The 70,397-nt window shown below is 42.8% G+C and overlaps 3 protein-coding genes across 6 annotated transcripts in view; all 3 read left to right on the top strand.

Moving 5' to 3' along the window:
• The first annotated feature begins 25,769 nt into the window (after positions 1-25,769).
• Positions 25,770-50,743, top strand: MLXIP (MLX interacting protein). Of its 4 annotated transcripts, none has more exons than XR_001414299.1 (16): positions 25,770-25,875; positions 26,214-26,299; positions 27,498-27,587; positions 27,868-27,909; positions 30,223-30,394; positions 31,385-31,474; positions 32,327-32,418; positions 32,573-33,236; positions 36,569-36,690; positions 37,434-37,620; positions 38,381-38,505; positions 40,440-40,538; positions 41,782-41,909; positions 42,995-43,105; positions 45,912-46,041; positions 47,009-50,743. XR_001414299.1 is itself a non-coding variant. In XM_014963829.1 (16 exons), exons 1-16 carry the CDS (start codon positions 25,869-25,871, stop codon positions 47,128-47,130), a joined length of 2,280 nt encoding a protein of 759 aa, XP_014819315.1. In that variant the 5' UTR covers positions 25,770-25,868; the 3' UTR covers positions 47,131-50,743. The 4 variants fall into 4 exon arrangements, 3 of the variants coding, with proteins under 3 accessions (XP_014819315.1, XP_014819308.1, XP_014819324.1); XM_014963829.1 differs by lacking the exon at positions 27,868-27,909 and adding an exon at positions 28,773-28,814 and having other exon boundaries at positions 42,982-43,105; XM_014963822.1 differs by having other exon boundaries at positions 42,982-43,105.
• A 12,472-nt stretch (positions 50,744-63,215) lies between these two features.
• Positions 63,216-70,143, top strand: LRRC43 (leucine rich repeat containing 43). The gene is made up of 11 exons (XM_014961399.1): positions 63,216-63,418; positions 63,682-63,792; positions 63,931-64,070; positions 64,688-64,926; positions 65,695-65,873; positions 66,254-66,377; positions 66,486-66,625; positions 66,780-66,869; positions 67,019-67,225; positions 67,671-67,758; positions 69,920-70,143. The coding sequence occupies exons 1-11, from the start codon at positions 63,338-63,340 to the stop codon at positions 70,078-70,080; spliced, it is 1,560 nt and encodes a 519-aa protein (XP_014816885.1). The 5' UTR covers positions 63,216-63,337; the 3' UTR covers positions 70,081-70,143.
• B3GNT4 (UDP-GlcNAc:betaGal beta-1,3-N-acetylglucosaminyltransferase 4) overlaps positions 69,732-70,397 on the top strand; it is a 3,183-nt gene continuing 2,517 nt past the window's right edge. Inside the window, exon 1 of the mRNA XM_014960912.1 lies at positions 69,732-70,087. The gene's annotated coding sequence lies outside the window, so the exon portion shown is untranslated. The remainder of the gene's footprint in view (positions 70,088-70,397) is intronic.

The raw sequence follows: 70,397 nt of genomic DNA, 5'->3' as shown, positions 1-70,397 counted from the left end.
CAAGTTATTAGTTACTGGCACGAGAGCAAATCTTAGATAGGTGTGTGCAACAATAGACATAAATTCTTAGCGTTTGCAAAAGAAATAAAAACATAAAACTTAACTGAAAATTAACCAGCCTGTCTATTGTACAAGCTGAGAGGAACCTACAAAGGAACCACAAGTATTATGAGGGATGGAACTAGACTTCTCATGTGTATCTTCTCATTGGCCTTTATCAGCTTTATTTTATGCTGTGCTTCCACTAGCGTATCCGTGGGATTTTGAAGCTGAGGGTCACCTCTAATGCAAAGGAGTAATTCTGTGATACTAATTTGACAATACCTAACTCTGATGCAGCTGCAGAAATTGAGCACCAAATCTAGCTTAGCAGAAATAATTTTATCCTGCTTGGTGGTGGTAGTATGAGGCAAGGTGCAGAAAATATCTTCTTAGAGGTTACCAAAGAAAACCGTACTCTTAATACTTCTGTACTTGGATACCTTAAGGTTTGCTTCGTTGCAGCCATGAAACACCCTGCCTGGATTCAGCCTGCTTGCTGTATTGTTTTGTGATAAATTTTTATAATCTGGCTAACAAACCAATTGTAAACTTGAGTCTAGAAAGGATTAAAATAATTTTACTAAGCCTAATTTGCCTCTTTTGCCTCAGCTGTATCTTTTCCACTATTGTCTGTCTGATCTAGCACGGACAAAACACGCAGATTCTGTGTTTACGTTTTTCGTGCTGCCTTTGCTGGATAGAAATTCACTCTGGAAAAGAACTGGGAGGTGTGAAAACCAGCACCAAAAAGCGTAAAAAAGAAATGTGAAGTGTGTTTTTTGCTTTGTGGCCATTGCAGAACCAGCAACAAGGGGCATGAGCTAACTCCTCGTGTTTGTAGGGCTGGGGTGATGCAGCTACGTTGAACACAAAAACAAGGAAGTTGCTGTAATAGAGCCCTGTGTGTAATATTTATTTACACTTGACACCCATTGCTCATATTTCAGTGTTTAAAGTTTTAAAAAGAAACACTGGGTTGTGTGATATCCATTAGCTCTCCCAATGAGGTAGAAAGCAAAGGTTTTCTAGATCACCGTGGTCATTACTTAGGATGGCTTATGGTTGAAAGTGACCAAATTTGTGCCGAATCACTTTCACGCTGGGATGCACAGTGTAGCCTGGGCTCTTTCAGTTGTGCTATAAAATTTTCTTCTAATATGGCTTTGCTGTTCACTGCCAAACTTTTTATGATATAAAAGCTCTTTCTGCATATGAGGGAAGTGATTCCCTTGTGCCTTTGAGCAGTACAAGCTAACCTGATTTTTATTTTCGTCATAGCTGTTTCAGTCCAGTATCCAGTTGCGCAGGTTGGAAATCCTCATTTCAGATGAGCTGTTTCACAGGGGAAAATGTGACCATGGCATACTCCATTGTACAGTTAGGAGATTAAAGCAATCTTCTAAATCAATAAGTTACTTATAAACACTAGCGTTTACAACAGTTATCACGAGGGCTGAGCTTTATCTAAACGTCACCCATTTTTCTCGTGAGATTGATTGTGGGAACTATACCACACCACTGAGAGTAAAAGAACCCTGTTTTTCCTCTTTTAGCCCCTTCATCTCAGCCCTTTAAAACAATGTGACCTTGCAGGTCTTGATGTGTGTAGGTAGCTATAATTGACCTGTGGCAGGCAGGACACAGCAAAAAAGGCAAAAAAGATTTTTAAAAATGTGCTTTCGCAAGTGAAAATGATCTTTGGTGCTGTTTGTTCTAATTAGATAGTCTGCTAATAGTTATATGGCCTACAGTGGCTATTAAGCAGAATTAAGTCAAATGATACGTAATCTCGATACGCAATTTAGTAAAGCGCATTAATAACTTTACAGTTATCTAAATAAGTACATTACCTGAAGGTGACTTCCCAAAACTGAACTGTATTCTGAAATGTTCTGACCACAGCGTATCGTGAAGTTTTTTCCTGAGATTGGGACAGAAGAATTTTTTCTCTTCATTTTGGAGTGCTCTTGTCTTCAGAGGAAGAGTAATGCTCAGCTCCTTGTAGAATGCAGGCTGAAGCTTATGTGAAGTGAAAATTATGCTTTACGGAAGGGTGCTGTAAACCATTTATTGCCCTAACAGGCTGGAATACGGGGACGTTAGACTTCCCTGGGAAAGCTCTGCTTTTGGAACAATGACGTATAATTTGTTTAAGATCCAAAACCTGAAATCTGCACTTGGAAATGCGCATCTGCATATTCTGAACTCTGCATGTGGAGCTCTGAAAACGTGTGGTAGGAATCAGTGCATTGTGGTAGTTTATCTCTAGGGTTCTGATGCTGGGGTGATAGAGAGTTAAGTCATGATGGAACAACTAATGTAATCAATGCAGGGAGTAGGAAATGCAATGCATTACTCCTGGAAAAAGTAGATTTAAGTAAATTCTTTAGTTATTTTCTCTAGGTGTAAAATGGGTGACAGTGCAGGCTTCAGTTCCTCACCCACTGTGTCTTACCCGTGCCCTGTAAGGAAATAAGAGGTCGATGAGGCTCTGGGACCATATAAGTTACTCGTTTTCTTCATGAAGGTTCCCCTTTTGCAGTACTGGGGAGAAGATCTCTGCAGTTGTGAAAATGGGCTGGTCAGCTGTGTGTGGTCATCATGTACATCATGTAAACAAAGCACAGATTTTATTTTAGGAATTGTTAAACATACTACTCGCACTCAATGTGGGTGGTGTTCTTTTTAAACTTCTGTCACATATTGTTATGTCAGTTGGTGGCCATCTTACTTAGCGGTAGGGTATGATAGGGTAAATGAAGATGACTTTGTGGGCTTATTTGTTATTAAGCAGCCTCAGAGTTCTCTCACCTTCTAATAAGAGCTTAAGGAACAAGCCAGACGTTGTACTTTAGGTAAGAGTGTTAACATTGGCATCAGATACTTGTTTAAACCCTTCTGGATCCTGTTAGTTAAAATTGCACGAACAGGAGAGTGGGGTCTGGGAACTGTCATGAAGGCTACCTTTTGAAAAGCTTGCCAGGTCATTTCTAGATCTCATCTCTCCTCTTTAGCAATATGACCCCTTCACTTCATGTAAATGTAAGCCAAAAATATTCTCCTCATCAGTGGACTGACATGAAGGATCAGCTTGTTTCCAGAGCACATCTGCCACGTATTCTTTGTTAATGCAGCATGTGTTTTGGGAAGTTCTTAGCAATGGCGATAGCAGGTTTGAGATTAAAAACTTCCAGAATTTAGTTACAAATTTTATATGTTGCTTGTAGAAACTACTCTGATAAACACACCTGTTTTCATCCCATGGATTGAGCCTAAATTGAGCGGAGTTGCTGTGCTATGAGTACTCATGATTAAGGGTCATTTCAAAGCAAGGATGCTGTATTCAGAGTACAATATGAATGAGGATGTTGTTTCTGAGCTTCTTACCTTGCTTATGGCAAATGCTTGATACAGTCACAAGCTTTTAAGCTCTATTAAGACGCGCTTCTGAATTCCACCTTGACAACCTTGAACCTCAGAAAAGTTTGCAGAAAGAACGTAAACGGCTCGGCAATCTAAAGATGCATTTCTCTTGCCAAAATAAACACTTAATAGTGGTAGTGTAAAAAGGCCTTGTTTGAAACTAAGGTTTTGGTGTCTTCAGGGCTACCCGTGACTTACAGGAATCAAAGACAAATTCTGTAGCCATTTTTTTTTGTTGTTTGTTTTGCTCCTGGCTATTTTGGTGGCTCTGCAGGTCACAAGCTTTTAGCGGTTTCTGTGGACCTGGCTGGGTAGGGTGTTACTACAGAGGTGTGATGCACAGTAGTCACATTTTCCATAAAAAAGCACTTCATTGGTGTTGTCTTTTGATTTACTATTTAATGTACGTGTTTTGTTGTACTTCTGTCTTGTGTTTTCACACAGTAAACAGATGTTATTTCCTGGCTTAAATACAACATGGATTTCATAATCATATTTTTTTATGGGTTGCCGAAATAGGGAAGAGGGAGCTAGTTTGTCTTAGATTGCCAGTTCTCAGTAACTTTTGCGTGGTCTGAAAAAAGTTTGGCTGAACTGTGAGACTTGGAATTACTTTTAGTGAAGATTTTGTGTTGCGTGGTTGTAACGTGCTTTGAATGAAGTAGAGTTTGATGGCAACAGAAATTAACACATTGATTTCCAGTTCTCTCCCCTTTACCTGTTTTAATTTCCTTCTGCTGAATGGCAAGGGGAATTAAAGCCAAGAAACCCGAAATTCAGGTCTTAGCTTTACTCATGTTTTCCCACATGCTCCTTTAGTAGGGCACTGAATCATTCTTGTTTCTCTCCCATGTGGGGAAAAAAAAATCCACTCTTTTGGAAGGCAGAGTTGATACACAGTCACTTGAGCAGCTGCTTATCTGTCTGTGTGTCCTTAAGCTATGATTAATTTTAATCAAACAAAGGGGTATGTAGTGGTGCAGCAAGCTGGAAAGTGGTGGGGAGGAATAAAGGGAGCTTTGAAGCCATATTGAGCTGATGGCTGGGCATTTCTAAGATATCAGACAGGAATTTTAAATTTGCACAAAAATTGAAAATCGTGAAGTAGAGTGTGAACTCTCAGAGTTGTCAAGTGTGAGTGGATTTTTTCCCGTTATGACAGAGATCTTTTGCAAAAAAGGAAGAGTTGAGAGGACAGGGAGGGAGGTGAGAAGCTCACTGAGATTTGCAGTAAAATTAAGAAGATCTTTGAGGAATGCATTGAATTAGTTAGAAGGGCCAAGATAAAGCTGCATGGTGGGGTGGATGGTGTCAACAGAGGAAGTCAGAGAGATGGAAATAGGAGGGGGGGAAAAGAAAAAAAGATATTGTGAAGTTCAAGATAAACAAATTACCTTTCAGCTGACTGGGTGGGTTTGATCCTGGGTTACAAACTCATTGAACAGCGTGAGTGAGGAAACGTTCAGCAGCAGGATTGGATGGAATGGCAGCAAGGAAAGGGAACTGTCTGAGGATGATAGGGATGTTGTAGAGAAGAAAAGAGACTTAAGTCAAACCCGGAGGAGATCTGATAAAAAGGACGAAGGTGAATGGATAACGATGAGTTATGGAGGAAGGAGGATGCTGGAGTAGTGCTGTTCAGGGCAGGAGAAATAGGTACGAAAAGGAAGATGGTATGGAAAATAAGGGTAGATGACTGAAGGTGTGGCTGGAGTTAGAGTAGTCCAGTGTTTCTTCCGTGTGCTTTGATCTGTGATGGAGCGTTAGATAGGAAGCACTTCGTGAGGGTGTGCCTGATAAAGGGAGAGAGAGCACTAGATGGACCCAGATATGGAAGTCGTGGATGATCACGCGGTAAAATGGGGGCAGGAGAGCTGAGGTTCCTGGTTTGGCTCTTCTAATGCTGCCTTGCTTCCTTTTGCTGTTAGAGAGAAAGATTTGTCTTTTTAAAGCAAAACAACAACAAAAGACCTTATCAGTTTAGAAACTTGGACCAGTTTGGGTTTAATCTGGTATTTCATTTTTAATTGACAGACTTCAGGCTATATGCTTGCTACTTCCTTTCCTTTGTATGCAAAAATTAATTGCATTTACAGTTTTCCTCATCTGCCCTTTGATATTTTAACGTCACTGGCACAAGCAGTCACTTTAAAGGCAAAACTTCTAAGCTACTTCTGAGGAAAAAGACAAGTTTTTGAAACTCTTTGATGGCTATTGAAATATTCTACAGCTTTCATACAATTTTCCTTTCACTCTGGGAAGGAAACCTTTAACATGTCTATAAAACAACTATGAAGAGGATTAGGAAAAGTACTTGTTTCAGTTGCCTCCAAAGAAAATAGAGTTGGTTCTTTGTGTTTCAGACAGTGATGGAAAAACCTGAATCTGATTGTTTTTAGTGCAAGCTAGAGTTACACTATTGTCACAGTTTCTGAAGCAGGAAGGCTTGAAAAATGGGGTTAGGAACAGCTAGATTTTCCAGAAATCGCTTCTAACACTTGGAATACTAAAGCAGAAATCCTAAACATGGCCTTTTCAAAACAATTTTTTGTTTGTTTGCTCAAATGGGAGTTGGAAGGTCATTTTTGATTGTTTGTTTTGAACATAAAACATGCTGCCTTGGTGCCATTCATAATATAATTAATATGGACATCTCTTTGTAAGTAAAGAGTAATAGCTGTCGGAAATGTTCTCGTGTGTTCGCCACAGCTTATTTACTTTGTGACACAAGCACAAAGCTTTTTGCTGGTCCTTAGTTTCTTGGCTTGTTGATCTTAGATAAATCAGTTAACTGCTTTTTCCTCCCTTTCTCCCTTTTAAATATGACCAAAACAGTCTCAACACTTCAGAGACCCACATGTGTGCTCTGGTCTTTTTGAAAGGGGGGAACAAAGGCATGAAGTTTAGTTTCTCCATCTGTTAGAAAGGGCTACTGACCGTTGTAACTGATGAGGAACCCTACAGATGAAAATTGCAGGGTAATGAAACCAGGCTGGTATTTTAATGGTAATCACATAAAGCTTCTGGAAGGCAGCGTTCTGCTGACTGCCTTTGGCATTTGCTGAACTGCCTGTGAAAAGTACCTGCTCCCCGCCGTGACTGGTAGTTGTGGTTCTGAGGAGCATCATCAGCCTCCTCATGAAAGGGCTGTACTTCGCAGTCGCCAAGGAAGCTTGAATATCTGGAGCATCAGCTCTGGATTCTGGAGTCTGTTGCTGATGGTGACCCTCTGGAGAACCTAGAAAATCCTCCAACTTTTAGAAAAACAGAAGCTGTATTTTTCATAGAGTAATTTGGATTTTTCATCTGTGGAGAGTTGTTTTGTTTGGCTTGGAAGTCTAGATGGCGTCAGCTTCCCTGAGCTGTCAAACACCTAGCTGCCATGTGAGACATGACCCCTTTCTGCAAGAGAGGTTTGTTTAGAAGGTGAAGGTGCCACTCCAGTGAGCTGAAGGACCCTGCCTATTATGGAACTGGTTTTACTCTGCAAGCACGAATGACGAGGGCTACTTGTCTGCTTCCCTCCCTTGGCTTGGTGTACGGCAGTCGCTGGGCTCTGCCTCTCTTCATTAAATGTAGTGTTGGATTGGGCAGATGTTTGTCTACTCAACCTCCTGTGGGGATGGTGTTTGTCTTACTGTCATTCTCATATGTGTCATGGTGTCTTATAGGTCTCTTAACAGGCTTAATGCCTCTGAAGAGGGGGTATTAAAGGAGAGTCTGAATGACACCTTGGCCATTCTGCTGCGGTGTGAACAGTTTGCTGCAGGGTAATCGCTATTCCTTCCCTGTTAAGTAGATTTCAATTTGTGCCTTAAGGTATTCACACTCGGGTGCTACTTAAGAGCAAGCTCAGCACAGTTATTTTGTGAAACATCAGTATTTTGGACTGTTGGGCAGTTGGACTGTCTAGCTGTGCCATCAGATGGATAATAGAAGATGGGATCAGAGAGGACCATAGGAAGCCATCTAGGCCCAAGGCACACTGAAATGATTCCTTCCCTTAGACTGTTGCCACTTGGAAGATACCTTAGATGTACAAAGGCCAGGGTGTTATGAGTGGCTCTCAGAGCTGCTTCATCTCCTCAGAGACTGTGAAACAAAAGGTGACAAGCCAGATGGGAGAGGCCTGCAGGCTATCACTTGGATTATCATATAGCAGGGTATTAGTGAAAGAATCTCATTTTCTTTAATTACTGATATGTAAGTGTGTTTAGGCCAGACAACTGCTGACCTACAGATAACCCTTTTGACATGATAAGTTTTATGGCATAGCATGATGTTAGGAAAAGGTTTCGTTGTTTAAGTAGCTAAGCATGCTACCTAATGAATTAAACGTGTTTTTTTTCTGAAACGCACAGAAATAGTTTAATGACTTGTTAGGCAGCTTTTTGACCCTTGGGTTTGTGTTCACAGCACAACATTATCTATATCAGTAATGCAGAGTTAGAGGCTTTCTCATCTCTTTGGTTCTACTTCAGCTGATGGTGCAGAGCAAGGAAGCAGTGAATGGATGCAGTCCTTCAGACTATACTTAATGCCTTTTCTTACCTGAATTTTTTATATGCGGGAATGTCTTGCTGCATACAGAGAGAAATACTGTTTTTAATGAGTGGGAGGTTTCTGGATTTCCAGGAATATCTTTATTGTTCATTTTTACCACACCACAGCAAGCCGAGGGTATCTTCATGGGTAGAGTACATATGTGTTATTTGTGCTTCTCTTTAATTGTAGATTAACAATATTTCCCTATACATTCTCTCAGTGGTTTGGGAAACAAAGGACAGAATTTTGGGGGGATAGTTCAGAGCACAAATGAAGAGCAAAAGCTTGTGTTCAGCTGAAGGGGCAAAGGAAGAAAGCTTGATAGAGGTACCTGCTTTGGTCCTTAAAGAATTGTCCTTATACAAGTTCAGGAATGATTTCCTGCTCCCAACAGCTTTGTTTCTGCATGAGCGTGAAAAGGCTTCTTCCATCTCAGTTGGAAATGAAAGTGTGATCTTATATTTGCTGGTGTTCAGCAAGGTTTGCTTGTACTAGGGTTGGCTTGTGAATAGAAGCAAGAATTGAAGAGTTGAGCCTTAAGGGTGACCGAGGGGGTAAGAAGAAGATCCAAATAGCCTTGCTCTTGTGTAATAGGTTTGCCCTTCTTGAGAAAGAGGATTGTCCTTATTAGTTTTGGAAGTGATACAGAAGCTGCATTGCTTGTACTTGGGTCTTGCAAATCTGGGGGGAAGGTGGCAGCTTGCAAGTCTGCCCCAGCCTGAACCCTCTGTGTGGTATACATGTGGTCCTCAGCTCTGCTTGCCCCCTGTGCCGTATCTACCCTGGTATCCTTCCAACAGAGTCCTGCTTATGTAGATGCTTGAGGTAACTGTGTTGAGAACTTGTGTGGACACCAGAGCCTTACTGCCATCAGAATAGTCATGGTAAATACAAGAGCTTGGTCCTGGGGCAGCGTCTTGCCTGGCTGCAAGAGGAGTGCAAGCCTCTTCTGTCCTGAAGAGTTTGTGTTGCATCTTGCACTGCTGCTTAGAACAGATCCTGCATGTTAGTGTCTGTGCAGATAGTTCATTCTGTTCACTTGGCAAACATCTGTCTCTGACAGGACAGAGGTTGAGAACTTGAGTAGAAAATTATGTAGATGCTTGAGGTAACTGTGTTGAGAGCTTGTGTGAGCCTTACTGCCATCAGAATAGTCATGGTAAATACAAGAGCTTGGTCCTGGGGCAGCGTCTTGCCTGGCTGCAAGAGGAGTGCAAGCCTCTTCTGTCCTGAAGAGTTTGTGTTGCATCTTGCACTGCTGCTTAGAACAGATCCTGCATGTTAGTGTCTGTGCAGATAGTTCATTCTGTTCACTTGGCAAACATCTGTCTCTGACAGGACAGAGGTTGAGAACTTGAGTAGAAAATATGGTGGTGGCATGCCAGATGTGGGAAAGCATGAAGCAGTGAAAGGGAATGATCTACTTGCTTTTGCTCTTTATACATAAACAGAATGAGACCTTTTCTTTTCACTGATCCGTCCAACACTGTGCCTGTTAGTCCTCATATATCAGCAGGGTAGGGTTTTTTTTTAAGGGATATGTCCGCATAACAAGATCCAAGCAAACACTGCAGAGGCACGAAGGACGCTTTTGCTGCTGGAATCTGTCAAGTTCATTGTTTTCAGAAGTCTCTAGCGTGCGATGTTTACTGGAAATCCTGGCCTCCGTTACCCTCTGCCACTTTGTTTACTCTCCTTTCCCTCAAGGTCCCATAGTAACGGGTGCTCTGCCTGCAGCAGTGCAAGGACACATCAACTGAAGTGACCTTGGCCAGGGTGGCTATGAGACCTCTGGTGAAGTCAAATGCAGTGACTTCTCTATCCAACAGCCAGGCCGCTTTCCCAGCCCACTTGAGCTAATTGTCCAAAACTCTCTTCTCATCCACATCACCCTGTCTGTGCCAAGGGCTTCATCTCCTTGGCTGGATTCTCACCCAGCGAAGTTCTAATGCAGGACAAGGGTGAGACTCAGACCATCAAACTGGGACTGATTTGCTCTTTATACATAAACAGAATGAGACCTTTTCTTTTCACTGATCCGTCCAACACTGTGCCTGTTAGTCCTCATATATCAGCAGGGTAGGGTTTTTTTTTAAGGGATATGTCCGCATAACAAGATCCAAGCAAACACTGCAGAGGCACGAAGGACGCTTTTGCTGCTGGAATCTGTCAAGTTCATTGTTTTCAGAAGTCTCTAGCGTGCGATGTTTACTGGAAATCCTGGCCTCCGTTACCCTCTGCCACTTTGTTTACTCTCCTTTCCCTCAAGGTCCCATAGTAACGGGTGCTCTGCCTGCAGCAGTGCAAGGACACATCAACTGAAGTGACCTTGGCCAGGGTGGCTATGAGACCTCTGGTGAAGTCAAATGCAGTGACTTCTCTATCCAACAGCCAGGCCGCTTTCCCAGCCCACTTGAGCTAATTGTCCAAAACTCTCTTCTCATCCACATCACCCTGTCTGTGCCAAGGGCTTCATCTCCTTGGCTGGATTCTCACCCAGCGAAGTTCTAATGCAGGACAAGGGTGAGACTCAGACCATCAAACCCGCACTGACGGCACAGAGCGCCAGGCCTGTGTGATGATATTGTTGTGTCTTTGGAGCAGCTGGAATGAAGTGACATCGAGGTTGCACAATAGACCTAAAAATAACTTAGGCCCACTGTGTTTGGTTACTATCTAGCAACTGTACATTCATGTGAATGTGCATGTGAGCCCTCAGAGGCTGTTCTGCTAGATTCTTCTTGCTGCATCTTGCATCCACATTTTAGGCTGTTGTTAAATTTATTCACTGACTGCCTTCATCCTGGTTTGAGGGACATAGGACTAATTCCTCTTCTAATGCTAGGGAAAACTGCACTTTTAGAACACTCCAGTGTCTGAATTTGTGAAAATATTTACTTTCTAGCCAGCTATGGTGTGTCGGTTTCAAGGTCTTGGTGTTTTTGAGCTCACCAGGTGCAGGGATAAGGAGAAGTGAGACCCAGGCTGGCCAAGATAATTGTTTCATACCATGAATGTCACAAATAAGAAAGTTTGCAAAGTTCTCCACCAGGTGCAGGGATAAGGAGAAGTGAGACACAGGCTGGCCAAGCTAATTGTTTCATACCATGAATGTCACATTCAATACAAATAAGAAAGTTTGCAAAGTTCTTTCTCTTCCTTGATGGCAGGGGTCCAGAGAACTCCTTTCCCTGGTGCCGGACCCCTGTGCCCTTTCTTTCCTCCCAAAGCCGTAGTGCTCAACAGTGTCCCACACTTGCTGTCCTCTGCTGGGAGTGTGCAGCTTCCTACTGAGGTAATTGGCTGAGTATAATCCTTGTGTATTTTATATTGGTATTGGTATCAGTAGTGGTTCTTCAGTGTTATTAATCTTAATTATGTAGTCTTACTCTATTAAATCTGTTTACATTTTAACCCTCAGGTTTCCTTGTTTTTTCCTGATTCCCCTTTCTGGGTGGGGAGGGGTCATTGGGTGATAGAATAATTGTCTAAACAACAAAAAATTGTTGTGCGTTTCTCAAACTGTGACAGTCTTCTCTACTGATGCCATTCCCAGAAAGACAGGGACCAAATGGAGCATGAATTGTGGAAGTGCTTCTCAGTTCTTTGTGATTTCTTCTCTGAAGTCTATGACTGCTCTTCATTATATTCTTCTTATGCTTTTGATGCTGGGTTACGGCATTTGATGTAGCCTGTGTTAGTTATTGGAAACTATTACTTTGCAGTGTGTCAGAGACAGAAATGATCAACAAGGTAAAAAAGGAAAGGCATGCATGTAAAAAGGAAAATTAAAAAAAAAGTAAAAAAGGAAATACCTGGGCTGTGGGTCTGGCAGCTGTTAGAGAAGAAGTGCCAAACAAAAGAGGCCAGTGGAAGATCTTGTTGCATTCCTGATCTGCCAGTCAATGGATATGGATATTACCTGTTGCCAAATTTTCCAGAGCAAAGAATAATATAATTTGTTATTTTCTAGGATGTTTGGTCTCTGCTCATTCTGATGAATTTCTGAATGTTTGTATAGAAGCTGTAGCAATGTGAGTAAGCTTCTCCATGACAAGTCAGGCTCTGCTAATAATATTTACAGTGACAACTGCCTGCATCAGGAGAACTCACTGTATTTGAGTGAGAGGTAGCACAATGAAGTCCTCATTCTGCAAAGCTGCATCGTGGATTCAGGAATGGGCTCTGAAATTTGCTTGTCTGTTAGCAGCACGTAAAGGTCTGGATGTTACATACTGTGCTTCTCATGTTAGCTCATTCTGGTTGGTGTCCAGAAGAGGTATAAATGTTTCCCTGTATACATTCAAACTCCTGCATATTAGTATCTGCACAGATAGTTCAGCTTAGTCCAGCTTTCTGTTTGCTTGGTAAACATCTGTCCCTGGCAGGATGGAGGTTGAGAGAGCTTGAATAGAAGACATGGTGGTGGCATGCCAGATGTGGGAAAGCATGAAGCAATGAAAGGGAGTGATCTACTTGCTCTTGCTCTTTATAACACAGCTTTTGAGAAAGAAAGAAAATTGAGGGGTTGTAGTGTGGGAAACAGTGTAGTGACCTGGGAATGCACACAAGAATGACTTTTCTGGGTTTGAGGGTACGGAAGTTTTAGAAAGGAAGGACTAAGTCAAAGGATTTGGATATGATTGTGAAATACTTAGATCTGCTACAGAGCCAGAGAAGTTCTTTGAATGTTGTCAGCTTATTTCAAATGAACCTAGTGTTGGGATGGGAGAACTGACTTGATCAAAGATACAGATATCCTCAAGGAAGAAACTGCACTGGTTTCAGGTAATTAGGGACCATGTTTAACACCTAAAACCTTTTGAAAAAAGCAGGGATTGCGAAATAGCAAAGAGCCTGAAGCAATCTATCCAAAAGCGGGGGCATCCGAGTCCTTGCAGGAGTCACCACAGTGGCTGTTCTCTATTAAAAATGTTACTATCCCTCCCTTTTCAAAGCAGAGACCTGGCAAATCAAAACACATACGCGAGTCACTTAGGTATGGGAGAAAAAAAAGAGAAAGTGTCTATAAACACAGCAAAAGGAGCAACAATGTAGTTCTTCCAATTCACTTTTAAGAAGTTAATATAATAGTTATTATCATTTTCCTTTACAGTTGAGATGTAGAGGGGAAGAGGGCTGGTTGTTGGGGAAAAAGAGTGTCACACAAATGTGCACATCCTGTTCTCACCCTTCCCCAAGCACTGGCTTGAGTCCACTGCTGGAGATGGAGGACTGGGAAAGCTGGACCTTTGGCCCAAGCTGTATGGGTGTTCTTACAGCTCTTGCTAAAGCAGGTGAGTTCTGGTGCCAAGTACAGGAGTGAGCTAGACAGCGTTTGAGTATCAGCTGTGAAAAAATTCCAGGCAGCACCTTTTTTCTTCTAAATAAGAGATTTGTCTTTTGCCTTTTAAAAATTACAGCTTTAGAGTACTCTCATTTTATTACTTTTGCTTGGAACACAAACATGTGTTTTCTTCAGGGCAGCACAGGGCTGTACGTCAGTGGCATTTGGTCTTTGGCAGCTGCAGATGAGCCCAGTTTGTGTTGCTGCCTGGCTGCTTGCTGTGATATCAACTTAGTTCTGTGCTGCTGCCTTCCCTAACTGCCTGCCTGAAGGTACTGGATATTCCACTGTATTGTGAAAGCAGAGAGCCAATATGTTTGTGACTTGAATGACTCTGTGATCTGAGTCATTCCTGGTATGACCGAGGGGTAATCTGTAATCAAAATGCATAGGAGCAAGAGGCATTCCTATGTTCTGGTCTGTCTCTCTTGCTGTGCGCTATAGTTAACCCTTCATAGGAACCGTGTGATTAGATTTTGCTTATTTACGTTATCAAATCAGCAAATGTTATTGAAGAGCACGGCTCAGCTTACAGACTCTGCAAGCAGATGCACAAAAATATGCCATAAAAGCCAATTCATTACTGTTTCTAATAAAGTTTTGGTCTGTGAAGGCAGTTATTTAGGAGCCCAGCGTGCATCCCATCTGTTTTCAGTATCCAGTCATACAAGTAGAACACTCAAATCTCCAGTAAAAATCCTAGCAGAGCTTAAGGAGCCTAAGATTTTTATTAGCAGTTTTTATTAGCACATTAGTAGGCTTGGGGTCAGATCTCTGCATGTGGTGATTATAGGCTGTGTGGATACAGCAGGCTTTTTGAAATGGGAAGACAGATTCTAGGAAGTGTAGAGAAATTGCTTCTGTCTGTAGCAATGAATGTGTGAAAAATCTTATTTACCTTTCATTTGAGCGTTTTAAGGGACTCTGCAAAGTGAAGGTTGGTGCTCGTTTCTTCTGATTTTGGAACATGGGAAGAACATGGCTCAAAGAGACTTGTGTGAGGGGCATTTAGTGATGGGTGGGGTTTTTTTGTTTGTCATAAGATCCAGGAAAGTGCTGATATTGTAATTTGTTTTACCTGGGAAGCCACCTCTTTGGGACATAAACCATCTTGGTCCATTTGAAAATGTGCTTTAGGTAAGGAAAGGGGATAACTCAGTCCAACTGTGTCCTGTCTAGTGTGTGGGTGAATGGCGTGAGAATTTCTGAAGGGTTTTGCTGGTAGATACTTGAGCATGGTGGTCACTGTGGGCAAAGGAATGACTTTATAAGGTTATATTGCAATAAAACCAAGGGCTTTCTCTGACACTTGCCGCATATAGTGAGATTAAATATTGCTTTATAAAGTTAACTGCTGTGAAGTGTTCATCAATGCCTTGTGCTCAGCGTAATGAGCATAACCACCATCATTATCAAGTGGCAAACTCTACCCTTCAGCATGACTGGAGCCACTTCCCTAAAACAGGGCTCATCCCTTCAGCATGACTGGAGCCACTTCCCTAGAACAGGGCTCATCTTCTCTCCATCTGTGTGTGGGAAGCAGGCACCTCCCTTGGCCTGTCCAATCCTAAATGGGCAACCAGAGCCATCTGGAAAAAGCGTGATGAGGATTGTATGTCACAAGCATTAGTATGCTCCCCTCCATGTCCCAGTTAATTAATGAAGGGTCATTTGCACAGCCTTTCCTGCGGTGCTGCAGACAAGTTTCCACAGCTCCTGTTTGAGCTGGTGACCCAGAGGTGAAGGTCTGTTTTCCACTGTTTGTTCTCTGAATGTTCAACTTTCCTTCGGAGGCTGTGGTCTTTGGCTGGTGAATCCCAGAGTTTCACTGCCGTGCTTTGAGATGTGGCTGCTCCTGCAGCAGGGGCAGGAGGAACTGCCGCTTCACAGGTCAAAGTGATGTTCACCTCTAATTGAAGGGCTGGTTTTGGTGAAGGCATCATCAAACAGTTTGTTTGCACTTAGATCCAACAAAGCTCTAAGTAGGGACTTTTCCTGTGAGGTGTGCCTGGCCTTTTAGAGATGCTTTTATTTTATTTTATTTTAAACTCCTTTTTTTCCTCATTCCAGTCTGTTTTATGTTATCTCTGGAAGGGGTTTTCTTCTTACATTGTCTTTCTATGGGATTTGGGGGTTTTTTTTGATCTTTTAGTAGCCTTAGTAGTAACACAATGGTGCCTTTAGTCTATTTCTGTCTTTTGTGTAGCTTCTGGGTCAGCTTTTATGTAAACTTAGGATAAACTGTATGTGCTGTTGCAGTCTCGAGTCTCTAATAACTGAATTTGGTAATAAGTCTGGTGTTTTTCATGGGGCAGGGAGTGGGTTGCAGACAGCTGGTATGAAAGCTGTGTTTCACAAGGGGAGAGGTGGGGGAGCGTCTCTTCTTTTTGAAACACTTGAGTATCTTTCAGAATAAGGTCCCTGAAGTCTGGCAGTATATTTATAGGCTGGTAATGTGCAGGGAAGGTTACCCTACCCTCAGTGGCAGGAGGGCTGGTTTCAGGTTGCTGCTGAGCGTGGTAAACAGCTCTGGGTTCCTGTCGGTATGAGCGCGGCGCTGATCTTTTAGTAGCCTTAGTAGTAACACAATGGTGCCTTTAGTCTATTTCTGTCTTTTGTGTAGTTTCTGGGTCAGCTTTTATGTAAACTTAGGATAAACTGTATGTGCTGTTGCAGTCTCGAGTCTCTAATAACTGAATTTGGTAATAAGTCTGGTGTTTTTCATGGGGCAGGGAGTGGGTTGCAGACAGCTGGTATGAAAGCTGTGTTTCACAAGGGGAGAGGTGGGGGAGCGTCTCTTCTTTTTGAAACACTTGAGTATCTTTCAGAATAAGGTCCCTGAAGTCTGGCAGTATATTTATAGGCTGGTAATGTGCAGGGAAGGTTACCCTACCCTCAGTGGCAGGAGGGCTGGTTTCAGGTTGCTGCTGAGCGTGGTAAACAGCTCTGGGTTCCTGTCGCTATGTGCGCGGCGCAGAGGGCTGTGCTGATCTGCCACACTGATTTTTGTTTGTTTGTTTGGGTTTTTTCAGGAGCCCTGTGTGTGAAAAGTCTTTGAAACATAATTTAGGTGCTTAAAACGAGGTCCCGGCTCATCACATCTTGATCAGTTCATTAATGTAGGTGATGGCCTTAATGTCCAAAAGGACCCTGACATGTTCCATAGGTCTGTATGGGACAGTCCTTGCTGACAGCCATCCTTTTATATGAGAAGGAAGGTGCTCTGGACAACTGTATCAGCTCCTGACCATCTGTCTTGGAAAACAGCTCTTGTAATGAATATTCTGATTCTGAGAAGTTTGAACAAAAGCCAGTGGCAGAAATGAAGTTTTAGGAAGAAGTGGAAAATTTCAAGTGACTGTGAAACAAGCGAGTAGGATCACTTCCCTTTATAGTGAAGCTGCTCTGAAAATGACATTTCTTACTTTTCACCATGGACGAGAGAGCACAAGAATCACTTCAAGGAAAACCGGTTGTATTGCTCTGGTGTGAATTACTTTGTTGATATATTTGTCAATACAAGGTGTTGGTCTTCATCATAACAGTTGATAGCACTAGGAGAGCTCCTCCACCTCCTAGCAGAGAGGTTGTAAGAAAAGATCACACTAGAACTCATCGTGATATCGTGCAACATTGTTAGATACATAATGTTTCCTTTGCCTCACCAAGATCCTCTGAACGTGGTTTGAGCAGGAGGGATGTGAGATGAAGAGAAGGAAGTGATAGAGAGTAGAAAGGGTGTGTGGAGTGCAGTGGCCGCTTTCTAAAAGGCAAGTATTGTAGCTGTGAGGGAGTGGGAAACCAAGCTGTTGGTAAAGATGTTGCAGCAGAGAAAATCTGATAAATCTCACAGCCCTCACTGCTGCTGATCACAGTGTTAGTCCCTGGTGCACCATTGTGTATTACAAAGTCGCATGGTACCTTAAAGCTGATGTTTCTCTTCTCTTTTTGGGCAAGGAATAGGGCATGTGTTCCCTAAATGAAAGTTCTCAGGCTTGAGAGGTGGTGAGAGCATTGACTGGAGGTCACTCTGGCATGGTGAGATCAGGAAAGGGAGCTGGATGCGATTTTGCAAGCAAATGCAGACATGTCATCTCACGTTAGCCAGATCAGAGAATTGGATAATGAAATGTTAATGAGTCTATGCCTCAGTTTCCCATCTGCAAAATGAGATGAAAGCATCGTAGAAAAGCTTGTTAGGAATTTGTTAATCCTAAGTAATAATCTATAAATCAAGGCATGAGCACTGAAAAGTGAACAGCATGAGAGGTCACCACTGCTAAATATTCACCAGTGCTAAACATTCAGGATGTGCTGTTTACCGTCTATTCTGTACACAGAGGCTTAGGATATGGACAGATTGTTTCTGATCCTGTAATAAGATCTTTTCATCATAAGAAATGTGCAAAGATACCTACATATAAATTCAGATGCTTCCTGCCTTTTGTAGTGATTGTGTGTGCTGCCATAGTTTGCCTTTTATGGAGGATTAAATGAGAATATTACACACGCCTTGGTGGTCAGTTCCAACTGAGATTTGAATTCCCCTGTATAGAGTACGTGTTAAATCTGTACAGTGTAGGTTGAAGTTCACACTTGAACCACTGGTCCTTACCTCAAAGGAACATTTTATTTTTTTTAACTGAATACTTAGAAATTATGATAATCTTAATTTTGAATGCTCCCCACGTCTACGTCTAATCTGCCAGTAATAAAATGACAGATTGTCTCTCTTAACATTTTATACCAGACTAGAAACTTTGGGTTGCAGTGTTTATTTAAACAAAAATCAGAACAATTTCCTGTGTGGTTTATTTTTTAAATAATAGGCCTATATTACTGCAAAAGTTTTGTAACTCTCTTAATTGTAATATTCTTAACTGCTGATGATGTTTACAATGACGTTTTCTTCTAAAGGAAGGTTTGAGGAGATCTGATGTTTTTATCCACATGAAATGTGACCAACAGATGTGTTCTTTTAGTGTTTATTTGTAAACTTTTGCCACCGAGATAAAAACAGATTCTCTGTTGTTTTGAATTCTCTAGCCAGTGGGAGAAAAAGTAAGACTCTGAAAGAGCAATGCCAAATCAAATGATAATGCAGGTGCAGGTTGGCTTAAATCTTACAGCGTTACCTTTATACCATTTTCATACTGAGCATATTAAGATATTTCATAAATCATTCTCTCATGCTGGGGAATGTGTAAACTGACATATGTAAATCTAATCCTTGCTAAAACTTAGTTTTGCTAGTAGTATTTCTAGTATGGGGCATGTGGCTGGGGTATGATTGATCACTGGCATTCTGTCCTCGCTTTGCTACTGACATACTTCATGGCCATGGGCAGCTGTTCTCCATCTTGGCATTTCAGATTTGGGCAAATGAAAGTAGTGGTACTTGCCTCTGACCCTGGATCTCAAAGCACTGTGTAAGTTCTGTATATCAGTGTCTTTTTTTTCTTGGTGATATCTGGTGGTTCTTTGAAGAAGATCTTGATTTTTAGCAGTTGAAGTATGTGACATTTTATAAAGTTTTATTGTTTATGAAGGTAAAAATTACATGACTTTTGTAGATGGATGCACTTCAGTACAGCAGGGATGAAGAGGAGGTTTTGGTCAAGAGTTAGTAGGGGTAGATGGTGTTCTGAGGCCTGTTTTTCAGCCTTTTGACTGAAATATTGTTGACGTAACTTACAAAGCTTTTTCTGCTTTCTTGCTGTTTCAGCTCTGTAGTACGGTGAGTCAATGTTGGACAAATGTCGGAAAAGCAGGAGCATTTTTAGAAATATCCTTTGATTTCTGGCTGGAAATGAGAAACTAAGTATTCTGAGTCTTTAAATAGACACTGGCTGAAGGACACTATAGTTGCCAAGTTTCCTTGGTATTTATACTGCTCTTGATGTTTTAGTGCTCTTTTCACCCTTTCGTAACTTGCATAAAACCTGTTTCTGATGAAATCGTTTCTCCAGTGGTCGTTCCCAGCTGTCTGCAAGCTTTCCTCTTCATGCAGAAGCTCTTGACTGTATTACGTTTGGCTAAAACTACAGCGTGAAGCTCCTTTCCTTGATTGACGTAATGGTGGTATAAAAAGCTGTCAGTGTAGATGCGGTAATACTCTCAAAATGTGACTTTTTCAGCTCTTGCTTTTCTCTGAGGCAGCTGCAGTAGGTTGCCTTGGCAAATACGGGTCTGCTGGCATAAGCCAGGCCCCTTGCAGGGTAGTGCTCAGCCACAACACTTACTGGGTCCATTCATGAGTCGCCAGCGTAGACACGATCTTTATCAGAGCAAGAGCCCAAACACAAACCTTCACTTATGCAAATTAAGTTAAACATCCAAACGTTTCTTAAAATAATCTTCAACTTGTAAAATAAATAAGTGAAGGTTTATAGTGCATTTGTTGGGGCAGGAATGTTTGCTTCTGGTGTATGACTGATCTTCTACTTTCCTGTTTCTTTTCAGGAGGTGCATACCTCAGCCTTCCTGGGTGAAGTCAGTCTAGATAACGTGTCCTTGGCAGGTGTTGCAATTCCAGTTTGCTAGTAGATAACTTTTTTTTTTTTTTTTTTTTTTTTTTTTTTCTAACCCTTCTTAATACATAATGTTTGCCATAGAGGAAAAATGTTTGACCGTTCTAGTATCTCTGTCTTCAAGACTGAAGTATGATTTTTAAAAGGAGATGAATCAAATGGTGGGGAGGGTTTGGTTGTTTTAGAATGTTTGATGTAACTTCAGCACAAAGCTTCCTACTGTCATTTGTGGAGTGTGGGCCATATAACATCCTTCCACAAAGCTGGAGTCCGCTACTGTGGGAGGATTTCAGGTGAGGAGGATGAACTAGGTAACCGAGAAAGTGAGCTGCCCTAATGCTTTGCTTTTAAAATTAGATCTGTCTGGGATTAGTATCCTAGGGCTGCAGCTGGGATTAACTTTGTAGGTACGAATATAAGATGCTAAAGCGTGGCCTTCTCGCAAGTCCTACACGCATTCACTCACTGTAGAAATGTTTTTGTTTCACTTGCCTGCCTCTTTGCTCCAGCACACAATGCATATAATCTGATTCTCTGAATGAACCTTTGTTTGGGGAAATACTGTTAGTTTTGGCTCTTCGAGAGCTGAGCTGACAGGCCCAACTCCCCAACAAAACAGATTGGAGATTAAAAAACAAACTAAAACCACGCCTTCAAAAAAAAAAAAAGCTGGGGAGAAGCCAAAAAGTTCCTTTGCTGTGTTGCTGAAAAAGCTAATCTATTTAGTTACTGTAATATCAAATCAGATTATTTTTCTATTGCTTAAATTAAGAGCCTTATTACCATCATCTGCAATAAACAATAAAATCTTAATCTACCTCAAAAAATTGCATTATCATGTACAGGAAGGAATGGGGGGCAGAGAAAAGGAACAGAGGAAGTGGGTTTTGAGGCAGGAGTTAACAAGGCAAGAAAAAGGCCTTGTAACACAAGGGCAGTGGGAATGTGTTAACTGAACAGCAAAATGCAATACATTTCTGTAGCTTGTTCTTGTAAACTGAATTTACAAAATTCATATTTGAAAACAAAATAAATTGCTTACAAGTATAGTACGCAAGATCCCTATGGTCTGTATGAGAAGTGATTCCTACAGGTCCGCAGTAGCTGCTTTTCAAGGTATCTTTGCTGTGTTTGCTGAGAATATATATTTGGGCAGCAGGGTCAGCCCTAAGGAATCTAAGTCATGGCGCTCAGAGGTTTATGTTTAAATTCCATGTACGATAGATCTAGGCCAGGTGCTATCTGAGTGCAAAAGCAAAAAATAACTTCTCCTAAGCTGGAGAGCCAACTCTAGCCAGAGATTTTCCTTGTCCCTGCGTATCAAAACAAGTGAAAGATGAGAGGGTGGAAATGAGGGTTCGACATGTGGAGTGCGGTGGAATGTCAAAACAATCTGTGTCCCACTTCTAGTGCTGTTGCTCACACACTTCGTAGCCATGGGCATGTAATTCAGTCTCACTGTTTCCTTATTTTTAAACAAGTGATCGTGCATTTCTTCCCTCACAGGGTATTTTAAAGACCTCTTATTTTGTGCAGCATTTAGTTCTCTACAATAGCAAGAGGACTTGGCAGCTGAAGTTCCTTGTTCAGCAACATTTATGTGTCATGGTTTGGAGAATGAACTTAACTTTTTTTCTGAATAGGGGAAGGGGATTTTTCAGATGGGTGTTTAAATTGAACTCTTCTCTATTGTCTTCTATTAGAAAAGGATTTGAAACATAATGCTATGGTACTGTTTTGACCATTTCTGAGGTAGATAAAAATGGGGAACTGCAAGTTGAATCAGAAACAGCTTAATAAAGCATTTGAGCTGTATAAAAAAAAGTAAGTTCCACTGTACTATACTATAGAGTTTTATTTTATCAACATGTATTCAAACCACGTATTAAATAGAGGTTATGTAAGCTGACCAGATCAGCCTTCTGAGATTGTCTTGTTTTGGGTGGAATTTATCTTAATATTAAAAACTTGTCCTTCTCTGCCCCTTCAGTGCTCTTTGTAGAAATCAATATTTCTTAAAATGCTGGTGTTTCTTAATGCTAGTTAGTAATGAAAAAACCCCCAAACTTCTGGGTTTGCACACAAATAAGTGTCCGTTTCTGTCCAAATCCAGAGGGTGGTTGTGTCATGTGGTTTTCTGCTGATCAAAATAAATCTTAAAATCCTCTTGATTTAAGGGAAGAGAACAGGGGATTCTTCTGTTGTGAGTCATCTTATATCAGAGCTTGATCATGCCTCTAGTGATGTCAGCAGGAGTTTTTCCATTGAGTTTATTGATGGAATGGTTTTCCAGAGTTAGAGAGCTACTGGCTTAAATTTGAAGTCATCCTAACATCTGTGAATGGCATCACTGAAATATCCTGTAAGAGCATTCATGAGTTGCTCTTTTAAATACTATTTGTTAGCCATACACTTAAAATGCTGTTCATTACTAAACACCACAGGAAGGCAACCCTTCAATATATAGGGTTGGTTTTTTTAAATCTATGGAGATGATATAGGAAGAAATTTCCATAGGTACTGTTTGCCTGAAGTGCTTTGTTTTGGGTGTTATTAACATAGAAGAAAATTATGACATTCTCAGAGGCAAAACTTTGCATAAAAATGGACATTGCCAGAGCAAAATCTGTATCGTATGATGTTAGAATAAGCATCTTCTCCCTAGTTACATTTCAGTCGGTTGAAGAAAAATTTTAAAATTGGACGTGTACAAGGGAATCGACTCTCACAATTGACACCCAGTTCTTTGATGCAAATCTTCTGCTGTTTGAAGGTTTGTAACTGTTTTTGAAACAGCTGCTTTCACTGGAATTTTAAAAATGGAGAGAGTTGTATTACTCTGATAGATCAGCACTGTGTTATCTGTCTGCCTGCTGGGATCTCAGTTGCCTGAGGTAGTTCTCGAGCTGGGAAAAGGTATTTTAAAAATACTTGGGAATGGAATCCGGCCTCGCTTGGCATCTCTGGGACTCCTAGGGGAAAGCTGCAGCATATGGAAGCACCAGCCTCCATTGCCTGCAGCTTCTCTTCTGAAAACACTTGTGACTCCTCCAAAGCACATCAGGGCCCCCTGTGTCCAAGGGGAGTTCCAGCTCTGTTGGCTGTTCAGCTGAAGCTTTTTTAGTTGGTTTGCTGTGATCAAATCACTTGAGGACGTTTGGTCTCAGGAGGTGGAGATTTCTACATGGGAGACTGAACTGAGTTGCTGGAATGTATTGCACATTATCCACCCGATGGTTTTCAGCCACTTGGATTTGTGTTTGATAGCGATGAAGACAGGAAAGTCACATATTCCTGCTGCATTGCTTGCACGAGCCGGCGCATCCTGGGTAGCAGGGGCTGTGCTTCTGGCAGCACCCACCCCTGCAGAATGGAGCCGAGAGCCTCCTTCCCTCTGTGCTCCTCTCCCCGGGCACGTCTGTGCAGCACCGACATCCTTGAGGTCATGCCATCGGCTGCTGCGGATGCAGCTGTCCCAGCTTGTACCATGGAGTGTTTGGTCCAAGGCTCCTCCTGCCCTCTTTGGAACCAGGAACTCCTGCAGAGTCCCAGCAGCCGTTGTAGAAGGAGCGAGGACCATGTGCGCGCTGACGTTTTATGCTCCCAGGTACATTGTGACCCTCTGGCTGCTCGGCGCGTTGCTCTGCACTTCTTGTAGGGAATCCGTGTGGTCTGAGGAGACAGAGCTGGCAGGAGCAGCAGCCAGTGGGTGTCTCCATTTGTTGTTTTTTTTTTTATTGCTGTTTTGCGGCTTTAAAATCTGAAGATGGGTTTCAGTTAGGCAGCTGCTCTCAGTCACAGTGTTGTTCAAAGTAATTGACTTTCCATTGACTTTGGAATTTGGAGTAGTGTCTAAATATTGTTGTCAGCTTCGTGCTGGTTCTTCTCCACTGCGGCTGAAGTCATTTCACTTATGACCTCAAGCTGGACTTGCGCTTTGCTCCCATGGGAGCTAAAAATAATAATTATTTTAAGAATAGGTTCTTAATCACTTCCTTCTTTTGATGCACTACTGTTGTTTAGCATTTTGTAAGAATGTAATACAAAATGTTTTAAACGATTTGTGTTTTAATTCCAGTTTTAATTGGCTCTTTGAAGATGCAAGGAGTGTACAAGAATTAATTGCAGTTCCTTTTAGTTATTTTTTTTTTTTCAAAAAGCATTTGTTCTTGTCCTTTTTTTTTTTTTCGAAAAGCATTTGTTCTTGTGCTTCTGAGTGAAGATTATTAGAGTTTTGTTGCTTTGGCAAACTGTCCAGTCACACAGAACTACGAAGAGATGAACATTAAGTTGACAGATTTCTTAGTCAGAGGCATGTGGGCATTTTGTCAGTGTTTGTGATGCATCAGTGTGTTAATCTCCTGTCTCCGAATTGTTAACGTGCGTATGAGACACGGAAAAAGCTGTGCTTTAATCTGGGTTGAGAAGGTATGATAAGACAAGGTACACAATGATTTTAAGGCAGAGCTGGCTGTGCAGCGAGCATTAAAGGTGGTGAGATAGTTTGCAAAGATGGACAAAATGTTAAACAGATGAAGATCCACAGTCTGCCCTGACTCACAGCAGCTGGATAACAGTGAGATCAAATACTTAATTTGGAGATCTTTCCATAAACTGAGTGAGTCTTGAAATTTAGAAGGGGGGATTTAGGAGATGTATTTCAAAGAGTGGCATATGGGTGCTCTAGCAAAAATAAATAAAAAAAATCCAGAAGAGCTTTCCTAGACTTCAGTGAACATACAAAGTGTGTTTGTACTGAGTGTCTTGGAGCACAGCTACAGAGAATAACACAAGTACATTAAGAATTGGTTTTCCGATTTCTTGCTAATAGTTTACACGATCTACTATTACTTCCAGTCAGTGAAGTTGCTTGCTCCAAGTCTACTTGCCTTAAAGGGAGCCAATGTTTTATTTTGTGTACCAAATTCTGTTTGTACATTATTTCTTCTCAAGCACTAGAGGCCTAAAGGCTGCACCAGAGCCTGAACTATGGAAAATGAGAGGGAGAACCTGAGGTAGACACAACACCTATACTTCAATTTGTGGCTTGAAATTTACTATGTTGTGAATATTTCCTACTTCCTTTACTCTGTCAGTAGCAGGGATTAATGATTCATGAAAGTGTGTTTTAAGGGCTGGGTAGTTTGTGTTGATACAGCGTGTACTGGAATCCCTGTTGCTTCTTCCCTTTCTTTCCATCTCCTTCCCACCTCCCAAGATTGTTCATACATAAGCCATTTCTCTTTCCAGCTTTCCCTTTCCTTGGAGAAAAGTTACTATTTCTAGTCTGTTGGTGATCCTGTGCACCCAGCTGTGTTTACCAGCATTGTCAAATTGGTGGATGATGTTTTTTCTTGGGCCAGAACTGGCATTTTGTTCTTCCTTTCCAGTGTTACCAGACTGGAAAATCGAATGGAACTGTAGAAGTGAACTTGTGTTGACTTCATCCAACTCCTCAGCAAATTCCAAGCCAAAACTATATGTTGCCAAATGTGTGAAAACCCCTAGGCCAGGTTTTGGGCTTAATTTGAGCAATCTTGCTCTTAGTTGATGGGAAGTCATAGGCTGGCGTTTGAGAACATGGGATACTGGCAAGGAGAAAAGTGTGGGTGAAGATACTGCTGAAGATACTTGTGAGACCAGTTGTAAACATTGTTAGAAGGCAGATGAGAACGTAAAGGAGTCTTGAAAACTAGACTCATGTCTGGCACCTAGAACAGTACGTCATGGACAGCATATGGCAAAATTTGTCACTGGCCAAGTGGCTTGTCGTATGTTTTTTTTCTGTTGACAGTTGGAAGTTTTAGGGGGATGCTTTGTCTTGAAAGGAGTGGGTAGAGAAAATTGAAATCAGAATGATTTGTTGTCTGTTTTGTTTCAGTGGAAAGCTGGTCTCACCAAAATGGAAAAATTTTAAAGGCTTAAAGCTTCAGTGGAGGGATAAAATCCGTCTCAATAACGCCATCTGGAGGGCATGGTACATGCAGTGTAAGTATCAGGCTTGGCTGTGTCACTTGCTACAAAATATTTTCCGACAGACATAGATGGAAGAAGTACGAGAACTGAAATTACTGCCTACTGAAAAGCCCAAAAATCTGCTGAAGGCCCAGATGTTGGAGGCTGTCGCGGTAGTGCCATTGGACCAGTGCTTTCTTAGAGATGTCCCCACAGAACTGTCTGTGATCAGAGCAGATGTACTGAGCAGTCCAAGCACAGCCTGAGATCTCCCCATTTCCCATTGGTTATCTGGAATAAACCCTGCCTAGATTTTTTTCACATCTTGCCATTGAAGTGGCAGAGCTCTCACACTTTCATTCATGTTTCAGACCTGGAGAAGCGCAAGAATCCAGTGTGCCACTTTGTCACTCCACTGGACGGCTCTGTTGATGTCGATGAACATCGTCGGCCAGAGGTATGTAAAACCTGAGGAACAGACTAATGAGCTCTGGAGTTTATAACAAGATTTTTCTAGTCCACTAGAAGTGAGAGCAGCAAAGCAATTCTTTGTTCTGTTGTCTTTATTCGGAAGGAGCCATTGATACAAAGCAGATTGTAAGTTTATCATATTGAGATAATCAAGGTGCAACTGGAAAGACATTTGTCATCTATGTAACCTAGGTCTATGTTATAATTTAGTGAAGCATAAGTCATAGAAGTGCAATTTGGATAGTTCAGATTTTTGACAGCCACTGCTCTGTTCTGGCTGGGGATTGCTGCAGTCAGTGGGAAATCTGTGAAGACTGTTTTCAGTCTAAGTGACCGTGTGAGAGTTTTCTGTATTTTATTTAACTGATGAGGTGTTGTTTCAAGACAACAAGCAATTTCTTTTTCTCTGTCAAGGTAACTTCACAAAAAGATGCATGCTTTCCTCTCTATGTACTTGTAAACATAAATGAAAGCTAATGGCCCTCTGGCTCCTCGCAGAAAACCAGTGAGGCCTTAGAATAATTTATAACTCAAAGGAGTTCCAGATGAGTTTGTGGAAATGTCTCAGTTTTTGAAAGAACAGTGTTGATGTTCGTGTTGAAAAATGACCCTCGAATACAAGGAATTTACATGCTGCTGTCTGTGACACATCGAAGAACCACATTGTTCTGATCTTTTTGTTGCTGTTAGTATGTGGCCTGCAAGGTTGTGCTTCTCCCCAAGCTGGACATCAGATTTCTATTGCTTCGTGTCATTCTTAACAGCTTTTGTGTATGTGTGCACGTGTTCATGTTCATTGTGAAATTCTCTTTGGCTGTTTTCTTCAGAACAGGGTGTCCTATGCTTTATACATTTTATACATTTTAGTATATTAATTTTAAAGTTGTATGGGTGTTTTTTCCATTTTTTAACTATTGGTTATGGTTGAGCTGATGTGGGAGATGCTGACAGCGCAGTCAGACGTCATCTCTTGTTTGTTTATTGTGGGAAAGATAAAGTTAGTACTGTCAGATTTGCTCTGTAATAGCTGAACTCTGGGACAGCGTGGGCTGCTGATACATGAACTCAAACAGAATTAGCATGCTTTCTTTTGCATTTTTTCTGCCTGAATATTTCCTTGGAAATTTATTGAACGTTCAGTCATGTGATTCCATGTAATTTGTGGTATGTGTTTGTGTTCTCAGGCCATTGCAACAGAAGGGAAATACTGGAAACGAAGAATTGAAATAGTCATCAGGGAATACCACAAGTGGAGAACATACTTCAAGAAAAGGGTCTGTTGGTTCACACAGTGAGAGTGTCTTTCTTGAACTTGATCAGTATATTGTTGCTTTTTGAGTTTTGATGTCACTTTTGCTAGCATGCAAGATATTTAAAACAGATGAAAAGCTAGTACAAGCATACTCATCTGATCAGTCTCACTTAACTAAAAATTATTGTACCAGGAGTCATTGTGCATGATGGGGTCTTAAAAGTTTTGCAAAATCAGGGCTTCTACTGGCATGTACAGGACCTATTCTGACTTTTAACATCTGTTTTGCTTTCCTTTTGCAGTTACAGAAACATAAAGATGAAGATCTTTCAAGTTTGGTCAGGGTAGGTAATACTGCTGATAAGTGGCAGCATTTATGCTTGTAGAAGCTGCAATTAGGAACAAAGCCATAACATGCAGTAGCTTGCATTGATTAAAATCTGAAGACAAGCATCTTGCTTAATTCTTAATTAAGGTTAGACATCTTAATGTTTCTACACCTTAGAGAGCAATGTAAGACTTGTAGCTTAAATTGTGTGGAGAAGAGGTTGAATGTAAAATGCTGTGACAGAAGAAATGAGAATTAGTATTGGGTGGCCAGAAAGATCAATCTCTTTGAGGGCTGGCACGTTGTTTCATCTTGTTACTAAGTCGTAGCTGGCACTACTGCCTTGCTTGTGTAACTGGATCTGTGAAGATGTGTCTGCTACGTGTTGCAAATCTTCCTGCTGCCCACAACATGGACAGATAATGTGTTGAGATCCTAAAAAAGGCAAAATGTTTAAAGGAACAATAGTATCACCATTTAGTAGGCCCCCTAAAACCATCAAACCTACTTTGGGCATATAAACTGATGATGGGAAGCGCTGTTCTGATGTTTTGGTGGTTTTTTTTCTTCTTGGAGCTAAGCATAAATCTGTATCTGTTCGAGTTTCACAGAATTCTCAGCTGCTTTGGCCGTGAGCTCCAGTGCACCATCGTGGTGTGTTGGTGTAGCTGCAGCTGCACGTTGGCTCAGCCCCAAGAACCTGAGTGGGTGTGCTTTCAGTCTGCAGCAAATGCGAGGCAATGCAATTTAGTTTAGCCTGTAGAGAAGGACGGGAAAGCCAAGTCACATTATGTTGTATTTTTCATGGGCTAAAAGTGCCCACAAGAATATCAACATACCTTGTGCAAAGTCAGATTACAGTTAAGCTTCCTTTTGCAGTTACAGAAACATAAAGATGAAGATCTTTCAAGTTTGGTCAGGGTAGGTAATACTGCTGATAAGTGGCAGCATTTATGCTTGTAGAAGCTGCAATTAGGAACAAAGCCATAACATGCAGTAGCTTGCATTGATTAAAATCTGAAGACAAGCATCTTGCTTAATTCTTAATTAAGGTTAGACATCTTAATGTTTCTACACCTTAGAGAGCAATGTAAGACTTGTAGCTTAAATTGTGTGGAGAAGAGGTTGAATGTAAAGTGCTGTGACAGAAGAAATGAGAATTAGTATTGGGTGGCCAGAAAGATCAATCTCTTTGAGGGCTGGCACGTTGTTTCATCTTGTTACTAAGTCGTAGCTGGCACTACTGCCTTGCTTGTGTAACTGGATCTGTGAAGATGTGTCTGCTACATGTTGCAAATCTTCCTGCTGCCCACAACATGGACAGATAATGTGCCGAGATCCTAAAAAAGGCAAAATGTTTAAAGGAACAACAGTATTACCATTTACTAGGCCCCCTCAAACCTACTTTGAGCATATAAACTGATGATGGGAAGCACTGTTCTGATGTTTTGGTGTTCCTAAAAAAGGCAAAATGTTTAAAGGAACAATAGTATCACCATTTAGTAGGCCCCCTAAAACCATCAAACCTACTTTGGGCATATAAACTGATGATGGGAAGCGCTGTTCTGATGTTTTGGTGGTTTTTTTTCTTCTTGGAGCTAAGCATAAATCTGTATCTGTTCGAGTTTCACAGAATTCTCAGCTGCTTTGGCCGTGAGCTCCAGTGCACCATCGTGGTGTGTTGGTGTAGCTGCAGCTGCACGTTGGCTCAGCCCCAAGAACCTGAGTGGGTGTGCTTTCAGTCTGCAGCAAATGCGAGGCAATGCAATTTAGTTTAGCCTGTAGAGAAGGACGGGAAAGCCAAGTCACATTATGTTGTATTTTTCATGGGCTAAAAGTGCCCACAAGAATATCAACATACCTTGTGCAAAGTCAGATTACAGTTAAGCTTGACTACATTTCAGAGATTCAGATACACTTCAAGATAGAAGTTGTTTACTTTGAGTTTTTGCTATACATGTTATTTTTAAATCTTTGTTCAAACCAAGGGATCGTTAAACTGCAAAAATATGTGTGTAATCAATGAAACTATAAAGTGTTGGTGAAGTTATTTTGTCTTACGTACTTCTAGTCAACATCTGTGTTTTGGCCAAAAACCTTTCCCAGAATACTGTGGTATTCTACTGAAGTTTTCTGTTGTTGCTCAAGTCGGTGAGCTGAAGTTGTTGTATTAGAAGTACCACCAATCTGTTGCAGTCCATTTGAATGGCTCCTAAATGAGAGTTTCTTCCTCTAAAAATGTTAAAAATGAAGACCAGTTTTAACTGTCTGCACCTGACTGCTTTAGCATTGTCTAGGCACCCTGACTTTTTTTCCTTTCCTTTGGCAGGATGATGATGTGGTTCTCTGGCAAAAAAGAAGGTATGGCAGAGAAACCCCCGTCCCGATGGAGGAAGGCAGCCTCTTGGATGCAGATATGCTTATGTCCGAGTTCACTGACACGCTGTTCTCCACGCTGTCTTCACATCAGCTCGTTTCCTGGCCAAATTCCAGGGACATAGGTATTTGTTGGTTGTTAGCTGTGTTGCAGTGGGAACCTCTAGGAGAAGTCTGGTTTGTTGCTTTGCTGCTCTTCTTGTCTTGCCTAAGAAATTTATCTTGCTTTGTTGATACAGATAAAAGTAGGTCAGAGCATGTAGCTGTCTTATGCTGTATAGGTTATGGAATCCCAGTTACTCATCCAAATTTAATTTCTGTTTTAGCTTCTTACATGGTGCTCCTAGCCTTGTTGTCTGATGTTGGTCTGAATAAATCTGTATGAGCAGTATTTACCTTTACTAGTGGTGAAGATGTTATTTATCTCAAGGCTTATATATGTATGTGTGTATTTTTAAGGGATTGCCTGTGTATTTTTGTTTGGATATGTCCCTTAAAACAACTGCAAGTCACATCTACTGTAAAAACACTCCCAAGAGCTATACAGTTCTGTTGAATGCTCTCTAAATGAAGATTCTGACTGTCCAACAGGACAGCAGATGCCCACTATGCATCAGCCTTGCTGCATGGGTGTCTGAGCTGTGTGAGCAACTGCAGAGCAACCATGGTTTACATGAAGTATACTTGAGGCAAAATGAAATGGATGATGGTGGGTTTTTTTGGTGTTTTTTTTTTAAATACTGTGCTATGAGCTGCAGTGGTTCATTTGTGCTTCTCAGCAAGTTTATGTATTGTGCAGCAGGGGCAAAACAGGAGGTTTGGGAGCAGTATTTATCCAAGCTCACCAATCCCCAGTTGTTTGTTAGAGCCTTCAGGTTTCACCTCTTCCATTTTACTAGTTGAAAGTTTCATTCCCCAGTGGTTTTGATTTCAGAACTGTCCTGTAGTTCTGAAGAAAAGCAGATGCTTCAGCAGCAGTTTTTCTATAAACATCCTGGCCAAGCCTGGCTGTGGAGTGTGAGTTGGTGTTCTAGCCAAATGCTATATTCCTACTGCTGTTACAGTGTGAGTAATGTGAAGCTAATCTAATCTAATCTGTCTCCTGAATTTTGCAGCACATTTAGGAAATGCTGACATGATTCAACCCGGGCTTATTCCTCTCCAGCCAAATTTTGATTTTATGGATACTTTTGAGCCTTTTCAGGGTAAGAATCCTATATATAGTCATTAAGTTCTTTAAATTTTAGTGGTTTGTGAACTAGTTTTTAACGGAAGATTAAATGTTGCAGGTATCTACTCTCTTTAGAAGGCAGGAGATTTGAGTGAAAGGTGAATACTTGATACATGTTTTCATTGTTTATTATTTCAAGCAGATGCAGATGTGGGTAGACTCCCTTGTTACTGTGACCTCAGTCCTTTGCTTACCTGGGTTTGAGAGTCACTTTAGGATTGTTTATTCCAAGGTTCAAACCTGGCTGTTAATTTGCCTTTAAAAAGAATAGCATTTAGGCCTTAAGTAATTGAGTAATTGAAGATAGTATGTCAGATGTGGACAGGTGAACTCAACAGAATCCATTTAGCACTTCTTAGTGAAGAAGTGATTTAACACTTTGCCTTGGAACATTTTCTGGTACTCTCAAGAATTACATATGACATGAAGCTACTACTGAGAACTTTGATGGTTACGGATCTTCATGGAAGTCAAAAGGCACATCTGTTTGCTGGGCCTGTGTGCAGTCTGCATCAGATAACTGAATTTTGTGGGACTGCACTGAGAATCAGCTCTTAGCTATCTGTGTGTCAGTGCACCTTAAATAGCAGACTGATTTTTGTATTATGCCCAGCTTGCATGAAAGTTAAAGGAGTCTGCCCTGAAGAGATCAGTTCCTCTGGAAGAGAACAATTCATTGCTCAGTCAGCAGCAGTTGTATGAAGCAAAAATCTTGTGTTTCGTTATTTGCTAAATAATATTTATATTCCTGTGAATTTTATACCTAGAAATGCTGTACTGTCAGTATAAAAAATAGAAAATTAATAGATGACTTTTCATATTTCAGATTTATTCACACCCAGTCGTTCCAGTAGTTGTTTCCCTTCTGTGTCTGCTGTCAGCTCAGCTACAACAGATAGCAGCAGCCATTCTTCCCAGGTAAGGGAGGTTTTCAACATTTAAATCAGCCTCATTTCAGACCATATATATGCTGTGAATACTCTCACACGTGAGCCATGTCCTTCTCAGAAGGTGTTCAGACAAGAGTTTCAGGGGCCATGTCTGAATCTGTAATATTTTTCTTTTCCGTCAGTCTCCTGTCCTGCCGTCGGGTTCGTTGCCCAACACACTTCCAGCAGGGAACATCAGTGATGGACTGATCACTTCCTCAGTACCTTCTCCTGTCATTCCTGATGTTGGCACTGACCAGTGTTCAAACATTAGAAGCGGGGGATCTTTCATCCAGCCACCGGACTTCACTCCCGACTCGTCTCTCAGCGCGCCACAAACTTTTATGCCAGTGTTTCAGACACCTTTGCCACTGCTTCAACCTGCGACACAACAGCACCAGTCCCCGTTGCCTGCAGTGCCTCTGAATTCTAACTTAAGCTCTCCACCAGCTTCGTTTGCTGCACCAGAAACCCAGAAGTTTGGCCTCTGTGAATCTACAGTTATCACCCACACAGCTTCCGCTACGTTGACCCACAATGCCCCTGCCACCACCTTCAGCCAGAGCCAGAACCTTGTCCTGGCAACGCAGCAGCCAGGTGCAGGAGTGCCTTGTAACCTGACTTTCCAGACTACTGTCCTGCAGGGGCAGCCCCGGCCCCAGGTGCAGTCCCAACTGACATTTGCACTCCCCAAAGCTGTTCCTCTGGCCAGTACTGGGACGAGGCCCAAACAGTCACAAAAAACAGTGCCTGCTCCGAAGCCTGAAACAGTGTCCTTATTGTTAAAGAATGCCTTCATCACCCCAGGTGAGAAGCACTGGAAGGGTGATGTTTCTCTTTTCTGAATGGGAATAGCAGGAGGGAGACACCTTCTTGCTTTTCTTGGTTTACATAATAAGTAAAAATAGAACTTCCTGAGGGTATCCAAGGAAATCCTGAATCCAATGGTGGCTACGTTGTTCAATGGGATGCTCTGGCCTGCTGCGAGGATTGGAAGCAGTTTGGTTGTGAGTGTGAAAGGGAATATCTCCTTGTAAAATTTGTGCTGTGCTGTGTAGATGCATCAGCTCATGGAATGACTAGAGCTCTGTGCTCCTGCCCCATAGAAACCTTATTTTTGATGCTTAATGCTGTTCTGATTCACTCTGCTCCTCAGAGCATTCGACCACAGTAAAATAGGAGATGGTAGGGAGACGGTGTGGATGGAGATTGGCAGATTTATCCCTGTCATTGACTCATCTGATTGCTCTGGACAAGTCACTATGTCTGCCCATGCATCATCACACTTTGTAATACCAAAGTTGTTAATACTTTGGATGCATTCTGACATTCATCTTAGGTGTGCCTGACACCCTTTGAGACAGAGTACACTGTTAGCTAGGGAGCAGCGATGGAAGCATGAGAGTTTGCCTTTCCTCAATCATCAGTGCTCACTAGTAGGACCAGAGTGGTGAGAATCAGTCCTCCCAGTGGGGAAGGACTATGAACAGGCAGGAGGAGCTGGAGATCTTTTGTCTCAAGCAATCTACAGACTCTTGAGATGCTGTCAGTAGCACGTGGTTTTCAGTTCAGAGTGTAAGTGCCTTTCTGATAATGCTGGGACCTCCCCACTGGGTGTGATTTGGAGATGTTGGCACAGCACAAGGCTAAGAATAGCAAGTGTGAGCAGAGAGAGTTTTGCTTGTGGTGGTTCTTGTGGGAAAGCTCAAGGCTAGAGCAGGACAGGCACTTTTTCATGGGATTATTGCATGCTCTTTTTAGACTTGTGCTGGCTGGGAGCCAAGTGATTTCAGCCACCTGAAATGTGCAACAAGAATCCAAGAAAAACCCTGCCTGGAGGAGTATTGTTAAACAGGCTTTACTAAGGAGTAGGTGTGTCTGTCAGGACCTGGCATTGTGGTTACCCACCAGAAAAAAAAAAATAATCTCTGTTCAGGAATAGAACAGACCCAAGGATCTAATTCTAGCATGTCACTGGGAACAAGTTGGTCCATGATTAATAGTGCTAGGGTGTTAATGGCAGTGTTCCTGTCTATACTACTTCATAAAGCAAGAGTCCATGTGCCTTCAGCAGTCAAGATATGCTTTTCTCACCTAGTAAAGCATTATAGGCAACTGTCATTTTCAGAAAGCCTTTGCTCCTAGCTTTCTTAGTGCTTCCTGGGTTGTTCCTCATCCGTATATCACTTTCTCAATGCTTCATCAGTTAATTCTAGGCCACCACAGACAAGTGTCTTTATTTCTCATCTAGATTTAAAGTTGTTGCTGTTTTTCATTCCTGGTAGTGGCATGAGTTTGGAGATCAGTGTTCCTAAACTGCTGGGAAACCAAGTTCAGAGGTCAAATCCAAGATTTTATGTAAAGACTCAAGCTTTATTTTTGGCACTAGAATAAACATCAGTACCTGTAACTGAGGCATTTTATGCCTGTCATTTACGTTCAGGACAAACAAGCCATCTCATGACTATAAAGCAAATTGCATTATAACCTGTGTTTGAAAGGAAAGCATAACATTTACAGCCCTGTGATATAAGAACTCAAAAATCTGCACAGATTGTCTCATCAGGTGCAAGACATCACATGGGAAAGAACTGTGTTATCACCACTTCACAATAAATGTTCTGAATTTGAGAGGAAAGTCTGAAAAAGATGCGTGTGTAGTGTAGAAACATGGAAAATTTAACCTAAATATGTGCTGATTGTTACAGTTACACAAATGCAGAAGCCAGAAATACCAAGTTTGTGCAGCAGCATTAATGCACTGCTAAGAGTAGGCTCTTTAGCTCGATAGAGATGTCGTAAGTCCCGCTGAACATTATTGAACAGTGGAAGGGTTGTGATTCCAGCTTTATAAAGTGGGAATGCTCAGGCAAAGAATGAACTCCCTGTGTCAGAGTGACAGTGCTCTCTGCCAGATATACCCACGCAAGGGCTGGCACAAGGTTTGTGCAGTCCACAGGCCTTTCTAATAAAGGCTATACAGAAACTTTAGTTGATTCAAAACACAGTTGTTAGTCACAGAGGACATCAGATACCCTGCGCTGTCTCCCTGTTCTGCTGTGTGTGTTCTTCAATATCCTGAACTGCAGGAGGGTAGGTCGCATGTGACTGAGGAATTGTGACACTTTTCATACATCATGACTTTACTAGTACAAAGGAGAGCTGAAGCCAATACAGGCTAGAATGAAACCGAGTAAGTTTGGTTTAGTTTTCTCAAAAAGCACACAGAAGCTGTGGCTTTGCATGATTCTTCCCTTCATTACAATATACGATGGTTAGTCATGTTCTCTCTAAAGTCTGGGCAGGAAGAATGTCAGCATTAATGCCATGTCAATAACTGTACATCTGCATTGGTTAAATAGAGACCTTACAGACTTATGTTAGACCCGTACTGTAGTGTTGAAAAAAACCCTCAAAGCAAGGATCTTGATTCCCATTATGGGGGCAAGTCTCCTGTACAGACTTTTTTTGAGAATTTTTTGTAACTTTCTCTGTGGAGACAATTGCTGCTATTCACAATTATCTCTAGCAGTCTAATGCTGCAGAACTCATGGTCCTTTAGCCTGTTTTCTTTAATTCTGGTGCTGATTCCCAGTCACATGTGGTTGTCTTGTGCTTGTGTGTCGTGTAAAGCAGCTGTAAATTCAGATAGTGAAAGAAGGTGGTAGAGTGAAGTGGTGAGGAAGAGAGTTTAATGTATATACAAGGATGCATGAAGTATTGAATATGCATCCTTTAGTTGGTTTCTGTCATTGACCCTTTCTGGATCAGCAGAGCAAGATCCAGAAGTATGGATGAGAGAGGTGAAGATGATCTTCCTGTCAAACCCAGCTCTGATAGAATTAAGACATGTTGCACCTCCCTGATTTATGAAGTACCTCATTCAAGTAAATTCACCTTGAAATAGTGACAGTGATGCTAAAGGCCTCAGAAATAATGGGTCTGTTAGAGTCCTTTGTACCGGATTCATGGGATTGAGATTATCAGAAAACTGGTGGCACTTTGTATTACAATGAAATAGTACCAAATAGGTGCCCATTAATTCATTTCTCTGTTCAATGACAAGTTATTTCATACAAAATAATCTCCAGCTTTTTTTTTTGTCTCATTAACTATTCTAACTTAATTGTGTTCTTCAGCTGCCTTTCAGGGACAGTCCAGAGCTGTGATTGTAACTCCAGCACCTTTAAAAAGAGAGGGGATTTTGACGCCAGCCACGTCTCAGTCTAATGTTGCAATTGCACCAGCTGGAATTGTCAGAGTAAGGAGAAGAAAAAAATATATATATTTGTTTTCTAGGCCTGTTATTTGCAAGTAGTTAGAGCCATAATGTGCTCAGGAGGGTAACTAGTCCACTAAATCTCACCTGTTACCCAGAGTATGCATTTATGCATTCAGCATTATGTTTGCTTATTTTTAATTTAGCTACTTTATGGGCCTGGAAGCACTATCTAGTCTTCACAGACTCTGTCTCACACAACAGTAAGATTACAAAGAGGCATGTGTACACAGTACCGTGAATGGGGATGGTTTGTGCTTTTTCTTAATTGTGCAGAAGCTAGAAGGCACCCAGGATGCTCACCTTTCCATTTACATATGGGAAAGTGTGCCTTGAGTATATGAGTGGGTTTCTCAATATGTTGTGTGCAGGAAGATGGAAATAGATTTTAGTATATTACACTGTTGATGTGTTGTAATGCTTCTTTAAGTTATGAAAAGATACTGGTCTCCTGCCAGAAGCCTGACTTCAGTGCCTGCCAATTCCTTATATATTAGCCCTTGTTTTATGTCCTCAGATTGTTAATCATGTTAATAATTTGCTACTTTTAGTGAAAGGCAAGGTAACAAATCTCTCTTCTTTTTCTTTCTTTCTCTCTCTCTCTCCCCTCCCCTTCTCCTTTCTTTCATCCCTTCTCTCCCTCTGCCCCCATCCTCCCCCCCACCCCCCTTCCTGCTCTCTTTTTCTTTCTGTTTTTCTCTGTGCTATTTCTATGCTGTTCCCAGGCTCCCGGGGTGACGGAGTTCCGTAGTAACATTCTGGTTGGTCCAGCACAGCGAGCACCAAGTAGTCAACAAACCCAGTCCACAGTCTCACATCTCTTCTCTCCTAGTGTAGTCCAGGATGTGTTGGAGAAAGGAGAGCAAACCCCTTCCCACTGTAGCAGTTCACAAGTTCCCTCACCTACACCTAGTAAGTTAGAGAGCTGGAAGTGTTCTCTCTCCCCTACACGTGTAAGTGTGTTTCCATTGGTTAGGCAGGGTGTAACTTCTTGAAGGAAAAGCTTTTTAGGCCTTTCTACGCTGCAGCTTTGGTTGCATCCCATTGTTTGCAATTTTGTTATAAACTACTGTGCAGCATTCCCACAAACTGCAATTTTGTGTAAGCGGCTCCTTTTTAAAAGGATGTACTGTCACAGTCACCAAGAAATTAAACCTGTTTGAAAGGCGTCTGTGTAGGAAGTGCTGGATAGGTTTGTGGTTCAGTATCATAACTATGATTTTGATTGGAGGATCTCAGACACAGTCCTTGTTAAAACAGTAGGTAAGTGCAAAGACTCCTTTTGCATGTGTGTCGATGGAGCGGTATCTGCGCTGGTTTTACAGACATACCCTGGATTTGCTGGTAAATGGCTTGTGAGTGTTACTGTCATGCCCCAGGCCATTAGAGCCTCAGATGGGGGAGTCTAGCAGCACGATGGAATTGCAGCCTATGCATTCAACGTGCCTTTGCTGAAGTGTGTGTGTGTGAAAAGAGTATTACATATTAGCCTTGCGCCATGAAATACTAAGCTCTCCCAGCAATCTTGACATTTTCTAGCATGTGGTTGCTGCATCAATGAGTATAATTTGGTTGCCGGCTGCGCTTCAATTCTGAATAGAAATTTCTCAGCGGTTACATTTGCTACAGAAAGTTGTTTGTTAATGTGATTTGTCTTTCTTCCTTTATGAAGGCCGAGACTGTCAGAATTCAGGCCAAGCTTCCCCCTGCACCTCTGAGCAGAGCCCCAGTCCACAGTCTCCCCAGAACAGCTGCTCAGGAAAACCTGCCACTGACCCTAATATGGCTGCATTTAAGGTGTGTGTCCTTTCCTTTGAGGTGCTTTTCTTCTTCACCTTTGTAGCTACTTTTCTGCCCTGATGTCTGAGCATGGACTGGGGAGTAAGTTGTGCTTCAGGAAGGGTGGAGTATTTATGCCTTAGGCTTAGCTTGCACTGCATCTCTGCTGCTCTGTTCAATGTCAGACTTTAATAATCTGCTCTGCTCCTCAGGGTTGTGTCACCAGAGGGGCCAGGTTGAACTGTACTTCTGCAGGTCCTTAAGGTCATGACAGCAGTTCCTGCTGTGGCTCACAGGAGTGTTATGACAGGTCTCAGTTTACTTGGTCAAAGGTTTCAGGCTTAGTTTTCTAAACCGTGGCTTTTTGCCATTGTTCTGTTGGGGATCTTCAGGTCTGCAGGGCTCTGGCCATCGCTGGAGGGGGAGTTCTTGACCTGCTGAGTTACTTACATGTCTCCAGTGATGCTATGCTGCTCCACAAAGAAGCAGCTCCACAGACTCTACAAGTTACAACTGTAAAACACTTCGAGAATTATTGGGGTAAGAACTCGGCGGTCTAGAGATAGCATCTGAAAGCTGGCTGTACCTCACACACAAGCTGACTCTGTCAGACACTTTCTGTGGTGGTGTGAGAAGCTTCTCCACAAAAAAACAGCCAATGCAGGAAAATCTAACACTGTCATTCATTCTATTGTGAAAGGGAGTGTAACAAGCATTTTGCAAGTGCCAACCTCTTTTTGGCTTCTCTGTCTTTCTATACCCTGTGAGTTGGTGTCAGGTTGATTACTCCCAGGGCAGAAAGGTAAGTTTAAACACTTACAGCCTGTGATTGCACTCAGTTCCGGCTCTGTTGCAGAGGAAAATCAGAACTGCTGCTTGCTGAGCATCCTGCAAATTACTCAATAAAGTTTGCAGTTCTTAGTGTGGTGTAAATGCTCACCATCAGTAGTTGCAGCCTGCTCTTGCTGCTAGGAAGTAAGTTAACAAAGGAACAAATTATTAGGACTGGCCGATGGTGGGCAAGTGGCCACTAGATGGAGGAGTGTTATTAAAAGTAAAGGCATTGACATGAGGTAGACTTTAAGGCAATTTAAGCTCACCTGCTTTGACAGGAATTGCTTTGGATAGTACTGTTAGTAACTCCCTTGTAAGACAAGGGAGAAACAGTGATTTTTGACAGTCTCTAGATGTACGTTGTTTTGCTCCTCTGCGTTTTCAGTTAGGCTAAACAGTTCTGTATTGCTGGGTAACATTGTCTTTTCAGTTTGGCAAAGCATAGAAGGCACTGGAAATCTCAGTTCTGCTGGTGAACCTGCATTTTCTGTGGTTTCGAGCAGCCACTTCACATTGTTTGCCTCCATTATAAAATGGGGTGATGGTGAGCTACTGCCAGAAAGCCTAGCTCTGGAGTGCAAACTCCTTATTTTCTTCCAAGAATTTTGGTGGAAACAGCTTCTAAGCTTTTAATGCTACAAATTAAAATGCTAATTCCTGACAAAACCTTTTTCTTCAGGGTAAGCCAGAGTTAAGGATTCTTTTTTCTTTTTTATTTTTGTCAGACTGCTTGTTATATCAGTATACATTATGTATGTACTAGGCATAAATGATACAGACTGTTTTAAACTTAAAGGCTTCCACAAGATCCTAAGTAACTACATGCCTCAAAAATTGGAGTTTAGCTTCAGAAAATGAAATTGTATAACAGTTTTAAAGGATTTCTTACTTTAGGAAGAAGACTTACAAGGTTTGCACTTAAATTTAATACAGTGGATGCTTCTTATTAATAATTTAAATCATTGTTTGCAAATTTATAGTCATATGGCTTTGACTGGGAAGACTGTAAATGTCATAATTCAATAAAAATGACACTGTAAATTTGAATAGCTGAAATAGTCATAGCAGTAGAATGGTAAAGGAGAACTGCATAGACTGAGCTAATTTTATTTATGCAGAATCGAAGAATGAAGCATATTTCAGAACAAAAACGAAGGTTTAACATCAAGATTGGGTTCAGTACTCTGATCAGCTTGGTTTCACCTAACTCCAAGTTGGTAAGTAACTTGGCAGCACTAACAGTTTAATGTGGAATATAAGAAAGAGGCATTCTAAGAAAGACTTGTTAATGAATTTAATCTCTTCACTGTTGACTGTAAATGCCAGTCAGTCAGTGAAGATACTTGAACGGAGGGACTTGGAAAGGGAACGGTGATAAATCCATGGCTTAGAGTCAAAAGAGTGTGTGAAAACACTTCGTCTTAGACATGGTTTTACTGATGCAGCTTCAAATGTTGAACAAGTCTTGGCTGATGAGGTGCTGCAGCTTTAAAGCCAAAAGAAGGAAAGAAGGAAAACTGATCTTTGCAATCCTTGTTATTGGAACCCCAGTAAAGAAGACTTCTGTCATGTTTGCAGCATAAGATAGACCATTCTGTGATTCTATGACTTCTCATTTGTTGAATGGCTTTGTCCAAATTAAGAACATATTCTGGCTGTACTGGTTAATGTAGTTTACTAAATTGAAAAGAAAATAATTGAAACACAGACTTGTCTGCACAACAAAATTCAAAATATCCTTAAAGTACCTTTTGAAACATGGAAAATAGGAAAGCTTATTGTGCAGCCTGTTGATTTGTTGAGATAATTTTTACAGTTTTATGCATATAGGCCATAAGTTGTCAGAATTTCACTTCCTGAATAGCCTGTTTGAAAGGTAATCAGTTTTGAAGACTCAGCTTTAGTAAAATAACAGATTTTTAATTCGTTCCTCAAAATGAAGGGTATTTTTAAAAACATGTGACGTTGTTTCTGTCTCCTTTGGTGATAGCTAGACGGTGTTAACTTCTATTTAATAACTTCAGGTTTCCCAAATCAAATAATCTATATTGTCAACTTCAAACAACACTTTTAACAGCACTATGAATCTGTCAGCAGATGTAGCACATCCTTCAGTACTGAAGTAAGAATTGTAAATATTTTTAAGAGGATAGGTAATCAGATAAAACATTCTAAATTATTAAAATACTTCTTTCAACCAGGTAGCAAAAATATAATTTGTAGAAGAAAACAATCACTGCAACCACATTTCTCTGTACTAGTGTGCAAACAGGAGTTGGAGAAATGAAGAGTTTTGTATTCTCTTAAGTGTTTCACTCTGTCTGTGTGCTTTTGCACACCGTGAAGGAAACTTAAGAGGTGCTGAAGTGCTTTTCTGGGTGTTAGAGCAGGTTAGGGGCAAACTCTTCTTCTGTCAAGCTTTGTTCCAGAAAGTGAGCTCTATGTTTGTGTTTGGTCTAGATCAGCCATGCAATCACGCTCCAGAAAACAGTAGAATATATCGCTAAACTACAGCAGGAAAGAACGCAGACGCAAGAGGAAACCAGGCGCCTTCGGGAAGAAATCGAGGAGCTAAATGCTGCCATCATGTGAGATTTGGGGAAATTTCTGTAATGAAGCAGAGCAGCTTGAATGTTGCTCTGGCTAGCAACAGGGGATGTTTGTCTCAGGTGTCATGCCAAACAACACATGGGTATTGAACAGAAGTAGGATTGCTACTTCCCAAAAGAAGCAGAATTGCTGTGGGATGGGCATTGGTAGGAAACTGTGTGGATTTTCAGCAAGCTCTGATCATGAATGCACAATAGTGGCAACATCAGAAAAGATGCATCAGATCAGTGAGAATAATTCTGAGAAGAAGCCACTGATGATGTTCTTTTTAAATCTGTGCTCACTGGGTGATCCAACACTCTTATTCTTCATGATGGCTTTGCTGCAGTTTTCTTTCCAAATGCAGCCAATTTGTATAGGAAAATGTGGTAGAGTACGTAAGACACAGGACTTGGAATGAAGGAGCTTGCCACTGGCTGAACATAGTTCTGAGAAGTCACTTCACCTTCCTGGTGCCTCAGTTTCCTCTGTGGGTTTATGATAGCCATGTACTATTGCAAAGCATGTGGAGAACCCCAGTGGTTTTTCTTCTGTCAACAGAAGTGTCAGGCTTAGGTATTACATTAGACTTGTCAGCAAATCAAAATCTTTTTATTTTTCTTTAAAAGTATGATGAGATCTGTATGATGACAAAACAATTGGTTTTATTTTAAATTGATCTGTTTCTTAAGAATCTCTGTAACGTTTTCTTCTGTAACATTGCTCAGGAGCCAACTGTAAATTTTTCCTTGACTCCTAATGTGCCTTTTTCTAATTGGACGCCAAAACCTACTTTGTTCTTTGTTACACTTTGTTTTCAGTTTTGTTGCTTGTAATAAGAAATGTGTAGCAGTTTGAGAAATTTCTTTGCTGCATGAATATAGACAAAATTGATGGGAAAACAGTACGTATTCCTGGCTATAACAATTACATTCTGGAGGGTCATGCACTGGGAAGCTGCCTCGGTCAGGGATACTGGGGATACACGCATTTCTGTTGCCATAATTTAGTCTGGAAGAGAGTTATGTCCTTTCTGGTGGGGATTCTGACCTCAGAACAATATCTCTTCAGTTCTTGTCAACAGCAGCTCCCTGCTACTGGAGTTCCGGTGACACGGCAAAGATTTGACAACATGAAGAGGATGTTTGATGAGTATGTGAGAAGCAGGACCCTGCAAAACTGGAAGTTTTGGATCGTATCCTTTTATATTAACCTGCTGAACTTGAGGTTTGGTACAACTAGTATAACTAGAGCCAAAAACTGGATTCTGATGCTTTGACTTTAAGCCAAGTTATTTAAATAACATATGTCCTCAGCTTTCATTCTCATCTCTATATGGATATGAATCCTTGCCACATAGGTTGTTGTGAGGCAGAACTTGTTCAATTTAAAGTATGGGAGTTAACTTGAAAGTAAAATGCAATACAAAGGCAAGGTTTTCTTGGTGGGTTATTGTACTGCAAAAAAAAAGTTAAATGGGATGCTTCTACAACTGTAGCTCTTTTAGTCTTTTGGAAAAACTGAACAGAAAATAACAAAGATTTCAGGAAAAAAAATATTACAATTACTGAAACTGTTGCAGTGGCAATTTTAAAAACTTAAATGTTTCTCTTTTTTCCTTTTTTCCTTTTTTTTTCCAATTTTCTGTTTGTCTGTTGTTAAAACACTGAATCAACTTAGTTTCTCTCTGCTTCTCCAATGCTAGCAGCTGTGCTTGTGGGCAAATGATAGCGCAGGAGCTAGAAAGGCACAGACAGAATGAAGCCAAGTTGGCTGCACTTGTGCTCTGCTGTATAGACTTAACTAGTTTGGATGAAACATTATCAGCTTGAAGCAGTTCAGGGATGTTAGTAATTAGCAATGAGCAGTAGTGTTAACGTTCCCTTTTCCCATTAAACTTCATATATTCGTATAGCTATTTATTTGCACTTTATATTTTGTATGTCTGATTTCACGGATTTGTCAAGAGTTAGAAGTCACCTCTAGAGATCATCTAGTCCAACTCCCCTGCTAAAGCAGGATTGCCCAGAGCACATCACTCAGGCGTGCATTAAGGTGGGTCTTGAAAATCTCCAGAGAAGGGGACTCCACGACCTCTCTCGGCAGCCTGTTCCAGTGTTCTGTGATAGTTAGTTTCCTCTACCTAGATAATCTGAGTATATACATGTATGCTTGTGCATGCGTGAACTACAGCATTTTTAATACTTTGATATGTGAAAATACTTTCTTTGCTATTTCCTGGTTTATGTTGGCCCTAGAAAGACACTCTTCCTTGTAGCATCCCTTTAGGAAACAATTCTTAGCAAGATCTTATGCAGTCTCTAATAACTTAGAACTTATGGAACACAACTGTGGAACTCTGGAGCAATTTCAAGTGAATTACAAAAATAGAGGTCTTTAATACAACAATGAAAGTTATTATTTAAAGATAATTCTGGGCTTTGCAGTATTTGGGGAAAGACAAAAGCTTCTGCAGTTGGTGAAAGAGAAGGTTGGAAGGCAAAGGAATATTCCCAAAATTCTCGTTGTAAGACAGGATGTAACTGTGGTGGAACAGTTGTTATAACAGCTGGATTGAATCCTTAACACATGCTGAAATGTTTCAGAGTCTCTTGCAGTAAAAGCTGACAAAGGCCAGGGGTGAGTTCTAATAATACTAAAAAAGTCTCCTCCTTATGAAATGACTGTAAGAGATAGAAGGGCAGTTTCATTCCAAGTATGAAAATACCGTAGTTTCTCTTGTGCATAGGAGGGAAATGAGTAATCTGGTCTACTAGAGATAACCCAGGAATAGAATACTCTTGAATATTAGAATATCGATAAAATAATACCCATGTTGTTCTTCCAGTCACTCTGTAAAAGGGCATGCAAATTCCCTCGAGTATTCCAGGCAGTTGTTAGACCTGTCTGGATTGTCCGAGAAAGATGAGGGTACATGACAATGCTGAGATTGATTTGGGCCAGATTCTCACATACTTCTGATTGTAGTCAGAAAATCCCATCTGGAGTAACATGGTAAAACTACAGATTCTGAGCCTTCAGATGAATTTTATCATCCAACCAGCTTTTGCAATAAATGTACCTGTAAGTTGGAACCTACTTGGTGAATTACCATGGCGATGTCATAACAAGCGGTTTTGAGTGTCCGTTCCAGGAAAGCTCATCTGAAAGCCTGAGAGCTGAGGCCAACTGAGGCTTATGGTGATGCTCAGTATGTTTTAATACACTACAGGCTAAGAATTCTGTCTGCTCCTTTTCTGCCAGGAAGGTTATTACCAACTCCAGGCCCATCCTTCCAAGCCATGACAATAGAGAACCAAAAGGAAAGCCTGAGAGTCCTCAGCTTGCTACTGTTCTGGTCCACATAGATGTAGATCAGCAAGTCTGGTCCTTGTTGTGGGAATCCTTGCCACACTGTTGATTGTGTCTGAGAATACGCTTATGAACTTAGAGGTCTTTGTTTAGCTGCAGTAGCAGAAATACTGAGTGTTTGCTGAAAAATCTGCCTGAGAAATTGGCTGAATACTGCATTGTTGGCCTGTGCTGGACTCATTATTGCCAAGTACTCCACCTTGGATGCATCAGTAGTGTGCTGTGGAAAGTCGTATGGTTGCACTAAAGCTTCTATATCCTTTTGCTATGAAAACATCATTTTTACATTAAAAAAGGTGGCAATGAAGAAATTGAATAAATTATGTATATGTAGAAGTTTCAGATACTCATGTACTTGCAGCAGTGCCACAGCGTGCAGTTGGTTTGTGAGAGATCAGGTGAGTTGTACAGGAATTTTGCAACAAATAGGAGCATCACTAGGAACTGAAGTTCCATTTTTTCCTTTTTCTTAGTGTTACAAATTTCAAAAAAATATTTTTTGAAATGTTGCAATCTCTCTCATAGTTGAAGTCCGTTGTTTTCTCTGCAGACTGAGCTGTACTAGCTTTTCCCATTAAATGTTTTGAACTCTTCCTTTGTTGTCTCCCTTAACGTTTGATGATTTACAGTTCAGCATTATTATTAAGCCATTGTTTGAGTCCTTCAATGGGATGGTTTCCACAAGAAGCTTTAAGGATCTGAATCAAACTGTAATGGCCTGGTTGGATCAGCACTGTTCTCTTCCTGTTCTGAGGCCAAGTAAGTGAATCATTGAATTTTCTGGGTTGGAAGGGACCTTTAAGATCATCTAGTCCAGCCATCAACCTAACTCTGATAAAAATCATCACTAAATCATGTTCCTAAGCACTATGTCAACCCGTCTTTTAAATACCTCCAGGGATGGTGCCTCAGCCACTTCCCTGGGCAGCCCGTCGCATTGCTTAATAGCCCTTTGAGTGTAAATTTTTTTCCTTATATCCAATCTGAACCTCCCTTGGCGCAACTTGAGGCCATTTCCTCTTGTCCTATCGCCTGTGACTTGGGAATTTCTATCCAGCAGTTATTCCAGCTCATAGGAAGTGAAACCATATAGAATACCATTTCTTGAAAGTCAGGTGATGACAAAGAAAGCACATGATGCTGGATATGACTTCCTTTTTATTATCTCAGCAGAAAAATAAGAGCCTTTTTTGACTGTGAAGATGCTCGGTTGCATGCTTGACACTGAAGAGAAACAAAAGCCAAATTCCTGAGTATAGATAGCACAATTCAAACAGTCTTAGGCTGCATGTATACTTCAAATACTCCACTCTAGTTGGAGTAAGTTGGCAGTGTGATTTATCTCGTTATGAAGGAAGACTTCTGAGATTTGTGTTTGGCTTTGCAATGACCTTCTGTTCAGGCATGATTGCTTGATCCTTTCCCCCTTGCAATTCAGCAAGCATTTACATTTACAGTTTTGATTGCCAAGTGGTACTTTTTTTCAGAAGAAATAGATTTTTTTTAAAAAAAAAAAAAAAAGTTTTACATCTCCATTTCTTGTTCCCTGGGCACAGTTCTTGCACGTCTCTGTCGCTGTGGGTGGAGGTGTGCATGGTTTGCAGAAGTATTTCCATAATTCTGTCATGCCTACCAGCCTTGCAGCACCTGGACGCAATCCCTGATGGATCTGTTTGCAGTCAGACTAATGGCTTTTCTTTATATTTTTCTGACTTTTTTTTTATAGTGGTGCTGAACACCCTCCGGCATCTAAGTACAACCACCTCAATTCTGTCAGATCCATCCTGCCTGCCAGAGCAAGCGGCCGAGGCAGTTATCAAGATGAACAAAACAGCTGGTGAAACCTAACAACCAAAGACACTGAGTTACTTAATACAAGGGGTGGAGAACCTGCCGGTCTGGCAGCCTGGCGAGTCTCCTTTCAGTTGATGCACTTTAGAAAGAATTCACTCCATCACCCGAGACGTTGTGCAGGGCATCTGGCTCTGCCTTCAGAATATGTGGAAGTGTGACGCAACGTTGTCGTAACGTTTTGATTCCTCTTCAGTGCTGTGCTGTATACTCCATTAAGTGAGAAAAACACCAAGCTCAGGTAAATTTAGCAGGTTTGAGTCCTGCAGGCAGCAATATATCTCCATCAATGCAGCATGCATCTATATGCAACAAACATATTTCTATGAAACAACTTCAAGTATGAAGTTCTCTGAAGTGTAAATCTTGTACACCAAGGAATGTTCTCTTAAAGGGGAAATATACTTTCGATTTCATGAAACAAAATGTGCTTTTTATTTTGTTTTCTGGTATTCAGTTCCATTTGTTTTACTTGAATAGTGAAAATTGTTACACAGGATCATGTTAAAAACCAAAGGAGGAGAAAAATCTGTCAATGATGTCAACTCGTGGCAAAAATACTAGAATTAAAATCTCAGGCTGTGTTTTTTGTATTTTTATTTTAATGAGTGTATCATTGCATATGATCAGCTTCAAGACATGCTTTATTTTATAGCAAATAAAGTAGCCAATTTTTATTATTTTTCCTGATATAGCCATTGCAAGTGAGTAGCAGGCTGTGCAGTAAGTGCAAGAAAGCAGTTTTAGATTGCATCAATTCTGCAATTCGGATAGATAAATGAATTTCATACCCATTTAATCTATGAACTGTTTTCTTGCACTCTGCAGAGTTCAGCTGCCTTCCTCATAAAACGTGCACATATGAAACACATCCATAGATAAATGTAGTACCGCTTCAGAGAGAAGAATTGAGTTTGTAATGTTAAGAAATTGGCTTTTTTGTTATCTCAGAAACTATATCAAACCACATGGACTTGTAGTCAGTTCTTTGCTTCTTTGTCTTTTTTGCTTGTTCTTTTTGGCTTCTATCTGAAAAACCTGAAGGACTTAGCTAAATTTGATCTGTATGGGAAGGTTACATTCAACATGAATTATAAAACATATGAAAATATGTTTAAAACCCAAAATACCACGTAACATTTTTCTGTGATGGTCTCAGCAAGTGCTGTCCTCTGCAGCAGGTAAACGTAGTCTCATTACAGCAGTGATTGTCCGTCCTGAGGCAGCGCTGGGGTGTTCATTCTGGCTGATTGTTCATGGTCTGGAATGCTCCTGTGACCCTCGTAATTCCACTCATTACTTGATTTGGATTCTCAAGAGCTATGCAAACTGTGGGCAACGTTTCCCTTGTACCTCCTCTGAGCTGTTTCCTTCCAGTTTCAAAGGCAGGCTGCCTGGAGGGGATTAGCAGGCTGTCACAGTGCTAAAATGAGCAGCTAAAACATTTGGGCATTGCAGATGCTGAAATGGGGTCAGTAGGTTCTCCTTTGGGGGATGTAGGCTTTTCTCAGCGTTGTCCCCAATCTTCACCACTTGGTGGGCCAAAGTTTAAAAAGAAACAATAGGCCTGGGGAGTAGGACTGAGCACGGGGAGAATTTTCTTTCTTCTTTGTCCTGAGATTTTGCAGCTAATGGCTTTCATTGCAGAGTTTGCTTATGTCTGAGCAGGACTGGAGCAAGAAGGAAGCATGAGAGGTTAACCCCAGCGCCCTCTCCCCGAGTAGAGGTACTGTGAGTTGAGGGACTTGGGGCTGAAGGGGACTGCTGGAGGGGGAAAGGAGCTGAAAGGGAAGTCAAAATGCCATGATCTAAGTACCAAAATACCTTTCTTTAACTGTGCAAACAATGCTCTCTCTTTTTTTATTTTTTTGGTTTTTTTTCTCAGTAGATCTGATATATCATTTGACGTTTGTGGCACATCTGAAAACCTGTGTCCCTGTGATAGAACCAACAAAAATCCAGGCCAGCTAAGGAATGGTTTGTTGAAATAGTGTATAAAAATTGGCATAGTAATTAAATAGCGAGTAGATTTTCTGGGGGGAAGTAGTATCTATGTCTCTCATACGTAATGTTGTAATCCATTAAGCAATATTCTTTAGGATGCGTCTGGATAAAAAGTGTTAAGTGTAAATTCCTTTTTAAATCAGTGCTTTAAATCCTCCCATTTTTATCATTTATTGTGAACTTGATTTCAGTAAAGTCATTTAACACTGTGATTAAGTGGGGAGCATCCCTCGAGTTTTCTTTACTGGGCTATCTCACTGAGATGCGTAGATATCTACATGCATATTTGCATGTAAAAAATATATGTATCCGGTTTTCTAGGAAAAAAGTAGGCAAATTGTCCAAGAACAAACCCACTTGTGTTTTTGCTGTACTTTTCAGATGAACAGATTCTGTAATGCCTCCACTGCAGCGTGGTCTCCTGCTTGTCAGGCAATGATTGTGCTTGATTTTTACCATTACTAGTATCAAAGATGTTAGAGTTTGGTCTCAACAAGCAAAGTGCACTGCAAGCATACTTCAGAGCCCAAGGAAGTCTGAGGACTTCTAAGCTTAAATCCTGACATTTCAGGTCTCACTGAAAAGGACCTTTCAGCTCAGTGTGACTGAAGTGCTAAAAATTTTGCCCACTAGCAGTTTTTATCTGAATGTTGATGGAAAAAACACCATCAGCTGTTACAATTGGAGGGAAGGTGCTTATTTTAATAACTTCTAGTGAAGAAACAAGCTCATGGGGCTATTAAAAGACTGCAAATCTTGACATAGTAAAGAGAAAAAAAATAAATCCAAGGTTGCTTACTTAGGCAAAAGTGTAGGAGGGAGGGAAGGAAAAGTGAAAAGATACTTTCCATGTAGTGCAGTTATCAGAAATCATGTGGCTGCTCTTTGAAGCAGTGATTCAGTGTGGTTTTGTCACACTATTATTGCGAATCAGAATTCTTTTATCAGTCAACCTTTTGAGAGGTGTGATTTCACTTCATTTGGAAACACAGAAAGAAAAATGTCTCACATCTGCACAGTAGAAATATTGAGGATCAGTATGAAAAGAGATTGACCACATATTTAATTAATTCCCACATAGTTTTCCACTTTATTTTCCACTATATTTTAACTCCTTAGTCTGGTTGTCTTACCCAATGAGGAATCTAAATACTATATTTCTTTACTAAAAAGTTTAGTAATGCTTTCTCCCCTAATTTAAGTGGTCCTCAGTGTCACCAAAGTATACTTAAGCAAGCAAAACACACGGTGCCTATACTCTACACAGAATTACAGATGATGCATGTCTGTGTTCAGTGAATTGGTGCTAAACTTTTAAAGGATCCCCATATAATTGAATACAAGTCATATTCAGTCAAATCCAATGTATTTCACTCAATAAGGGAGTGGCTAGATCAAATATTTATGGCCTGTGATATGCACAAAGTCAAACTGAGGTTGTCTAGTGGCTCCTTCTGACCTTGAATTCTATGAATCAGTATTTTGTAGATGGCCCCCACAAGACAAGCTCTGGAGAAGCTGTGTGTTATCTGATGTAGTTACTAGGTTTATATGATGCTCCCTGTTAGCACGAGGAATAAGTGGTGAAAGTTCAGGAGCAAATTAGAACTGAATCTAGTGGCTCCTTCTGACCTTGAATTCTATAAATCAGTATTTTGTAGACAGCGCCCACAAGACAAGCTCTGGAGAAGCTGTGTGTTATCTGATGTAGTTACTAGGTTTATATGATGCTCCCTGTTAGCACGAGGAATAAGTGGTGAAAGTTCAGGAGCAAATTAGAACTGAAAGAATTAAGGAGTAGTATGAACACAGACATGAACACAGTATGCTTCATCTTGACAAAAGAATTAAGGAGTAGTATGAACACAGACAAGTGTATGCTTCATCTTGATGGTCTGATTTATGCACAAAACCAAAGGATTCTTAATGAATACCATTTGACCTGACTGGCATATTCTTCCATGCTTTTCTAGACCCCTGGGGAAGTCTTCCCTGAAGGGAGAGTTACTAGAATGTTTCCATCTGTGCCTTAGATCTTGGTGTCCTGTATGCATTTGATTTATCTTAAGTCATACATTCTTCCCCTTAATACAGTGCTATGTGGAAAATTCAGTGAATTGACAAAGTGGGGCTTCCCTGGGTTTTAAGAGGATTTTATCTGCGTGGCATTACTGTGTCCCTTTCAAACCGAGATTGTGAAAAATTGTGTGTATGTATGGAAAAAATTGCATCCTTCCTGCTGACTTAACTGTCCTCCCCTCCCAGGTACACACGCACATAGGCAGACATGTACATGCTGTCATACCAGAAGTTTAACAGAAACTCATTAAATACACAAATCCGTAAGTCTCTGAACACAGAATGACTTGAAAAGACAAAGGGCTGACAAATTGCATTGGAAAATAACATCCCTTTACTTTGTATCTTCAGGAGTTTTTTACATTCCCTTGAGAGAGTGTGTGTGTCTGTGCGTGTGTGTCTATGCGTTTGTGGCAGAGGTGAGAGAGGCAGGTAAATTTTGTTTCATTTGCTTTTAAAGCCCAAAACTCCTGAAGAGCAGTTTGAGAACACAAGAGGGAATTTGACTGCAGAAACATTCAGTAAGATAATGCTCTTGTAGTACAAAATATTTGAATGCTACTTCACTTTATTTCTGGAGTGAATAATTCTTGCCTTGATGTTGCTAAATAGAAGATACTGTTGAAAATAGGTTGGGTTGTTAACTATTTTGACCATTTTCTTTCTTTCTTTCTTTTATGGTTGCTTTCCACCTTTATTGCATGGAGAAACACTCAAAATCAAAAGGCTGATGATACCTGTTTCAGGTGCTTTAGGGATTCAGTCATATCAGTCTCAAAGGGTATGGACAACTGTTGATGACTTTTAGGAGGTTTTTTGATTAGGTGAGACAACAGGAGTTTTCCTATTACTCCTCCTCAATTTATACACTTAAGTTTCAGAGGAGATCGTTTGTTATGGTTTTTTTTTTTTTCTTTTATAGGGCCCCAATATTGTTACCACAACATCAGTTAAGGCATCAGGTTTCCTTCTGTTTCATTCTTGGTTGGATTTCATGCTTGTTTATTGTGTTAGAGCAGAAGTGGTAGTACCAAATTGTAGAATGAGCTGTAAAACTTGATTCAGTTACAAAGAAACACATATTAGGTGTATAATAGAATGACTTTCTAGCCATTGTCTGAACTGCTTTTATATCTGAACTTTTCCAACGTGAATAAAGATTTGAATCAAAAGATACCAATGTTAGGAGCAAGCCTTTTAAATAACAACACAATGAATAAATTGCTCTTTTTCTTCTTCTAACCTTGTATTTAAATGTGTTTTAAGTGAATGGAGTTCGTTCTTGTTAAAAAGAAAAAGCTTGGAGATATGAGGACTTCAGGTTGTGCTCTTGCTTTGCCTAGGTTTCCTGTTCTGTTGCATGACACAACTTCTGTTGTGCTGTTGATATGTAGCACTTTTCAGTAGGTCTGTTAAATTGTGCAATGCATTTTTTATATTTACAACCAAAACAATAAAGGTTATTTTTTGGAAGAAACTGGTTGCAATGCCTTTATTTTGTAACTAGATGTGGGGAAGTGGTATGTGGAATTGTTCCTAGACCAGGACCGGCACCTGCTGTCCTTTTTGCAGCTCTGAGAGGTGACAAGGGCTTGGTTTGCTGTTAGCAATGCTGAAGTTACCCCTTTGGGATTGGTGTGTTTGGCTTTCCATTGCCAGGCTTGAGTCCCCTGTTGAGTTGCTGAAGCTTTTCTAGAAACTCATTGTCTCTTGGCCCTTCTTAACTGAAAGAATCAACTCACTCTGGGACTACAAGTGACTTCCTTTTCTCGTGCGTTGGCCACCAGGCTGTATTTGCTCTGGGCTGGGTTGTTCCCTGTCTCACCAGAGTAAGTGTGAGCCAGGTTAGCAAAAATTGAAAATCACTCTTCTGTAGTCAATACCACTCCCTTTCACTGAGAGCAGGTTAGAGACTGGGAAAGAATGGGTAAAGTACCATCTCCATAAGTCCAGGTGTCTGCAGAGTGTACATGTTTCTTCACCCTAAATAACCCGTAACTTTCACATTTTGCATAACATAATTTTCCAAATGTATTGATGTTCCAATGTGTTCCTAAAGTGTTAAGACCAGTGAGAGTGAGCTCTTTTGACAAAACTAAGCAAACATCTATTTATTTTTGTACCTACAGGCTAGTAATTCAAAGGTAGCCCTGGTATTTCTCTGGGACAGGTAAAGCTCTTAGGCCTGTAGGGGCTGCTTCAATGCCTTCAGCCCTGATGGTCTCATTTTCTTGCAGACTTGGATTTGGGGCGCTTGGCTGACATTCTGCCTGGACAGTGGACCTCACAGAGCAGCACTGAGATTGGATAACACGGTATTCCCATGGAACTGATGTCAGTGTTAGGCACTGAGCTGCTTAAGTCCATATGAAAAATGGAACAAATGGTATTTCATCTTTGCCTTTAATGACTTTTTTTTTTTTTTTTTTCCTCGGTAGGACACTCCAGCTCTCTGGGCTTCAGTTGTCAGTCACCTCATTGGTGTATTGGATTTTCTTACCTAGTTGGAAGCAGTATTGGGTGACTGAGACTCCAGTTGAAGTGAAAGGTAGTAGATGAGGGAAAAGATTTTAAAATGATTGCACAATGAAGTGAAAGGTAGTAGATGAGGGAAAAGAGGGGTTTTATTTTAAAATGACTGCACAGGAGTTGATGCTTGTTAATCTCACCCTTGTGATTGATGGCTTTGACTTAATACAGCTTATGAGAACTTTTCATGAGTTAGGTCTGTGGTTCCAGGAGAAGGAATAACTGTTTTCTTACTCCATTTGCATTTAATTTTTTTAGAATCTCTATCTTAATCTCACATAAAGCATTTCAGTAGAAGGCAGTGATTCTTCACTGCTATTTAAACACTCTTGACCAAGCGTATAGCAGTGATGTTATCAAACCTTTCTGAGAGGAACGGTGCTATTTAAACAGAGATTAAAGCAACACTTTGCTCTTGACAAAGCATAGAAATGCCAATGCTAATGCAATGATGTTATCAAACTTCTTGGGAGGAAGCTGTGCCTGGACAGCACTGTTTCTTTACTGCTGATTTTGTGGCTATTTCAGTGAGGCTGATATGACTGTTGCTGATATGCCAAGAGATAGTTATTGAAATGGCTTCTTTTTGTGGGTGGTTCTGTTAATCCTTAAACAGTGCCAGAAGTGGACCTACAATTGCTCGATGGAAATTAATGCCAAATGAAATCACTGCTGAAGGGAATTGGCACTTCAATGGGCAAACAGCTCAGGGCTCTCTTTATATGTACAAGAATGGAAAGCAATGCTCACTAGATTTATTTTTTTTTTATTATTATTGTTTTGTTTAACCTGTATTTACCCTCAGGAGCTTTTCTATGGCTATTGTCATCCTTGAGGACTTTCTCCTCCTGAGTGTGCTCATCACAGGAGGTGGGCAGACATTGAATAGTTGGGTGTTGGGGAAGTTCCCTGTGTGCAAACACAGAGTAGTCACTGTTGTCATCCAGAGAGGTGCTTAATGTGTTCTTATCTCAGAACAAGGTGTGTGTGTTGCAAACACTGATGCCTTTCCATGACAAAATGGAAACAAACCCACAAAAGGTTAGACTCGTCACATCCTGAAGTCCTGCTGCTGCCTGTGCTTATGACACGTCTTACAAAGCCCACAGGTGACTCCTCCATCTCAAATTTCTCATGCGTCTTGAAAGCCAATGGCTTCATTTTCAGTCAGGATAAATGGGGAACTGCTTGTCAAGAAAACTTTGCTGGTGACCACCTCATTATCTCACAGCAGAGATCCACCGTGTGGCACAGGGGTATGCCCCCAGCTTCCAGCCCTCCAGGGCTGAGGAGGATTTATCTGAGCCCTGACAATCCTGCACCAGGAAAGCTGCAGATCTGCAGATGTTCTGTCTGGAGTTGGCAGCCTTCTCCTCTTGGGAGTGACTTGTCTGAGCCTTTCTCTGTGAATGGTCAAGTCATCTTTTGAGCATCTCTGGCCTTCAGCATGAGCTTTTGAGCGCTCTGCCCTGGGCGTGGGCAGCAGAGGTCCTGAGAATCTCTTGCAAAGGAGGCCACATGACCACCTCTGCATGAGGGCCAGTGTTGGCTCTGACGTCTTCTCTTTACTGAGTGGTCCAAGCTCAGTCACTCCATGTGACTCTAACAAGTAGGAAGAGCTTTTCAAAGCAGCAGCCCCTACATCCACCCAAGGTTGGCAGGGAACCAACAGTATCGTGATAGTTGAAAGGGTGGTACCTGATCAGCCACACATCCTCAGGATGCCTACAGAACCTAAATAAGCTGTCTGACAACATCAGTAGCTGTTTGCTCTATGAGCTTGCAGAAATGAATGCAATGCAGATGTCAGAAGTGCTTTTGTGATAGTTGTGTCACTTTGTGCATCAGACCATTTGCAGTTGCTATTTCTGTCGTCTTCAGGTTGCATTTCCCGTGACGTGAATTGGGACAGACCATCTGACTCACTTGAACATCTTGTTTGAGTTTCTGAGGAAACCTGTTTTCCTTTCCAAGGAAAACACTGCCATTTAGCTATTTACATATTCAGAAGGTGAAAGAAAAAAGGTGCATGAGAGGAGAAACCACAGGGAGTGGCCCTGGGTAATCCACTGGTTTAGCAAAGTTTAAGTGCTTTGTGTCAACTGTTGGAAATGGTGGTGTCTAAGCCCTCAGGATGTGTGTGTCTTCCTGCTTGTAGTGGTTTGCTGACCATACCTGATAAGGTCAGCAGATGTTGCTTCTGCCTTGGGGATAAGCACATCCCTAGACGGTGATCCTTTTCCATTCATGCTTTATTAAAAATTAAGGATGTGAGGTTGGAATTGCACCTTTTGAACCCAGGAAAAATTGGTAGACCTGAAATTAAGCAGAGTGATGTGAGAGTGCCCCAGCCACCAGTGTGGGCTTCTCACAGGGCTTGTTAGCACTGAGGCTTCCAGGACTGGTGGGTGCCTTTCTGATGCCGAAGATACCATGAATGAATACTCAGATTTGGGCTCACCATGTTTGCACAAACCCCACAGGTCAAAGAGGTGGTTTATTCTGAATTCTTTGAATTCAAGGTGAGCTAGTGTGGCACTAACAAAGAGGGAGCTGTGCTATTTAACATCAGAAACCAGAGTAACGGTCTCAGATCTGCCCGCATCCTTCTGCCTGTCACCACTACGTGACATGTCCATGGTGGTGTCTCAAGTTGGTTCCATTTGGGAGGAATTCTTCCCCTGGCTGTAGCAAGGAGCTTGGTCCCTCTGTTCCTCTTGGGAAACTAACATACTTTTCTAGGGCCGCCCCAGACTAGTGCTTTTTTGGGACAAACATGACTCAGTTGATGTCAAGAGGCCCCTCTTCCTGGAGAAGTCTGGGCAGAACAGGGCCAGTTCTCCAGCTTCATCAACACTAGTGACACCATCTTGAAGAACCACCGCATCAGAAGGGTGAGTTGGGCACCGATGTATTTGCATTGAGGTGATTTGGAAGGAGGGTGGAGGAGATGAACTGATACCAAAATCCCTCTCTCCAGCCCCTCTTGGGCTTTTCACAGCCTCGCAGAGGAGGAGCACTGGTGCCACTGGAATGCAGGGGCTCAATCCAGCTGCAATTCCCTGGACATTCAGAGCACAAATCTGAATACTCCTGAGCAAAGTCAACCCTGCAGAGGGCTGTGTGCTGGTATGGGCCACCACTAATGAACACAGGGGGTGGTGCAGAAACAGGAGCAATCCTTTACTTGTGCTTTAAGTGGATGTTCCAAGTCAAATTATTTTGTTTTATAGATAAATAATGTCATTTTTTGGAACTGTTTTTTTTTTTAATATATAATTTTGGAACTGATTCTAATGCTTAGACTGCCTCCAACTTTGGTAATTTAGACTCAAATAATTGTATTATTTTTATTATTATTATTAACCTTCCTGTTATTTGGGATAATGAGGAGTTGATTAAAAAAAAGGAAAACAATTATATGACAAGTCCTGCTGCTCCTAGACCATTCGAGTGTCTTTGCTGTGTTAATTAGCTCAGCCTCGTTTCAGTGCAATGGTTGTGTCTGAGCTAATGAGCATGTTTCCAGCAGAGCTGGTGCTGGCTGTGAACCATGAAAACTTGTAAACCCAAACCCGACTCTGGAGCCGTGATGCAGAATTCAGCCTTCAGAAGCAGAGGCTGATTAGAAAACAATTTATCCACTAGTGGATCCAAATGAGAAACCAGTTGGAATTTTAAGAAACAAAACTGCTTCATGTCTATGATTAGAAACAAATGGGAAAAGAGAATGTGCAATATTGATGCTTCTAGTATCTTTAATGTAAGGACCAGAAACAACTAGTTAATTTGCTGTTTAATAAAACACTAGGTTTTCAGTGCAAAAATATTGTAAAAAAGAATTACATAGTAAAAAAAGAATCCACCATTATTAGTTTAATTTCATTTTATTTTAAATTCCAGGTTTTATCCAAATACAATGACAGAAAATGAGTAAAGCCATTCACCTACTAAGTAGCAAATACATCATGCATCCCTTTCACTATTAAAATATAAAAGTTAAAAAACTAAATAAATATATGTAAACTATATAATTGCTTAAATAAATTTATTAAAATAGAGGTATTACATAAATTTATAAATACAATTAACTAGCAAATAAATAGAAAATCGGTCTACTGACAACCAACTTTTCTTTTGAAAAAAGTAATTGCAAGATAAAAATATAAATAACATTAAAATTACTGAAATCATGCTTTCCTGTTTGCTTAATTATTTCACGATTGGTTAATTAAATCACCCTGAGTTACATCAGTCCATCCTTGTTATTCGCTGTTGCAAATAAAACAGTATAAATAATTTTAGAATAAATATGTTCAATAATTTAAGACATTCATCCTTTAAATTAAATTTAAATGAAACTAGATAATGTAGTTATAACATGTAGAATAGCAAATACATTATCAATGTTGTTCCTGGCATCAAAGCAATCACCTAACTACTGCCAGGGCACATGTAGCCAAGCGTCTAGTATCTTCCAGTTATTTTTTTTTCATCCTGGCATATCACATTTCTGCTCAAGAGTATATTTGTGTTGTATTTTGCATAAATTGTTCATATTTCTTCAAAACCCACCAGATATATGTCTTCCTCTGTGCTATTTTCATCCTCTGGACCTGGCTGTGATCCATCTGAGGAAGGTCCTTGTCCTTGCAGGTGTAAAGCGCGGCTCGTTCGCTCAGCGTCACATTTAGCTGATTGATACTTGCGTTGACCAACCGAGTTAAATTCTTGCCACAGATTAATTCTATATCGCTTCTCACGTTTTGCAAAATGTTGTGGAAAATGTGGAGAGTGCAGCAATCTGCAGCAAAAGCACGGCATTCAGGTATTTTCTTCACCATGTCTTGGGCTTGGGAGTCGGCAGTTATCCAGTGCAGAGTTTTGGGTGTTACAGAGCTGCACGCGTCCTGGAGGGGAGGAAGAGGAGAGAGACATTATTAATCTTTACACTTTTCCCGGTAGTTCCTTCGTGTTTGAATGTCTGGGCCCATACACACCAGTCTTTCAGTTTTTGTGTGCTTGGAGGTATTTTGTTATTGTTCAATAGCTGTATTAACACCTCTACTCCTTTTATCGAGTAGGTATTGCACACTGTCTGTGCCAGTACTTTCTGTCTTAACAGCCTGCTTGGCTTTGTTTTCAGCTTTTCTAAGTCTTTTTTTTTTTTTTTTTTTTTTTTTTTAAATTTGCCATATGGGCAAAATCTACTCCTGCAAGAGATTTTCTTTGACCTGAGCATATTTTCATCTGTTTCAGCAGAAGCGGTTTTGATTTCAAGAATGGATTCAGGAAAAATGTTTACATTTTTTTTTTTTTTTTTTTTTTTTAATTTACCATATGGGCAAAATCTTCTCCTGCAAGAGATTTTCTTTGACCTGAGCATATTTTCATCTGTTTCAGCAGAAGCGGTTTTGATTTCAAGAATGGATTCAGGAAAAATGTTTACATTGGTTTTTATCAATGTACTCTTGGGAACGCGTTCCCCAGGAATTGAGTTCTCTGAGTTTATTGTCTCTGAGGAAAGGATGGACTGAGCAGGATTTTCAGCAGAAATGCTTCTGACTGCTCTACTACTAGGATCAGACCAAAGAGCAAGGTAATTCTCTTCCTATTTCCAGTGATCTGACCAGTTTCATTCAAAAAGATGCCTGCCTCAAGCCTAGCATCACCCAGGAGGTAGATTCAAAAAGATGCCTGCCTCAAGCCTAGCATGACCCAGGAGATGGAGAAGGACCAATGTGTTTAGTCTGGAAGGTTGGAGCTAGCGGTCAGATGAGGCAAAGCTGCCCAAGCTCTCCCCAGCTGTCCCCAGATATTGCTCCAACTCTGCCCTAAGCTGCCCAAGCTCTCCCCAGCTGTCCCCAGACATTGCTCCAACTCTGCCCTAAAATAATACAACGTAAGTGCTTTCCTTCCTGTATGGAATAGAGAGCAGAGACTATTTTATGTTCTAACCCATATGTTACCCCCATTATGTTGGGGGGTTGGGCTGGATGACGTCCAGAGGTCCCTTCCAATCCCATATCATTCTGTGATTCTATAGCCCAAATATTATAAAATACTAGAAAGACTATCAGAAAAGAAATAATTCAAGAGATTTCTCCACAGACATGGATACAGCAAATGCAAAATAGTACACTTACATATTTTTTAAACAAGGTCGTTGCTTGCCTTTCTATCACTGATGCTAAGGGCTTTATTTGGGTAGTAAAATGCTTCTGCATCTGTCCTGTAGTAGTTTTCCTTCCTTCTTCTGAGGTAGCTGTTGGTGCCAAGGAGGCCAAAGGAACCAGCAAACAGAAGAGGAAGATTGTGAACCTGTTGATCTCTGCATTCGAAGGAAGAGAGAGGGGGGGGAAAAAAAGAGTACAATGATTAGTCTCAATTAGTCTGCATCATTTTTGCAAAACTTCCTGGTTTTGTGCAGGGTGCTAAATTTCTAAAGTGCGTAGATGTTACGTGGCTCAGCAAGCGATGAACATCAACCAGCACAACCTTACGATGCGTTAAGGCTCACCCACCTGCTTGGCGTTTCATGGCGGGCTTGGAGAGCAGCTGACTTGGCCGAAAGTGAGTTGGGTGTTGGTGCTCAAGCTGCTTGTTGCCTGGACTGCTGTAGACATGGACAGCCAAGCTGCATTTAAGTACCGTGGGGTTTTGCGTCAGTGGCTCCTCCATGGGTATTTTTGTTGGTTTTTTTTTTTTTGTGGGTGATAGTTTGGGGTTTTTTTCTTTTTTGAAAGATTACATCAAAAGTTGGTTCAACTGAGTCCTCACTGATTGTGATCTAGATGCAGTTTCAAACTGACACAGTGTCCCTTATCATCTATTTGACTAGGAGTTCAGGATGCTTCGCTTAGCCACCCCGTCTAAATCCTTGGGCTCTCCAAAATGTAGGATTTAGAACATAAACTCTGTTTGCTTTTTTTTAAAAAACATGGTTGGAGCAGGAAGCACATCATTGGTGCCCAAAGCCAGCAGCCTTCTCCTGCAGGGTCAATCTAAGAGTGGGCTCATGCAGGGAGGGAAAAAGCCATGAGGGGCTTATGTGCAAGGCATGTCAGGCCTCTAGATCAACATATGTGTATCCTTTTTCTGGATGTTTGTAAGAGCCTGTCCCTGAGGTGTAACCACCTCATGTCATGCAGCAGAGGATATCCAGGATGCCACCTCCCCATCTCAATCACCCTTCTCTCTAAACAACCCTGAGGCTGTTTTCTGTTTCCAGTAACTAAATGCAGAAAATTTCTCATGCTCACCAAAACAGAGAAAAATGGTTCTTAGGATTTACAAGAATGAGGCTGTGATCAGCAGAGGACATGCAGAACTACTGATAATTCAGGACAGAAAGGAGGGCAGAGGAGACCTCTATGAATGTACCTTTGTGAATACCCAGTGACATCTACACACTCGTGCTTCCCACTGCTGTGATAAAGATACTCCTGCAAAGTAGTCATAGATTCCAGGATGAATGTGTGTCAAGTCACCAGAAAACTTTCGAGAAACAACAACTTGTTGTGAAAACAATCAGTTCCGTGTGAAATTTTCCATGTGAAATAATCTGTCTCTGAAAATATAAACGCCTGGTGTGCGCATTAACTCTTCTGAAGCGCCTGGGACTGGTACAAGGAGTGTTCTTCAGGCTGAACTGATTCCTGGGGCTTGAAACTGGAACAGACATTTCCCCTGTACCACGTTTCACTTGGGTCCCACCATCCTCTTAACTTCAGGCCTCAGTTATTTGCTTGAAGCCCCAGTAATGGAGATTCACAAACTGAACGTGGTTCTGCTGCCGTGCTGGGAGGGAGCCCTGGCCAGCCGAGCAGAGGGATGCAGCCATCCCACATGGGGATGCATTTCTTCTTGCACCACCCATGTTCCCAGGTGCTAAATAGTGCAAAGAAAGAGAATGAGTTATCATGGCCTACGGCGTGAGGCAACAGACAGCACAGCAGAGCGCTGGAGAAGAACCAGAAAAGAATGGTTCTTGCAGATGCTTTTTTTATTTGAGGTTTTTGTTATTACTTGGGGGTAAAATGGAAAGCATTCTTACAGCTTGGCTTTTCCACAAAACACGATTTGACCACTGGTGGTGCTTTGTCAAAGGTTTTTAGAAGATTCGACTTCATTTTCTCCTGAGCTGAGGATAGCGGTTTCCCTGGTTATTCCATTCCATGGCATGTTGCTGTCTCTGCATGTGTGTCCTCTGCACATCCTTTCCTATCTGTACACAGCTGTGATAAGCTGCTGAGCTGATAAGGGAGCACATCGGCATCTGTCCTGTGAAACCCAAGTGGTGGTTCAGCTTTCCACCACGTAACCACCCGATGCCGCAGAGTATCTGCAATTTATTTGGGGAAATTTTGCTGACACAGACGGCTCCGTAGGCTCCCTACAATGGAATTTGTAGCCATTGCCTCAACACCTATTGCTGGAAAAAGCAAATAAACCTCAGAGCGGTGAAGACCTGAATCTGACCTGTGACAGAGCCGTGGCTTTTGTTCCTAGGTCTCATCTACTTTTTCCAAGTGTAGGAGCTGGTATTTTTAGCTGTGAACTTTGTTTTCCGATGGCCTTGCGCTGCCGTGGCAGTGACTCCCTCCACGCTAGTGAAGAGCAGTGCTTTCACAGCTGGCTGAGAACCTGACTGCTTCCTCCCTGAAACTTGGGTGACGCTCAGGATGTCGATAAGAGAAATGGTAAATGCCATGTCACAGGTCTTTCCCTGATGGGGAGCAGCCCACAGAACCCAGAGGGAGATCCAGAAAACCAGGGATTTATTCCCAGCCTGGGGAGCTCGGTGCCACCTCAGGCTCGCCCCGTGTCCCTGCTTGCAGAGCTTGGTCACAGAATCACGTCCCTGCTTGCAGAGCTTGGTCACAGAATCATGGAATCACATGGGGTTGAAAGGGACCTCTGGAGATCATCTACTCCAACCCCTCTGCCAAAGCAGGTCCACCCAGAGCAGGTTGCACAGGGACTCGTCCAGGTGGGTTTAGAATGTCTCCAGAGAAGGAGACTCCACCACCTCCCTGGGCAGCCTGTTCCAGTGCTCTGCCACCCTCACAGGAAAGAAGTTCCTCTTCATGTTTAGGTGGAACTTATATTCAAGGTCCCCTGTCTCCAGGGCACCCGCGTCCCTGCCGTCTCCTAGCAACAGGGACATGTTCCGCCGAGACAGGGAATTCCATTCCAGGCTCAGGCTGGATGGCAGCACCCGGCCCGTGCAGCCTCTCGGCTGCTTTTCGGGAACACCTGCGGTGCCTGGGTCTGCAGGACTTCCCCTGCGGCCTTGGCAGCTGGGTAGAGGGCCAGGGGGGCACAACGGTGGGACATTGTGGGGGGTCTATGGTCTGTAGGGCTGTCACTGCCTCTCCTCTCTCCCTCTCCACAGAACAAGTCCCGTTTCGATGCACACAGGAGTCCCCGCAGAGGACGGCCGGGGCCGGGGACAGACCCAGCCGGGCGGGAGGAGACTGTGCCACTGGGTGAGGAGAGCCCCGAGGCTCTGATTGAGCTGCTGTGTGACCCACACAGCCCCTGGGCCCTGCCGCCGGGCTGCAGCCCCCAGGACCAGCGCCTGCGGGAGATGGCTGTGCTGGCACCCGAGCTCGTCCGTGGCTCCAACGTCTTCCAACTCTTCAGGTCCCTGCGGATCGTTAACAAAGGAGTAAGTGCAGCTGCTGGTGCTGGTAAAGCTACCCATCTCCAGGCCAGGAAACCATGGCTCCATGTTGGGAGGGAAAACATCCTGGGAAGATGACACCTTCCCCATCCCAGGGTTGTCCCAGATGCCACTTTATACACACCCCGCCCCCAGTGTGTTGCACTGATCTGTTACACTTATGTCATGTGGATCAACACTGTGTGGCCATGTCACCTTGGCCATGGAGGTGGCTCAGGGATGCGTTGGCCAAACACAACTCTTTGCAGGTGGAGGAGGTCGACGAGGGTCTGTTGCAGTTACATCAGCTGGAGGAGCTCATCCTCAGCACCAACAAGATCAGCGGGATAAACTCAGCCAACCTGCCCCGGACACTGAAGGTGAGTGAGCAAAGCCTTGTGACGGCAGGATGGGGAAGGAGGTCCCATCTGGGAACGCAATCCAAGCCAAACAGCTCGAGGGAGTGCCAGGAACAACTCATTGCAAAGGGTGTTTGTTGTTCCCTCTGTCCCAGGCAGGTCCTGGAGCTCTGCTGCAACGCTGTGGCTGATCTGCAGGACCTGTGCGCTCATCCTCCTCCAGAGCTGCAGCACTTGGGGCTGGGGTACAACAGGCTGTGCAGCCCTTTGCAGGACAAGTACCTCACTGCTACCTTCTGGTAACACCACAGGCTGAACACGGGCTCCTAAAAGGGGGGTGGGCAGATGCAAACAGATGACCTTAAGCCATCAAGGTGGCCCATGTTGAGAAATTACAGCCTTTCAGCAGAGTTGTCTCTTTGCTCTGTGCCCAACGCCGATGCAGAGCCCTCTGTCTCTGCTCACTGTCTTCTGTCCCACTCTTAGAGGGTGTTGTGGTCTGTAGCCAAGGTGTGGAAAGGGAAGATCAGCTGAGGAACAGCCTTGACATCCTGCTTACCAGGTTCCCATGGCCCTGGGCAGCTGCTTTTTTCCATGCCTTTCCCAAAGTCCCTCCTGGGAGTCTGCCCTGGGAAGGATCTAAAGCTTAGGCTGCATCACCAGATGGTGCAGTGGGATGGTTAATGGATGCTAAAGGAACATAGTTTTGAGTTGTGGGGCAGACTGGCAATGGAGCATATGGCTCACGAAGTTGGAACTGGCCTCTTTGAGATTGTACCATTGGATTCCCCAGTTTGACCCAGTTTGTGCTGGGGAAACACAGGTTTTGTTTCTTTTTTTTTAACTCAGGGCAGTAGCTCTCTATCCTCAGAGGAATGCTGTTTGCCCAACCTTCTTCTCTGGGTTCTCTCCTTAGGCCAAATCTTGTCTCCCTTGACCTGAGCTTTAACAACTTCACGGATCTGATGGAGCTGGTCTCCCAACTGTCCAGTCTGCAGAAGCTCCGCGTCCTGGTGCTCCAAGGGAACCCACTGGTCCTCATTCCCACTTACAGAGGCTTCCTCGTGGACAGCCTGCCCAAGCTCTCCTTCCTCGATGACATCCACATAGGACCTGACGAGAGGCTCCAGTTCCATGGTTTGGCAAAGCAGCCAGGTGAGCCTTTGCCTTTGAACCTGTCTGTGCTGACCCGGTGATTCAGTAGGTGGTTTCATTGTGGTTGAAGTAGGAGTCCTCAGGGCAAACTCTGGATCCAGTATTGACTTTCTTCTTGCCTTTTCTCAAAAGAAATCTTTCTCTGTGCCTTTTTATCCCACCAGTACAAGTGGGGTGACAGGCAGAGGACCGTGCAGCAGTGTAATTGCAATCAAGGTAGCTTTAGCCTTAATCAGGTCCAAAGATTGCAGGAACAACCCAATCTCAGCACTGCCTCGCTGTCAGGATTTGCCCCCATCTTTCCTTTCTAGATGCCATCTGGTTTCAGATGACGAGTTTCCCTCTCAAGCAGCTGGAAGAGGAACATCTCCACTGGGGAAGATGCTCACATGTGCTGCACTGCCAGCAGGAAGCAGTGCCACCTCTGCAGCGTGGCACATCCCCGACTGGGATGAGGGCAGGGGCTTGGGGACACCCAGGGGTGGGAAGCTCCTCTTGATGGCCCCTACTCAATGCGTTTATGCGCTGGATCTGCTCTTTGTAGTCTAAAATACTAACCAGGGAGGCAAAGCCATGGAGTCAAGAGATGTTTGCATGGCTTTGGAGTGACCCCGTGTGGCAGTGGCTTGTCACAATGCTAGCACAGGGTGGCAGGAAAGGATGCCAGGTGGTGGGACACGGCAACCTGGAGGCTTCCACTTGCTCTGCACCTTCCTCACTCTGGAAGGAGCATGCTGCAGCCTCATAGCAAGATTGTCTTCCTTCTAGAGCTGATCAGGAATGAAGCACGAGTGGTTGTGAGCATTGGGGAAATCAAGGGAGTCCCTGATCCCAGCACGCAGCAGCAGCTGGAGGTTGGCTCCAAGGCTCCAGTGATCACCTACAGCTACTGTGTGACATATGAGTTTGCAGAAGGCGAGGAGATTGAGGACGGTAGCAGCACTGAGGTTTGTGCTTCACCCAGCTCCTGAAAGCAACAGACAGTGGCAGGTCACAGCAAGGGGGACTTCACCTCCAGGCTGAGGAGTGAGACCATTTGTAATGGCCCTGGTGTGGGTGGCAGCAGTCCTGGGGACAGAATTCTCATGTGGTCACACCTGGTCCCTACTGCCCACATTCCCTGTCCCTCTCAGGGATCCCAGCGCTGCTGTGCATGTGGGAGTGCATTTACAGCCCTTCTCCTGCAGCAGACCCCTGCCCTGGCACTGGTGGCCCTTCTTCCAAAGGCAAGGGTGGTCTGGGGAATGGGATTTAGGAAGCAGCTCTGCCCCCTGGTCCTGCAAATACAACCAGACGTACGCTGCCAGGAGATCTCTCTTTGTTTCAGGTAACAAAAATCCATCAGAGTCCCACAGTGGCCACCCTGGATGTGGACAGCTCTGCTCAGGACACAGGAGAAACAGGAGGCCAACAGGATCCTGCAGCCACAGAGGAGCCCAAGGCCCATTCTGGTAATGAGAAATTACAAATTAATTGATACTGGTCATGTCCCAGGGGCCCTTCCTGTCCTTGGGAAGAAGACGTCTCTCCTCAGAGATTTTTTTTGTGTCCCTGCACAGCAAAGGTATTTGTCACCCCTGGAAAGCCCTGGGAAGACACCATCGACTGCAGCTACAGGAAGGAGCACACTGTCAGGGACTTAGTGGGGTTGAAGTCCTACCTGGCGGCTGGAACCATCGTCTCGGTCATTGAGGAGAAGGTGAGCATGTGGTAGAGCTGGATGAAAGGGGAAAGAGCTGCTGGGAGGCCCAGCAGTGGTATTGTGTTCCCTCTGGGAGGCAGCCTGGGTTCACAGTGACCCTGGGCCTGAGTCCTCGGGTGTCTCTGCAGCACCAGCTCCTCTCTCCGGGCAGGTGCTGTCGTGGCCTGTTCGTGCTGATCCAGAAGAAAATGCAGTCACGAAGGGGAAGGCAGGACGGGGGAAGAACAAGAACCGTGCCAAGGTAGTGTGCTGGGAGAGAATGATGTCCTAATAATATCTGAGTTGCAAAAATAATGATGGGGGAATGAGGGCTGGGTTGGGTTAGCTTGCTGTCTGATAACGGGACCCCAGCCCTCTACTGAGGCTTGTCCCCGTTCTGGTGCCCTGCAGGTTCCCGAGCCCAGGGACAAGCAGAAAAAGAAGAAGAAGGCAAAGCCATGTGAATTCCGCAGTGACCCTCCCATTCGGAGGACCCTGGGCACCCAGCAGGTGACCCTGGAGACCCTCCTGGCCACCGAGGACCTGGTGGCAACTGTATGTGACTTTGGGATTCTGGTCACTGAGCAGCCGCTGCAGCCACCAAGTCTGGAGGAGAAGGTAAGGAGCGTGTCCCAGGGCAGGGCTGCAGGCTGGGGTTCAGCATGTCCTGCCCTGCAGCTGGGCCAGGCATCCCTCCCATCCATCTCCACAAAATGGGGCTGAAATAATCCTGCCTAAGTACCATCCAAAAAATACTGGTATTGTTGTTTAATATTGATGTTAACAGTAAGAACTTCTACTTTTAATGGGCCTACGGAAATAGATGAGTTTATTTTTCCGTTTGAGAATATGAAAGGAAATGCTCGTGCTTCCTCTCAATGCTTTCTGTTCCCTGGATTCTCTTCTCCGAGCAGCCCCACCACTGTGCTCCTGCTTCTCCTCACCCCTTTCCTTTGCCCTTTTAATCCCGGTGGCAGAACCCAGATGGTGAGGGCTGTCAGAGGGCGGAATGCGGGCAGTGAGTTTCAGCACAGCCTAACTGTGGAAACATCTCTCTCCACAGGACAGGAAAAAACAAAAGGACAAGAGCAAAAAACCAAAAGCAGAGAAAAAAAATCAGGCCAGCCGGAAAACCGCGGCGTCTGCCAAAGGTGACGGAGGCTGGAGCTGGCTGGGCAGAGGGTGGTGTGGTGCAAGAGCCGGGCGGCAGCCGCGGGTCCCCGCTGCCCTGCCAGGGCACTTACTCACATCCTGAGCCCCGGGCTGTGAATGCAGCCATTGACTGCGGGTGCTGGGGGGTCAGGCACCCGACACCTTGTTGAATGGGTGTCTGAACACCCACTGAGGGCGGGCTGCCGGCTGTCCCAGGAGCAGCACACACCTACCGGCTCTGGGTGCCAGGGGAGAAGGGCAAAGCACATTTTTGGGTGAGAGAAGTGCTGCCCGCTGTGTTGGCTGCCAAATGTGGCTGGTGGTGTGGGCAGCAGTGGGGAGTACTGTCTGGGATGCACAATAAGGTCCTCATCCATTTCCAACTCGCATCTCAAAGCACTTCGCAGAAGGGGTTATTGTTCCCTCTGGTTTAGAGATGAGATGTGCAGAGAGACTCAGGTGCCCCAGCCAGCCCGTGGCGGGGTTGGGAGCAGATCCTGGTCTGCTGTCACCCATGAAGAGACCACCGGGATCCCTGGTGGATGTCCCCTGCCTCCCTGGTGCAGAGCTCACAGCCTGCTCAGCCAGCGGCGTTGCTTAAACTGCTGGAGAGAAACCGCAGGCTGCCTTTTGCAGGTTTTCCAGCGATCTTGTTTTGACTACAAAAATAGCAGTGCCAGCACATCGGAGGGTAACGCCAGAGCAGGAGGAAGTGGGGGAGGGCAGGGGTAGCAGGGAGATGCTGAAAAGCTGCTCATGGGCCGAGGAGAGCATGGAGCGGGCCAGGCCTCCAAAGGAGCTACCAAAGGAGCCTCGTGTCCCCACTCTGGTATCAGATTTGGTTGCTGGTTTAAGAGAGCAATTAACCTCCTTCTCCAAGAGCTCTGGGGTGCCTTTCTGTGCCCTGTCACCCACGGTGAGGTGCCCGTCTCTGGGGAGGATCTCAGAGCCCTGCAGTCCAGGCTGTGTCTGTGCCTGGTGGCCTGAAGGCCTTCCCAGCTACCTGAAAAGAAGAAAAAAAAACCTTGAATTATTGTTCCCCAGAAGAAGATGTGTATTTGCAATATTTGCTCAGACTGTTGGTGAAGCAGGGAGCTGCTGTCAAACAAACTAAAGTTTTGCAGTGGTTATTTTTTACTTCCTTTCCAGCCCAGTGCCTGTGGTCAGTGTGCGTGCAAGAGGTCTTCTCTTCAGCTTGAGTGAGAACAAACCCTTTCTGCAGGGGGTTGTGTGGCCGGAGATGGTGTTGGCTGCACAGAAAGCTGCTGCTGATGCAGGAAACCCAGAGTTGATTAGACTCTTGTGCTTCGTCTGGTGTCCCCATACACCTGTGAAGGCTGGCCAGCCGCACAGTGAGGCCACTGAGTGCATATTTCAAAAAGATAGGGCCTAAAAATCAGCTGCCCCCACACCCAGTGCTGTCAGTGTCCTGTGGCCTTGTGCTCTGCTGTGACTCGTGACTCACAAGTACACCCCGATGGTGGCTGCGGTGGCAGACCATGGGGGCAGGTGGGCTGCTGGAGCACCGCTGCACGCTGTGTCTGCCAGCCCCGGATGCTCCATGAGTCACCAAAATCATGGTCGTTTGGCACTTGCTCATCACTGGGGGGGTCCCACGCACCACCTTGGGGCTGCAGTAGTGGCTGTGCTCCGGGGCAGGGGGGATGGCTCCCAGCCCTGGCGGGGACTGGCACTCTCACAGCCAGGAGCTGAGGCTGATTTGCATCTCTCAGTCGGCAAATGCACACAAATAATAAGTCCTCTCAGAGGAATTGGGATCCCTTCCAGACAACTGAAAGAGGAAAGGCAGCAAGCTTTGTCCCGAGCAAGCAATTTGCCCGGACATTGAAGGATGTCTTCAGAAGTAGTCTCACGTAGGTCTCATTTTACCCCACTCTTGATTTTCCAGGATCCTTAAAATGATGTATTTCTGCATCTTTCTTCTGTCTTAGGAGTTATGGGAGACCTTAACAAAAAGCAAAATTTCACCCAGATCATTTGCCTGCTTAAAGATGCTTTTCGGGCTTTTTACCTAAAGTCATACTCGAATAGATTTTTTTCCCTTCGAGGCCCGGAAGTGCTTAATGTGATGGGCATTTCCCCCCCGCGCAGTGGGTGATTTCTCTGTCAAGACAGTGACAGATTTACTTCTTTCCACAGGAAAAAGAAAAAACAAAGACACTGCTGAACTGGAGGAGGGTCAAAACCTCCAGCCGGTGCCGCTGACGGTTCAATTCCAGATGCAGCTGCTTCGGTGGCCCTGGGCAGCCAGTAGCCAGAGCCAGGAGAGCGTGGCCACGACAGTGGAGAAGACCCAGTAACACGTCGGTAGGAAAAGAGGGAGTGGGAAATAAAACCCACAGGGACGCTGCGTGGATCCTGCTTCAGCTGAATCGCCGGGGCTGGGAGCTGCCGTGGGGCTGGCGATTGGGCTGCTGCTGAGCTTCTGCAGGAGCTAGTCATGCGGGGTGCAGGGTGGGCGGTGCGGTGTGGGGCTGTGCGGTGTGGGGTGTGCGATGCCGGGGGTGAGGTGTGCGGTGTGGGGTGCACGATGTGGTGGTGTGGTGTGGGGCTGTGCGATGCGGGGGGTGAGGTGTGCGGTGTTGGGTGTGCAATGTGGTGGTGCAGTGTGGGGCTG

This window comes from Calidris pugnax, unplaced genomic scaffold, assembly GCF_001431845.1.
Source record: "Calidris pugnax isolate Ruff unplaced genomic scaffold, ASM143184v1 scaffold32, whole genome shotgun sequence".
Lineage (NCBI taxonomy): Eukaryota > Metazoa > Chordata > Aves > Charadriiformes > Scolopacidae > Calidris > Calidris pugnax.
This window is presented reverse-complemented; position numbering and strand designations above follow the sequence as displayed.

Bases quoted from the DNA above. Each gene is read 5' to 3' on its own strand.
- MLXIP (XM_014963829.1), top strand. The intron at 30,395-31,384 runs GTATTTGTTGGT...TGAATTTTGCAG, and splicing joins GCCAAATTCCAGGGACATAG to CACATTTAGGAAATGCTGAC. The intron at 33,237-36,568 runs GTGAGAAGCACT...TGTGTTCTTCAG, and splicing joins GAATGCCTTCATCACCCCAG to CTGCCTTTCAGGGACAGTCC.
- LRRC43 (XM_014961399.1), top strand. From the start codon at position 63,338: ATGGCTGTGCTGGCACCCGAGCTCGTCCGTGGCTCCAACGTCTTCCAA. The intron at 66,626-66,779 runs GTGAGCATGTGG...CTCTCCGGGCAG, and splicing joins TCTCGGTCATTGAGGAGAAG to GTGCTGTCGTGGCCTGTTCG. The intron at 67,226-67,670 runs GTAAGGAGCGTG...CTCTCTCCACAG, and splicing joins CACCAAGTCTGGAGGAGAAG to GACAGGAAAAAACAAAAGGA.